Source organism: Cherax quadricarinatus, chromosome 24 (genome assembly GCF_038502225.1).
Source record: "Cherax quadricarinatus isolate ZL_2023a chromosome 24, ASM3850222v1, whole genome shotgun sequence".
Classification (NCBI taxonomy): domain Eukaryota; kingdom Metazoa; phylum Arthropoda; class Malacostraca; order Decapoda; family Parastacidae; genus Cherax; species Cherax quadricarinatus.
In genome coordinates, this window is record NC_091315.1 from 26,992,877 (window position 1) to 27,064,965 (window position 72,089).

Here is a 72,089-nt window from a genome sequence, read left to right on the forward strand (position 1 = left end):
GAGTGTATGTCGTGTGCTGGTAGTACTAGCCTGGTGTATGTGAGTGTATGTCGTGTGCTGGTAGTACTAGCCTGGTGTATGTGAGTGTATGTCGTGTGCTGGTAGTACTAGCCTGGTGTATGTGAGTGTACGCCGCGGAAAAGAATGCAAGTAACCTCCATTAGTCCCCCAGTGGTCATTTCCTTCATTTCTGTCGACTTGTTACTTGACCTATTATATCAGCTTCTGGCAAGACAGTGGATTAGATGAATGACAATGAATATGTTTCCCCTTATTTTGGTCACCCTATGTAAGTGTGTTAAAAAAAAATCAAACGTACCCAACACGTGGCTAGTCATGGCGGTAACCCATCAACCTGAGACGTGACTTGCGATCATCAATGAAGAACGCAAGATATTAACAATCAATGGGTTGAATACAACCATCCCAGTGAGAGAAGTAATCCACGAACCCCGAGGATCAAGCACATTATTACGAGCAGAGTATTAGAGTTAAAACCCCAGTGTTGATCCGACTGGTTTCTTCGCTCTTTGTTCATATGAATCATTATTTTTAGTCGCAAACGAGCGTACAAATGTTCATTTTTCTCCCTTTGTAGAAAAACATTTATTTCGTTGATGTTAGTCTCCTGGGCTACTACCTTTTCCTTAAGAGCGGCCTTTTCCTTTTCAGCAGTTTTAATATTATTCAATAGGCCTTGACTGGCTGCTAGGAGCTTTTGTCGGGTTTTATCGTCTTCCATTTTTAAAAGTTGAGACTTGCGATGCTCCAAGTCAAGCAGTTTATATGCGTTCCCCAGGTACTCAGAGAGGAGGTCATATTCCTTACGGAGATCTTCAAAAGCGAGATCACATTCCGATACTTGCCTCTGCAGCGTGTTGGAGTGACTATTGAGGCGTCTGTGTGTAACAACCAGGCTATTGTATATTTTGTTGTTTACCTCGAATGCTTCGTTAATGGAGGCCGCCTCTGTTTCTACTTCCTTTAACATACCCTGGAGGTCTTCAAACAACTCACTGTTTCTCTCATTTTGCAATTCCTTTTCACTTTTGCACACAGTTACTTCCTCTTCCAGACTTGGCAGCAAACCGCAACACGATTCACCGTGTTTTACCCTCTCTCTCAGCAGATCATTACTTTCTTCGAGATGTTGAATACGTTGCTCTTTTTCAGCCAAGACACTTTTAAGGAGCATGTTGTATTCCTCTAGTTCTTGACTATGCAACATTTCCCCCTCAAGGCTCCTTACCAGCCTCTACATTAACTGTTCGTCGTCCGCCATTGCTCTTTCCATCTCCTCATTTTACGACTTCTCTGTCTGCAGAGTATTTTCCAAAACCTCCCTAAACTCTTCTTCATTCTTCAGAGCCTTTTCCAGTTCCTCCCTGTAAGATTTCTCTGCGATCAAAGCATTTTCCAAAACCTCTCTGTATCCCTTTTCGACCTTCAGAGCATTTTCAAGAGCTTGCTTCTCGGCCTTCAGAGCAATGTACTCATTTCTAGCGGTAAGGACCCTGTCGTCCATATCCCTAGTTGGAAGATGTTCTTCCTCACCATCGTAGCCAGAGCGACAATCTAAGTCCAGCTCTTCAAAAGCGGCCTCCTCTTCGAGGTCGTCTTTCCACAGGGGTCCACCACCTCGCACAAACAAACGGTCACCCTCCTGTACACCACCAGGAGGGTATCCAGCTCTCACAAGGGCACCGTCATCCTCCTGTACACCACGAGGGTGTCCCCCAGCTCTCGCTAGGGCACCGTTGTCCTCCTGCACACCATGAAGGTGCCGTCCAGCTTTCACCAGGACACCGTCACCCTCGTCTCTGCCACGAGTGTATCCTACAGGACCATTACGATAGAAGTAAAACGCTATCAGTACGATTATAAAATATTATGCAAATTTCATTTTCTATAATTTACATAAAAGATAATTCTGACTGTTTATGATGGAGGGATTTTTAGATCAAGTAACACGTCATGGAGATAAGGATGGAAGATTGAAACATTGATGAACGCTGTTGATCTCCATTTTGCCAAGTTCAAAACTCGAGTGAGTCGATCCTAAAAAACACTCCTTTAGTTCAAGCCAGTTTTACTGTTTGTCCAGATCCACTTGTAACCTTTCCCTGTCCTCACCTGGCTTTCCCTGTCCTCACCTGGCTTTCCCTGTCCTCACCTGGCTTTCCCTGTCCTCACCTGGCTTTAGTCTCCTCATCAGGTTTACATCGTCAGTAAACTGACTCCACTCTCATATTCAAAATCCCACAATGGTACACAATGCGTGTAGAAGGAATATCTGGGACGGTGGGCAGATGAATAGTTAACTTCCTAACAAAAAGAACTCAAGGAGTAGTAGCAAACAGAGGGTAATTAGAACCTACTACAGTGAGAAGTTCCGTCCCTCAAGGCACGTTTTTCACCCCATTTCTCTTTCTCATTTTCATTTCTGACAGACAGTGACAGACTATACTAGAGTCTGTATGGGAGTGGCATACATAGAAGACACAGCGAGCCTCTAGGTTGATATAAACCAAGTCTTCCAGTGGGCTACTGACAGGTTTATCATGTTCATCGACGACAAATTTCAGTTTACCTGGAGTTTACCTGGAGAGAGTTCCGGGGGTCAACGCCCCCGCGGCCCGGTCTGTGACCAGGCCTCCTTACTGCCTTACAGAAAAAAACGAGGAAATAAAAACAAGATTGGAGTACAAGACCAACTTAAACTATTCAATAGAACGCAAGTCAAATGTGAGAAACCTGGGAGGGATATTGGCAGAAAAATTATCGGTTGTAAAATAATTATTATAATCAAGAAAAATTATCGGTTGTATAATAATTATCAAGAAAAATTATTGGTTAAAGCTTGTATAAACTTCGACAAGCACCCGTATTGCTTGAAATCCCTAGAACTGTATTCCTTAGAATATAGGCGAGAAAGATACATCATAATCTACATCTGGAAGATAATGGAGGGATTACTTCACAACCTGCACACCGAAATTACTATTTATAAAGACAAGATGGTGCAGGATACCTCCAATGAAAAGCAGTGTAGCGTTGAGTATACCGAGAGAACTCAGTAAGTGTTAGGGGACCAATACTCTTGAACATCCTCATTCATGCATAAGGGGGATTAGCAACAACCCCCTAGCTGTCTTCATAAGGACACTCGACAGATTCTTCAGTTCCTGATCAGCCGAGCTGTGGTGCATACGTTGGATTGCGGGTTGGCGGGCACCAACAGCTTAATCGAACAGGCCACCAGCCAGAAGGCCTGGTCTGACTCCAAGACGCGAGGGCGATGACCTCAGGCAGGGACTACAGGTAACCTGCAAGTATGGTGGACCATGGTAGTATGGTGGGCCATGGCAGTGGTGACCACTGGCTTACCCTTGTTACATTGGGCTTTCTCATACCGTCTCTAGTTGTTAGGTGCCGCCACCACCGCCGCCGCCGTCGCCGTCGCCGCCGCCGTCGTCGCCGCCGCCACCGCCGCCTCGTACTGGTGGTGGTAGTGGTGGTTGTACTGGTGCTGGTGGTACTCACTGATGGTAGTGGTGGTGCTCTTCCTCGTAACGGTGGTGGTACTGCTGTCAGCGTTGTTACTGGTGCTGCTTCTGGTGGTGGTGGTACTGGTGCTGGTAGCACTCACTGATGGTGGTGGTGGTGCTCACTCAGGTGGTAGTGGTGGTGGTGTCTTCAACACAATCAAGGTAAACGTCGCTACAAATTGTCCCAGACAAACTGTTCTTCCTCAGCTCTGTTTTCTCTTTCTTGATTTACGTTCATCATTCTCTCTCCCTCTCTCTCTTTCTCTCTCTCTCTCCATCGCTAGAAACTTCAAGTACAAAACACCAGACAACATACTGCATCTATGATGCACTAGTTAGATTGAATCTTGAATATGCCGTCCAGTTTTGGTCTCCAGATTTCATATAAGACGAAGATATACTGAAGAGGGTAGACAGAAGCTAGCGAACTCGCACCATCACTCAGAATGATCCTTATAAAGAAAAGGCTCCAAGAACTCAACCCTATTTTTTTTCCTTAGGAAACACTGACCGCAAGAAGATCGCATTCGAACCTTTAAGATACAAAAATGGCTTTGACAAAAATACTATAAAACCTTTTAAAGTGTTGAATTTGTTTCTAACTCTAAACAATGGAATGAATCCGTGATGCAACACACATATGCAATGGCGTTCTGCAAACAGAATTATAGCAGAAGGGAATGAACTATCTGCCAGTGTTGTAAGCGCAGAAATATTAGTCATTGAAGAACTAACTGGACAAACACAAGTATATGCTTATTGTTTTAGTGGGAGGAGTTGCCAGAGCCTTCACGACCTACACGCTAAGTATAAATCTTTCAGTCACGATTTCTGGTCCAAATTGTTGTATATGTTAGAAAACGAGATAATACGATATAGTGAACAGTAAGGTATGGTGTATGGTGAGGAAGGACAGGAGCGAGATGTTGCCAAGGACACTCGCTACTTCACTTAACATTCACTCACTAAACCCATGCAGACCATCACATACACTCATTACATAAACAACCAACACATAGGAGAAAAAAAGCTTACGACGACGTTTCGGTCCGGCTTGGACTTTGTAAATGGTCCAAGTCGGACCGAAACGTCGTCGTAACCCACATGTCTTCTACGTGTGGGTTATTTGTGCATCGTTCCAGTCACGGTATTGTGCCTTTCTTGTCCTTTACATACGTTCATTACATGTGGTAATCTGAAGTCAACAGATTCTTGATATTTATTCAGCTGCTGCACCAAGACGATCAGTTGACAACGAGGCAACGCAAGTTAATAATAGTGAGAAACGTAAATAGTTGTGACAGTCGTAGTACTGGTGGTAAGCAGAAGTTGTGACAGTCGTAGTACTGGTGGTAAGCAGAAGTTGTGACAGTCGTAGTACTGGTGGTAAGCAGAAGTTGTGACAGTCGTAGTACTGGTGGTAAGCAGAAGTTGTGACAGTCGTATTACTGGTGGTAAGCAGAAGTTGTGACAGTCGTAGTACTGGTGGTAAGCAGAAGTTGTGACAGTCGTAGTACTGGTGGTAAGCAGAAGTTGTGACAGTCGTAGTACTGGTGGTAAGCAGAAGTTGTGACAGTCGTGGCGGTAAGCAGAAGTTGTGACAGTCGTAGTACTGGTGGTAAGCAGAAGTTGTGACAGTACTGGTGGTAAGCAGAAGTTGTAACAGTCGTAGTACTGGTGGTAAGCAGAAGTTGTGACAGTCGTAGTACTGGTGGTAAGCAGAAGTTGTAACAGTCGTAGTACTGGTGGTAAGCAGAAGTTGTGACAGTCGTAGTACTGGTGGTAAGCAGAAGTTGTAACAGTCGTAGTACTGGTGGTAAGCAGAAGCAGAAGCACAAAGAGCAAAAAGGGACAATACCGTGACTTGAAAAATACGCAGATAACCGCACATAGGAGAGAGAAGTTCAGATACACACAGCTCTGAGGGTCGGCACAGTAACAAAGGCAGTCTTAATTGAGGAACCTGTTGCCAGTACACAGCACAGCAGGAGTAACGAACGCCTTCCATAGACATTCAACTCTCCGGCAAATTCTTGCCAGTTTTCGATTATGGCATAGTAAATTTTTTATCCCCATTTTTATGCTGGCAGTGGGCTGAGGGATTGGAGGATGGGGAGAGACCCTTCTGCTTTTCCATCTTTAACACACATGCACATATCTATAATCTAGGAAGAAGTAGTTAGCTTTTCTCTGCACCTAGCTTCGGTGAGGACTTTCAAGTTCTCTGTTATCTATATTTCCCATGTATTCTATCTCTCTCTCTCTCTCTCTCTCTCTCTCTCTCTCTCTCTCTTTCTCACACTACAACAATCTTCACCTACAACACAGTCTCAGGGAGTCTCTGGACATATATGCAATTGTGCTGTGACCGAATTTGTAAATACGTGGCTGCTTCTCTCAAGCCTCTGTCCAATTCAGGCTATGTGTTGCCTGCCAATATTCTCCCTTCCTTCCTCCCCCCATCCCTCTCTCTCTCTCCCTGTCCTCTCTCTCTCTCTCTCTCTCTCTCTCTCTCTCTCTCTCTCTCTCTATCTGTGTGTGTGTGTGTGTGTGTGTATTGTGCAGAGAGGACAAGGAGAGGTGGGCGTTAAAGGAAGAAGGGAGGGAGGGAGGGAATCTGTTTAGGAAGCAGAGGAGAAGATAGAGACAGAGGATTTGAAAGACACTTGTAAACACACGAGAAAAGAGATACCTGTGTAAACAACTGTATGAAAGTAAGAAGACGACACACACACATATAAATACCTGTGAAGGAACTGAAAGTTGAGGAGAATGAGAACGTGAAGAAGAGGGAAGAGTGGAAAAGGAAACAGTAGAAAAAGGTGGAGGAGTTAGAGGAGGAGGAAAAGAAAATGATGAAGTTGGTAGAGGAGTTACAGGAGGAGGAAGAGAAGGAGGGATTCAGAATGTACCATCACTGGCTCAATTCCTTGGAAATTAAGGACTAAACCCTCGGTAATCAAGCACTGGACCTTCGGGAATCAAGGACTAGATCCTCGGGAATCAAGCACTGGACCTTCGGGAATCAAGGGCCGATCTCTGGGGAATCAAGAACTGGTCCCTCGGGAATCAATAAGTTAGCCAAACATTATTACTTACCAGTAATGTTTTCTAACTGTTAGTCACGGTGTAAAAATAATGTTGGTGGTGTCACGCTAATGTTGAGTGGACACGAGACTTGCGTCTCGTCTCCCTCCTGGCCGCCAGTGCTCTACTACTCTCCACACTTACTGTTAACAGTTATAATGTAGTGCACGCACTCTCGCACGCGCATACACACACGCACACGCAAATACACATATAGTCTCCCAAGACTAGAAGATAACGAATATTCTGCACTGGACAATATTCTTCATGGTATACGTTGTAGACAGCGGATAAGCCGGCAATAGTTTCTCCGTATTGAGTTTCTCTTTGTTGGCACATCCTGTGTTGTGCAGTGATGTCGTGAGGTAGGCTGGAGATGTCAGAAACTTGGCAGACTAGGATTACTAAGAATCTGTCTGGTGACATTGGGTTGTTCATCATTTTCATCTGCTGCGTGTTGGAGGCTTTGTGTACAGACACTCCTTCGGGATGGCCACAGGCTAGCCCCTTAGTGCAGTCTGGGCTCACTGCTGCGCGAAGCACCTGGAGGACCAGACATAAACCTCACATTACCAGTGGAACAACGTGGTTGAGATAGGTGAATGATGTGCCTACGTAGGTGAACGATGTGCCCACATAGGTGAACGACGTACCCACGTAAGTGAACGATGTAGCCAAGCGACTAGACACAAATGAACTCCTTTATTAAACCATCTCTGCCATTCGCTCATCAAGTTCACCATGAAGGATGAACAAAACGAACTTTCTACTTTTTCTAAACGTACTACTATGCAAGGACAACACTACAGTAAATTGAATTTCAAGGTCCACAGGAAACCCACAAAGTTTACCCATTACACTTCAACTTACACTATGAGACGAGAACAGAGAGAGAAAAGTTGTCACGGCATACATGATCTCTAGCTTATCTGCTTTCAGAGACGAATATAACTACATACACCAGGCATTTTTACCAAACTTCAATACACAATACATTTCAACAGTTGTCAAAGAAAAGTCAAGAAAATCATGCACTCAAGACAGTCTCCAGAGAGATTCTTAGTGCCACCAGTCTGCCAAGTTTGGCATCATGTATCCAGCCTTCATACCTAGAGTACAGCTATCATAGCCAGCCTCATATGCAACACTAACAAGACAGACTTGTTAGCCAAGAGGAAGAACACACAAGAAACTAGCAGCTATTTTTAATACCATCCCATGCGGGACGTGCGTCATACTATCCAAGGATGAGAGTACTAGAAGCTTGCAACAACAACAGGAAACCATACCCCCGGCCGGGATTGAACCGGGTTCAAACCCGGCCGGGGGTATGGTTTGTTTGCAATCGTGTCATTACGAAGACAACAGAAAACACAAGTACGCATGTCGATGGAATGGTAAAAGTAACGGAGAGACTCCCACAACCATCTCGTGAACTTCAAAATTAGTCATGAAGGAAAGTGAGCGGCGTAACCCTAGTTCTTTACAGTCTGCTCTAAAAGCAACTACCAGTGTCAACACAAGGAAGTCCTAGAAATTTAATGAGGCCAAATTATATTCCTAGACTCGTTCAGCCAAGACTGGATACGGTCATCAATTAGTCAGACACACACACACACACACGTAAAGTACGCTATATTATTTCAATACAGTTAAAGCCAGTATAGAAGACATCATTACTGAGGGCATCAATGTTGAAGGTATCAATATTGAAGGTATCAATATTGAAGGTATCAATATTGAAGGTATCAATAGTGAAGGCATCAATATTGAAGGTATCAATATTGAAGGTATCAATATTGAAGGTATCAATATTGAAGGTATCAATATTGAAGGTATCAATATTGAAGGTATCAATATTGAAGGTATCAATATTGAAGGTATCAATAGTGAAGGCATCAATATTGAAGGTATCAATAGTGAAGGCATCAATATTGAAGGTATCAATATTGAAGGTATCAATATTGAAGGTATCAATATTGAAGGTATCAATATTGAAGGTATCAATATTGAAGGTATCAATATTGAAGGTATCAATAGTGAAGGCATCAATATTGAAGGTATCAATATTGAAGGTATCAATATTGAAGGTATCAATATTGAAGGTATCAATATTGAAGGTATCAATAGTGAAGGCATCAATATTGAAGGTATCAATATTGAAGGTATCAATAGTGAAGGCATCAATATTGAAGGTATCAATATTGAAGGTATCAATATTGAAGGTATCAATATTGAAGGTATCAATAGTGAAGGCATCAATATTGAAGGTATCAATATTGAAGGTATTAATAGTGAAGGCATCAATATTGAAGGTATCAATATTGAAGGTATCAATATTGAAGGTATCAATAGTGAAGGCATCAATATTGAAGGTATCAATATTGAAGGTATCAATATTGAAGGTATCAATAGTGAAGGCATCAATATTGAAGGTATCAATATTGAAGGTATCAATAGTGAAGGCATCAATATTGAAGGTATCAATATTGAAGGTATCAATATTGAAGGTATCAATATTGAAGGTATCAATATTGAAGGTATCAATATTGAAGGTATCAATATTGAAGGTATCAATATTGAAGGTATCAATATTGAAGGTATCAATATTGAAGGTATCAATATTGAAGGTATCAATATTGAAGGTATCAATATTGAAGGTATCAATATTGAAGGTATCAATATTGAAGGTATCAATATTGAAGGTATCAATAGTGAAGGTATCAATATTGAAGGTATCAATATTGAAGGTATCAATATTGAAGGTATCAATATTGAAGGTATCAATAGTGAAGGCATCAATATTGAAGGTATCAATATTGAAGGTATCAATATTGAAGGTATCAATATTGAAGGTATCAATAGTGAAGGCATCAATATTGAAGGTATCAATATTGAAGGTATCAATATTGAAGGTATCAATATTGAAGGTATCAATAGTGAAGGCATCAATATTGAAGGCATCAATATTGAAGGCATCAATATTGAAGGTATCAATATTGAAGGCATCAATATTGAAGGCATCAATATTGAAGGCATCAATATTGAAGGCATCAATATTGAAGACATCAATATTGAAGGCATCAATATTGAAGACATCAATATTGAATGCATCAATATTGAAGACATCAATATTGAATGCATCAATAGAGTTTCGGTAAATCATTTTAGATATATACTGAAAGATTTGTTCATATTTAACCGCCAGCAGACAATACCCTGTGAAGCCTCCTTGATGAAGCCTCCTTGGTGAAGCCTCCTCGGTGAAGCCTCCTCGGTGAAGTTCCCTCGTTGAAGCCTCCTCTGTGAAGCCTCCTTGGTGAAGCCCCCTCGGTGAAGCCTCCTTGGTGAAGCCTCCTCGGTGAAGCCTCCTCGGTGAAGCCTCCTTGGTGAAGCCTCTTCTGTGAAGCCTCCTCTGTGAAGCCTTCTCTGTGAAGCCTTCTCTGTGAAGCCTCCTCGGAGTTAAATAACACCAAGAAGGCTCTTATTGCATTCCTCTAACAGCTTCGTCAGTTTCTTGAAAGGAATATTCAGCCCCTCCATGTTGAGTTCTTCCAGCCCCTCCATGTTGAGTTCTTCCAGCCCCTCCATGTTGAGTTCTTCCAGCCCCTCCATGTTGAGTTCTTCCAGCCCCTCCATGTTGAGTTCTTCCAGCCCCTCCATGTTGAGTTCTTCCAGCCCCTCCATGTTGAGTTCTTCCAGCCCCTCCACGCTGAGTCCCTCCAGCCCCTCCATGTTAGAGTCCCTCCATGTTGAGTCCCTCCATGTTGAGTCCATCCAGCCCCTCCATACTGAGTTCCTCCAGCTTGTGTTGCTTGTACTGGCTGGTGACTGAAGAATGTTGAGTGTCTGGAGATGCGAGGACGGAGGATGGAGCCTACACCACTCCTCGTGACACTTCATCAGCTGAAACAAAAGTTTAACCACTAGGACACACACTGTATGTATCCGGCGGAACAAAAGCCGGAAACATATTACGAAGGTCATCACCTCTGGTGTGACCTGTATCTGTCTGCGCGTGAGTGCGCGCGCGCGCGCGTGTGTGTGTGTGTGTGTGTGTGTGTGTGTGCGTGTGTACTCACCTAATTGTACTCACCTAATTGTGGTTGCAGGGGTCGAGACTCAGCTCCTGGCCCCGCCTCTTCACTGATCGCTACTGGATCCTCTCTCTCTCTGCTTCCTGAGCTTTGTCATACCTCTTCTTAAAACTATGTATGGTTCCTGCCTCCACTACTTCACTTGCTAGGCTATTCCACTTGCTGACAACTCTATGACTGAAGAAATACTTCCTAACGTCCCTGTGACTCGTCTGAGTCTTCAGCTTCCAGTTGTGACCCCTTGTCCCTGTGTCCCCTCTCTGGAACATCCTATCTCTGTCCACCTTGTCTATTCCCCGCAGTATCTTGTATGTCGTTATCATGTCTCCCCTGACCCTTCTGTCCTCCAGTGTCGTCAGTCCGATTTCCCTTAACCTTTCCTCGTACGACATTTCCTTGAGCTCTGGGACTAGCCTTGTTGCAAACCTTTGTACTTTCTCTAACTTCTTGACGTGCTTGACCAGGTGTGGGTTCCAGACTGGTGCTGCATACTCCAGTATGGGCCTAACATACACAGTGTACAGTGTCTTGAACGATTCCTTATTAAGGTATCGGAACGCTATTCTCAGGTTTGCCAGGCGCCCGTATGCTGCAGCGGTTATTTGGTTGATGTGTGCCTCCGGTGATGTGCTTGGTGTTATGGTCACCCCAAGGTCTTTCTCCCTGAGTGAGGTCTGTAGTCTTTGTCCACCTAGCCTATACTCTGTCTGCGGTCTTCTTTGCCCTTCCCCAATCTTCATGACTTTGCATTTGGCTGGATTGAATTCGAGAAGCCAGTTGCTGGACCACATGTCCAGCCTGTCCAGGTCTCTTTGCAGTCCTGCCTCATCCTCGTCCGATTTAATTCTTCTCATCAACTTCACGTCACATCATGTGTGTGTGTGTGTGTGTGTGTGTGTGTGTGTGTGTGTGTGTGTGTGTGTGTAGGCCACAACAACGCTACACAGCTCTTCTAAAGAAGTCAATACCGCTGAGAGTCGATTCAAGAGTTTTCGGTGCTCTGTGATTATCTGTCTGTATTGTCTCATTATATCTCGTGGGTTATAATTTCCCACTCATTGTATTTTAATTTCCTGTTCAAATTATCAAGAAGATAGTTTACCCAGGCAAAAGTTATTGCCCCGGGGACCAGATTTATTGTGGGGCGCCATTCATCCTCTAGAAGAGTCTTGATAAACACGCCGTCACACAGTTTTATTATATACAAATATGCAAAATAACCACAGGGGGAGTTGAATGATAGCTTTAGGCCTTTCGTGTTGCAATCAACACATCATTAGGAGCTTGCAATGATGCAGAAAAGAGGAGACGGTCCAAGCAAATACGGTCACAGGGGACGTCCAGCGTCCCTGTGACCGTTTTTGCAAATTCTAAACACCTTAGTTATACCCTTAGAATACCTTCAAGTAATACTGGTTTTTATTCAACATTCCTGTACTCTGATATGTAGTGAATGAATCTACATTCGTCCTCCTCTCCCAAATTTTACACTCTCTTCTGTGGAGTTGCTACATCAACCTGCCTCATGTACAGCTAACCTGTATAAATCCTGGCCACTCCCGCTTCCCCTCCTTTGTGTTGTTTAACACAACTCTCCTGTGATGTTGTACTGAGTCATAGCGTCTCAGCTGCGTCCTAACACTGAATTCATCCAACCGGTAATCTATGTTTTATGTCCGTATATCTGTGTTGCCGTACTTATAAGCTCCTCAGCTCTCACTCACTCCCCACAGTATTAATAAGAGATGTAAACATATGTAAATATGTAGACATAGGAGAAACTTATAATGACGTTTCGGCTCGACTTCGACCATTAATACACGAGTAGCTTTAATAACGGAACATTTCGCCTGCCCTGCAGGCTTCTTCAGTAGAGTACAGATGCAACTGTTGTAAATGTGTATTAATCATCTACTTGTCGGTATTGTATACATTATAATGACTCTGAAGCAAAGGTCAATACACCTGCAGCAGAGGAGGGCGAGGCGCATCGTACCTCCTGCCTCTCAGATCCACTGCCACGGCCTCTCCATTTACACTCTTGCCATCCCCCAGCACCTCCTGCTGATAGTCTTAGCACAGCCAGGCGTAACTGAACCCCGACTCGCGAGCTGTCATCCTACCACGGTATATTCCAAGATGCAGAAATGTTGCAAGCTCGAGTGTGCGTATTATATATATATATATATATATATATATATATATATATATATATATATATATATATATATATATATATATATATATATATATATATATGGAGATGTTAAGTGAATGTATAGGAGCCTTTGAACCAAGTGAGAGAGTAATTGTGGTAGGGGACTTGAATGCTAAAGTAGGAGAAACTTTTAGAGAGGGTGTGGTAGGTAAGTTTGGGGTGCCAGGTGTAAATGATAATGGGAGCCCTTTGATTGAACTTTGTATAGAAAGGGGTTTAGTTATAGGTAATACATATTTTAAGAAAAAGAGGATAAATAAGTATACACGATATGATGTAGGGCGAAATGACAGTAGTTTGTTGGATTATGTATTGGTAGATAAAAGACTGTTGAGTAGACTTCAGGATGTACATGTTTATAGAGGGGCCACAGATATATCAGATCACTTTCTAGTTGTAGCTACACTGAGAGTAAAAGGTAGATGGGATACAAGGAGAATAGAAGCATCAGGGAAGAGAGAGGTGAAGGTTTATAAACTAAAAGAGGAGGCAGTTAGGGTAAGATATAAACAGCTATTGGAGGATAGATGGGCTAATGAGAGCATAGGCAATGGGGTCGAAGAGGTATGGGGTAGGTTTAAAAATGTAGTGTTGGAGTGTTCAGCAGAAGTTTGTGGTTACAGGAAAGTGGGTGCGGGAGGGAAGAGGAGCGATTGGTGGAATGATGATGTAAAGAGAGTAGTAAGGGAGAAAAAGTTAGCATATGAGAAGTTTTTACAAAGTAGAAGTGATGCAAGGAGGGAAGAGTATATGGAGAAAAAGAGAGAAGTTAAGAGAGTGGTGAAGCAATGTAAAAAGAGAGCAAATGAGAGAGTGGGTGAGATGTTATCAACAAATTTTGTTGAAAATAAGAAAAAGTTTTGGAGTGAGATTAACAAGTTAAGAAAGCCTAGAGAACAAATGGATTTGTCAGTTAAAAATAGGAGAGGAGAGTTATTAAATGGAGAGTTAGAGGTATTGGGAAGATGGAAGGAATATTTTGAGGAATTGTTAAATGTTGATGAAGATAGGGAAGCTGTGATTTCGTGTATAGGGCAAGGAGGAATAGCATCTTGTAGGAGTGAGGAAGAGCCAGTTGTGAGTGTGGGGGAAGTTCGTGAGGCAGTAGGTAAAATGAAAGGGGGTAAGGCAGCCGGGATTGATGGGATAAAGATAGAAATGTTAAAAGCAGGTGGGGATATAGTTTTGGAGTGGTTGGTGCAATTATTTAATAAATGTATGGAAGAGGGTAAGGTACCTAGGGATTGGCAGAGAGCATGCATAGTTCCTTTGTATAAAGGCAAAGGGGATAAAAGAGAGTGCAAAAATTATAGGGGGATAAGTCTGTTGAGTGTACCTGGTAAAGTGTATGGTAGAGTTATAATTGAAAGAATTAAGAGTAAGACGGAGAATAGGATAGCAGATGAACAAGGAGGCTTTAGGAAAGGTAGGGTGTGTGTGGACCAGGTGTTTACAGTGAAACATTTAAGTGAACAGTATTTAGATAAGGCTAAAGAGGTCTTTGTGGCATTTATGGATTTGGAAAAGGCGTATGACAGGGTGGATAGGGGGGCAATGTGGCAGATGTTGCAAGTGTATGGTGTAGGAGGTAGGTTACTGAAAGCAGTGAAGAGTTTTTACGAGGATAGTGAGGCTCAAGTTAGAGTATGTAGGAAAGAGGGAAATTTTTTCCCAGTAAAAGTAGGCCTTAGACAAGGATGTGTGATGTCACCGTGGTTGTTTAATATATTTATAGATGGGGTTGTAAGAGAAGTAAATGCGAGGGTCTTGGCAAGAGGCGTGGAGTTAAAAGATAAAGAATCACACACAAAGTGGGAGTTGTCACAGCTGCTCTTTGCTGATGACACTGTGCTCTTGGGAGATTCTGAAGAGAAGTTGCAGAGATTGGTGGATGAATTTGGTAGGGTGTGCAAAAGAAGAAAATTAAAGGTGAATACAGGAAAGAGTAAGGTTATGAGGATAACAAAAAGATTAGGTGATGAAAGATTGAATATCAGATTGGAGGGAGAGAGTATGGAGGAGGTGAACGTATTCAGATATTTGGGAGTGGACGTGTCAGCGGATGGGTCTATGAAAGATGAGGTGAATCATAGAATTGATGAGGGAAAAAGAGTGAGTGGTGCACTTAGGAGTCTGTGGAGACAAAGAACTTTGTCCTTGGAGGCAAAGAGGGGAATGTATGAGAGTATAGTTTTACCAACGCTCTTATATGGGTGTGAAGCGTGGGTGATGAATGTTGCAGCGAGGAGAAGGCTGGAGGCAGTGGAGATGTCATGTCTGAGGGCAATGTGTGGTGTGAATATAATGCAGAGAATTCGTAGTTTGGAAGTTAGGAGGAGGTGCGGGATTACCAAAACTGTTGTCCAGAGGGCTGAGGAAGGGTTGTTGAGGTGGTTCGGACATGTAGAGAGAATGGAGCGAAACAGAATGACTTCAAGAGTGTATCAGTCTGTAGTGGAAGGAAGGCGGGGTAGGGGTCGGCCTAGGAAGGGTTGGAGGGAGGGGGTAAAGGAGGTTTTGTGTGCGAGGGGCTTGGACTTCCAGCAGGCATGCGTGAGCGTGTTTGATAGGAGTGAATGGAGACAAATGGTTTTTAATACTTGACGTGCTGTTGGAGTGTGAGCAAAGTAACATTTATGAAGGGATTCAGGGAAACCGGCAGGCCGGACTTGAGTCCTGGAGATGGGAAGTACAGTGCCTGCACTCTGAAGGAGGGGTGTTAATGTTGCAGTTTAAAAACTGTAGTGTAAAGCACCCTTCTGGCAAGACAGTGATGGAGTGAATGATGGTGAAAGTTTTTCTTTTTCGGGCCACCCTGCCTTGGTGGGAATCGGCCGGTGTGATAATAAAAAAAATAAAAAAAAAAAATATATATATATATATATATATATATATATATATATATATATATATATATATGTGTGTGTGTGTGTGTGTGTGTGTGTGTGTGTGTGTGTGTGTGTGTGGGTGTGTGTGTGTGTGTGTGTGTGTGTGTATGTGTGTATTCTGAGAGACCATTATTCCTGCCTTTAGGATTTTCACTTAAGACGACGCGTCGTCCCTGGGCTTAGAGAGTCAGCGGTGATATAACCAGGTGATATCCTGCCAGCTTTCAATGCTGCTGTCAGTGATATCACTGCTGTCAGTGACATCATTGTTGTCAGTGACATCACTGTTGTCAGTGACATCACTGTTGTCAGTGACATCATTGTTGTCAGTGACATCACTGTTGTCAGTGACATCATTGTTGTCAGTGACATCACTGTTGTCAGTGACATCACTGTTGTCAGTGACATCACTGTTGTCAGTGACAGGAAAACATTTTTCATAACGCCCTCTTCACATTTCTTCCACAATTCCGCCACACATCTCGCCCACCTCTCCCACTCTCCCATACCTAAGAGCACCACGTCTGTCCACACTACCCACGTCTGAGGTTTTGAACATTTACAGATATCAAGATAGTAGTGACGGTCGTTCAGACAGCCGAAAAAGTGACTGCGTTTTCCTCTCAAGTTTGTTTGTTAAAGTTGTGTTCACCTGACCTGTGTTAACTAACATAACTTAGCCTGTGATATATAACCTAAAATGGCCCGAGTTATGTAGTAGCAGTAGTAGTAGTAGTAGTAGCAGTAACAACTGTGATAATCTCAGAATAGTTCGGTCGTGTAAGACAAGTTATTCTGTAATTATAGCAAACAATAAAAACTACGAATATAAACACGCAAATACTGTAATACCAGCTTAAATTAACCAGAATTAATTAAATTCCACCATTAAATCAGTAATGTCTAAAGATTCTCCTAAGAGTTCCCCGAGGACCCGATAGGCACCTCGGTAACTATAAGACCCATGACGAATGAAAAAAAGATCGAAGCAGAGGGTAAACTGCTAAAATATGATCCACAGTCAGCGGCATGTCACAAATTACACAGAGGGAGGGACAAGAGCACCCTGGCTATGGGGAGGTGTGTGTGCTTGATCCTCAGTCAACAGACAGAGATTCTTTTCAAAGGGACGATTCCTGATAAGGGTTAAATGTGCACACCTTTTCGAATCCTGTATAACTTGCCGTCTGTATTCAGGGCCCACAGGGCGCGCTACTTCCCAAGGACATCTGTGGATACAGTCAACAAGTCACTAAGTAAGCTCTATACAGCAGCCTTTGCCTCGGCATTCGCCCGAACATTTTCCAGGACACTAACATGGCCAGAGCACTAATAGAACTCCACATCCTTGTACTATATGTGGAGATGAGCTAAACACTCTTGGATCTTTTGAACCACAGGGTGGGCAGAAGCATACTGGGCCAGGGCAGAGGACACTGGGAACTCGAGTACACAGTGAAACGAGAACCAACTAAACAGCTATCAGGACAAGACCAGCAAGGATTGCATGGAGCTTCGCGGTGAATACAGAGGACTCACTCTCAGTAACTCTGCAAAATGAGTCTTCACCGTCAATCACAGCAAAGTCAACACCATCCTCGCTCTTTGATCTCTCAGTAAAGACCTCTGTCCTTGAATCATGAACCAATCATGCTTCAGAAAATTAGCCAAGGTTAGCCTGTGTTATCTAACCTAACTTAGCCATGTATCCTAGCGTAGCGTGTGCCGTGTAACTTAATGTAACTTAGAATAACACAACATGGTCTATGGTACGTAATTTCTACAGATATTGTTAATTCTGAAACCAAAAACAATGATGAAGGCGGTTGGAGGAAGCAACCTGCGTTGTAATATACAATTTCACAAGGGATTACATTGACCGTGATTCATTAAGGAAAATTACACCTCATACTTGATTTTGGGATCATCAACAAGACACGACACATTGCAACAATTTTGGGATCATCAGCAAGACACGACACAGCATCAACTCGGCTCCACTCTAACAGAAAATTACCCGTTGGAAATGTGAGCTTAATGCCTATATAAAAAAGGCACATTATTATTATTATTATTACTGATTCCGACCTCCCGTCAACAGAAAAGAAAATAACACGAACTATTTTATGTTTACAAGATCTGCTCATGTAATATAATAATTTCTGTCTGGGAAATTGCTTGTATCATTTTCGGGTCTAAGAGTTTGCAAACATAATTTTAGTGATACAAAATGACAGGGAATTACACGTGACATAAATCTACGGGATTTATCCTGATGATTCTATGATTCTCTATACGAACATTTTATATACATATCACTGACAACACCACGCTAGCCAAGGATTCGAACCCATGTTGTACTGGCTCATCATGAGGCGGGCCAGTACATGGGCTCGAATCTTTGGCTAGCGCAGTGTTGTTATTGATCAATACCACTCTCTCGTGGTTACAATGATATATATATATATATATATATATATATATATATATATATATATATATATATATATATATATATATATATATATATATATTTAAGAGTCATGAATTGCCCATATTGGAGGCAGCAAGTGTGGTTCAGAGAGGACCATTGGTGGAATAGATTACTATACCAATAATTGCCTCTGAAATTGCTTCCAGAGCAGACCTTGAACACTGGCAGAACTGTAATGTCTGCTTCGGTACACCCAGTGTGCGCCTGTGCTGCCACCACCCAGTGTGCGCCTGCGCTGCCACCACCCAGTGTGCGCCTGCGCTGCCACCACCCAGTGTGCGCCTGCGCTGCCACCACCCAGTGTGCGCCTGCGCTGCCACCACCCAGTGTGCGCCTGCGCTGCCACCACCCAGTGTGCGCCTGCGCTGCCACCACCCAGTGTGCGCCTGTGCTGCCACCACCCAGTGTGCGCCTGCGCTGCCAGCACCCAGTGTGCGCCTGCGCTGCCACCACCCAGTGTGCGCCTGCGCTGCCACCACCCAGTGTGCGCCTGCGCTGCCACCACCCAGCATAAACTTCACTCTGTAATTTTGTTAGGGATTTTTGTTAAGAGTCAAGTTTCTTGAGTCAGGCTTCCAGGTCCGGCCTTACATTTCCAGCTCCTAATGTCAGATTTCGAGTTTCTATCGTCACGTATTGAGCGTCTTCTTGTACTTTCCGAGATTATGCCTGCACGTTTCGATACCGTCAAGTTTGTCAGTGTAGCAACTTAGTCTGATGTGAGGTAAAGGGGAAAGTGAAAAGGAAAGGTATGAAGAAGAAATGAAGTAAGAAGAAGAGGAAACGCATGTAGGGAGAAAAGAGAAGTTTGGAGAGAGAGAGAGAGAGAGAGAGAGAGAGAGAGAGAGAGAGAGAGAGAGAGAGAGAGAGAGAGAGAGAAGAGCAGAAGTACAGAAAGAGAGAACTGGAAGACTAGTTAACAAAGAGATCTCCGCCCTGCCACTGCTCCCAACATCCACACGCAAACTAGGACAAGCAAGCAGCAGCTGTCCCTCACGAACCATTCCTTTAACCTCCCAAGGACACAGCTCCAGGATGGCTCATCCAGAATTAACTGAGCAAGACTTAGGAAAACTGCCTATTTAGACTGGGAGCCAGACAGGTGGTAGCAGAGTTCAGCTGGTAACAGAAGAAGGCAAATAAACCCAGTTGGTTCACTCACAGCCAAGACTCCTGGATCTGCAAGTGACCTCAAATAATATTTCTGCCTTCAAGCTGGAACCTGAAGAACCATTCGATGGTCCTCCGGATGGTTCACCAGGTGATGCAGTAAAAGCTCCTTCCAGTGCTCCAGCGACCCAGTGTTTCAGCCTCAACACTGCAAATGATGTACGAACAACAGAACAACGAGGGTGCCAAAATAACTCCTCCAACAATCCCAAGAAGCCAAATTTAACATATGGGTAAAAATCCCTTCTACATAAGACAAAGAAGAGGATAGAGGAAAGGGGTGCTAGATTCTTAGTCGGGACAAGCCGGTCAAACCTCACCACCACGTTAGGAAATCCCAGCGTCGAGGATGAGGGTAAAGCGAAGAAGGGGAGGGGGGGGGGAGGTAATGGAGAAGGGAAGGGCAGAAGAAGAAAAGACGGGAAAAAGGGGGGGGGGTTAACTTCCAGAAGGAAAAAAGAAAGCGCTGGTTTCTAGACGTTTTTTCCACACAAGCAGCAGCCTGGGTGGAGGCATCGTTAGCCAATAACCCAGACTAAACTGTCTCGTTATGCTAATTTCTACTAATATTTATTTTGAGAGGCTCGTGTAGTTATGGTGGTGCAACATTCATGTTGTTCCAGCTTTACAATACCTGCAATATTATTATTGTTGTTATTAGCAGTAGTAGTTTAAGTAGCAGTGGTAGTAGCAGTAGTAGTAGTAGCAAGGGTAGTAGAAGTATTAGAAGAGATTGAGAGGTGCAAAGAGAGGGAGTAAAAGGTATGAGAGGGGTGAGAGAGGAAGTGAGAGAGGTGAGAGAAACACTTGGAAAGGCAAAAAAAAAAAAAAAAAAAAAAAAAAAAAGTCTTGACAGTACCTCCATGTTGCCTCATTTATCCTACGATCCATAATGATACTGTCGTTGCAATGTTCATTCTTGGGTCCGTAAGTGTCTCTTCACTCTGTGAACCACAGCACACTGCCTTGTTCATCCTGTGAACCACAACACAGCCTCGTTCATCCTGTGAACCACAATACAACATCGTTCATCCTGTGGGCCACAACACAACCTCGTTCATCCTGTGGACCACAGCACAACCTCGTTCATCCTGTGGACCACAACAACTTCGTTTATCCTGTGGACCACAACACAACCTCGTTCATCCTGTGAACCACAACACAACCTCGTTCATCCTGTGAACCACAACACAACCTCGTTCATCCTGTGGACCACAACACAACCTCGTTCATCCTGTGGACCACAACACAACCTCGTTCATCCTGTGAACCACAACACAACCTCGTTCATCCTGTGGACCACAACACAACCTCGTTCATCCTGTGGACCACAACACAACCTCGTTCATCCTGTGGACCACAACACAACCTCGTTCATCCTGTGGACCACAACACAACCTCATTCATCCTGTGGACCACAACACAACCTCATTCATCCTGTGGACCACAACACAACCTCGTTCATCCTGTGGACCACAACACAACCTCGTTCATCCTGTGGACCACAACACAACCTCATTCATCCTGTGGACCACAACACAACCTCATTCATCCTGTGGACCACAACACAACCTCATTCATCCTGTGGACCACAACACAACCTCATTCATCCTGTGGACCACAACACAACCTCGTTCATCCTGTGGGCCACAACACGACCTCATTCATCCTGTGGACCACAACACAACCTCGTTCATCCTGTGGACCACAACACAACCTCGTTCATCCTGTGGGCCACAACACAACCTCATTCATCCTGTGGACCACAACACAACGGTCCAAGTCGGACCGAAACGTCGTCGTAAGCTTCTCTTTTTTATGTGCGGGTTATTTGTGTATCATTCATCCTGTGGATCACAACACAACCTCGTTCATCCTGTGTACCACAACACAACCTCATTCATCCTGTGTACCACAACACAACCTCATCCTGTGGACCACAACACAACCTCGTTCATCCTGTGGACCACAACACAACCTCGTTCATCCTGTGGACCACAACAACTTCGTTTATCCTGTGGACCACAACATAACCTCGTTCATCCTGTGGACCACAACACATTGCCTCGTTCACCCTGTGGACCAGAGCACAACCTCGTTCATACTGTGAATTACAACACACTGCCTCGTTCATCCTGTGAGCTACAACACACTGCCTCGTCCATCCTGTGAAGTACAACACATTGCCTCGTTCATCCTGTGGACCACAAAATTACCGCCTCGTTCGTCCTGCGTAACATAACGCCGCATTATAACCCGCCAAGTATCAAGTAATATTATTTCAAACCAACGTACGATATTACAAGCTAATTTTTTCTACTTAAATTTACACCAACTCATTTAATACTAAGAAAGAGTTTTGGAGAGAGAGAGAGAAACTGGAAGCAATAATTTGATTTAACTGACTATTAAAGTTCGATCACTCCATAAACAGCAACATTAATGGGCGAAAAGACGCCTCTTACAGCACGTTTCTCCCTGCAGACGATCATGCAACATCCCGCAGATGAAGATGTTGCAGCAGCACCATTGATTGTTGCAAGTGGTCACCTTCGAGCGAGAAAGCTCACTGGCCCCTGGGCTTTACTAGAGAAAGCTCACCCATCCCCGGGGCTTTATTAGAGGAACCTCACTGGCCTCAGGGATTTACTAGAGAAAGCTCACTGGCCCCGGGGATTAACTAGAGAAAGCTCACTGACCTGGGACTTAACTAGAGAAAGCTCACTGACCTGGGACTTAACTAGAGAAAGCTCACTCGCCTCGGGAGAAGGCTGAATTATCATTGATAAGATTAAAATATCCAAGGAAAGAGCTAAACCCTTTGGGGTTCATGAACCTCCTAAATGAATGACAGTCAGGTTTGATCCGAGGAAGGGGGAGAGGAGGGAGAGCTCAAATTTCTTGGATTAAGAGCCAAGAAATTGAACAAACTGGGATGTTACTCTCCATACGATACACTGGGAATGCTCCTTCTGGTCGGCTTCTAACCTTTAACCCATTACTAACTTGTGCCGCACTCTGCACTATTCCAATCGCGAGAACTGAGGTAGAGGGGGCCGGGGTTATGCAAGGGATGGGGTTCATCTCTCTGGGGCTGGAGTGGTTGCATTAGCCAGTTCGACTGAGGGGGTCACTGATGACTTGTCTAGGACTTTAAACTGATAGATTATAGAGGTATGGGTGTTTGTGGGAAACAACCAGGCTGCAGTACTATGGTTGAAAACAGCAGATATAACCAGGATACCTCAGGGATATGTTTAAAAGACAATATTCAAAATAAAGTTCCTAATAAAGGCAAAGTAATTGATCAACAAACAAAGAGAGATAGTAGAAGGAAACGAGTGACTAGCTCCCTTAAGGTTTACTATGCAAATAGTAGGAGTCTAAGAAATAAGATAGATGAGGTAAGATTACTCGCAAGTGCAGGTAATATAGATGTTATTGCTATAACTGAGACCTGGTTCAACTGGAAGGCTAGAGAAATGCCTTCTGAATGCAGTACAAAGGGTTATAAATTATTCCACATTGACAGGGTCAACAGGAAGGGTGGTGGAGTAGCGATGTATGTCAGAGATAATTTAAATTGTTGTGTTAGACTTGATATAAGATTAGAAACATCGAACACAGAATCTGTTTGGCTGCAGTTTCTCGAGGGGCATGAAAAATTAATTTTAGGTGTGATATATAGGCCCTCAAACCTTGATAGGGAGTGCAGTAAGCTGCTATGGGACGAAATTCATAAGGAGTCTAGACATGGAAATGTTTTGTTAATGGGAGACTTTAACTTTAGAAAATTGATTGGAACAATTTGACAGGAAATCTGGATACAGTCCAGGATTGCTTTTTAAAACAGTTTCTGACAAAACTAACTAGAGGAAACTGTCTGCTTGACTTGGTTCTTGCCAACAAAAATTCACTAATTAATAATCTTGAGGTTAATGATGAGCTTGGGGAAAGTGATCACAAATCACTTAGTTTTAATATATTATGGAATTACCCAGTAAACTGCAATCAAGTCTCTGTCCCAGACTTTCGCTTGGCCGATTTCATGGGACTGAAAAATTACCTGGGTGGGCTAAATTGGGATGATCTGACTATGGGTCAGGTAGATGGTGTTGGTTGCCAATATGATTTTCAGAGCATAGTTATAGCAGCCCAGACAACTTTTGTTCCGAGTAGGAAAATTAGATCTAACAAAAATGATCTCAAATGGATGAACAATAGATTAAAACATCTCATTGGTCAAAAGAGAGGTATTTTTAGGTGTATCAAAAGAGGGGATGGGCAGTTAAGAAATCAATATATTCAATTAAAGAGAGAAATAAAAAAAGGAATAAGAAAAGCAAAAAGGGATTATGAGGCTAAGGTCGCAAGGGATTCGAAGACTAACCCAAAAGGATTCTTTCAGGTATACAGAAGTAAGATTAGGGACAAGATAGGCCCACTTAAGAGTAACTCTGGTCAGATCACTGACAGTGATAAGGATATATGTGAAATTTTCAATTCTTACTTCCTCTCAGTTTTTACTCAGGAAGATACTAGCGAAATTCCAGAAATAATAAATTATGTAGAACAGGACGATAATAAACCATGCACGATTGAGGTAACTAGTGACATGGTCATCAGACAAATAGAGAAATTAAAACCTAACAAATCCCCAGGTCCTGATGAACTGTTTGCAAGGGTGTTAAAGGAATGTAAAGAGGAACTTAGCATACCTTTGTCTGATCTTTTTAACATATCACTACAAACTGGCATAGTGCCTGATAAGTGGAAAATGGCAAATGTAATACCTATTTACAAGGCAGATGACAGGTCCTTGGCTTCGAACTATAGACCAATAAGCCTTACCTCCATAGTGGAATCAATAATTGCCGAGGCAACTCGTAGTCATCTTGATAGGCATAAATTGATAAATGAATCTCAACACGGTTTTACTAAGGGGCGTTCCTGTCTTAAAAATTTACTAATTTTTTTCACTAAGGTGTTTGCGGTGTAGATCATGGTAATGAATATGATATTGCACATATGGACTTCAGTAAAGCTTTTGATAGAGTTCCACATCAGAGACTACCGAGGAAAATTAAGGCACACCGAATAGGAGAAATTTTTTCCTGGGTAGAGGCATGGTTGACAAATAGGCAGCAAAGACTTTGCATAAATGGGGAGAAATTAGAATAGGGGCACGTCACGAGCGGTGTTCCACAGGGGTCAGTGTTGGGCCCCTTGTTCATAGTCTACACAAACGACATAGATGAGGGAATAAATTGCGACATAAGCAAATTTGCTGATGACACCAAAACAGGCCGTCGAATTCATTCTATTGAGGACATTAGTGCACTCCAGGATGATTTGAAGAGACTAATGCAATGGTCGGAGAAGTGGCAGATGCGGTTTAATATAAACAAATGCAAAGTTCTAAATGTTGGACAGGACAATAACCATGCCACTTTTAAACTGAATAGTGTAGATCTTAATAATACTTATTGCGAAAAGGATTTAGGAGTCCTGGTTAGCAGTAATCTGAAACCAAGATATCAGTGCACAAGTGTTTCCAATAAAACTAACAGAATCCTTGGCTTCATATTAAGAAGAATAAATAATAGAAGTCCTCAGGTTGTTCTTCAACTCTATATATCTTTGATTAGGCCTTATTTAGATTATGCTGCACAGTTCTGGTTACCGTATTACAGAATGGATATGTTGATATGTCTGAACCATCCATCTACAAACAGAATGGATATAAATGCACTGGAAAACGTACAGAGGATGACAGAAATCTTCCCTATGAGGATAGACTGAGGGCCCTGAATCTTCACTCTCTCGAAAGGCGTAAAATTAGGGGGGATATGATTGAGGTGTATAAATGGAAAACAGGAATAAATAAAGGGGATGTAAATAGCGTGCTGAAAATATCCAGCCAAGACAGGACTAGCAGCAATTGTTTCAAGTTGGAAAAATTCAGATTCAGGAAGGATATAGGAAAGCCCTGGTTTGGTAATAGAGTTGTGGATGAGTGGAACAAACTTCCAAGTACCGTCATAGAAGCTAAGACCTTGTGTAGTTTTAAAAATAGGTTGGATAAATACATGAGTGGGCGTGAGCTGGACTTGACTAGCTTGGGCTACCAGGTCTGGTGCCGTGCTCCTTCCTTAAGTGGAAGTGACCAGACTAGGTGGTCATTGTTCTAATCCGGGGGGGTTGGCATGCACCTGCTTCGCATGGCTCAGTAACCATGTTGCAGTGTTCCTTCTTTATATTCTTATGTTCTTAACAAGGGGGATATGGTTCTCGGATAAGTACCGCAATACATCTATTTTGATGAATATCAAATACATAAGAGAAGAACACCGAAGCAGGCCCACTGGCCCATAATAGGCAGGTCCATCTCAAACCCACTAACAAACAAACTGGTGAACTTCTCAACATGACCTCTCTATCGTAAGTGTGAAGTGTTTGTGTTCCCCGTCAACAAATGCTACACAGTTTGTGTTGCTCGTCAACAAGTGCTATACTGTGTTGCTCGTCAACAAGTGCTACACTGTGTTGCTCGTCAGCAAGTGCTACACTGTGTTGCTCGTCAGCAAGTGCTACACTGTGTTGCTCGTCAGCAAGTGCTACACTGTGTTGCCCGTCAACAAGTGCTACACTGTGTTGCCCGTCAACAAGTGCTACACAGTGTGTGTTGCTTGTCAACAAGTGCTACACTGTGCTGCTCGTCAACAAGTGCTACACTGTGTTGTTCGCCAACAAGTGCTACACTGTGTTGCCCGTCAACAAGTGCTACACTGTGTTGCTCGTCAACAAGTGCTACACTGTGTTGCTTGTCAACAAGTGCTACACTGTGTTGCTCGTCAACAATTGCTACACTGTGTTGCTCGTCAGCAAGTGCTACACTGTGTTGCTCGTCAGCAAGTGCTACACTGTGTTGCCCGTCAACAAGTGCTACACTGTATTGCTCGTCAACAAGTGCTACACAGTTTGTGTTGCTTGTCAACAAGTGCTACACTGTGTTGCCCGTCAACAAGTGCTACACTGTGTTGCCCGTCAACAAGTGCTACACTGTGTTGCCCGTCAACAAGTGCTACACTGTGTCGCCCGTCAACAAGTGCTACACTGTGTTGCTCGTCAACAAGTGCTATACTGTGTTGCTCGTCAACAAGTGCTATACTGTGTTGCTCGTCAACAAGTGCTACACTGTGTTGCTCGTCAACAAGTGCTATACTGTGTTGCTCGTCAACAAGTGCTACACTGTGTTGCTCGTCAACAAGTGCTACACTGTGTTGCTCGTCAACAAGTGCTACACTGTGTTGTTCGTCAACAAGTGCTACACTGTGTTGCTCGTCAACAAGTGCTACACTGTGTTGCTCGTCAACAAGTGCTACACTGTGTTGCTAGTCAACAAGTGCTACACTGTGTTGCTCGTCAACAAGTGCTACACAAGTGCTACACTGTGTTGCTCGTCAACAAGTGCTACACTGTGTTGCTCGTCAACAAGTGCTCACTGTGTTGCTCGTCAACAAGTGCTATACTGTGTTGCTCGTCAACAAGTGCTACACTGTGTTGCCCGTCAACAAGTGCTACACTGTGTTGCTCGTCAACAAGTGCTACACTGTGTTGCTCGTCAACAAGTGCTACACTGTGTTGCTCGTCAACAAGTGCTACACTGTGTTGCTCGTCAACAAGTGCTACACTGTGTTGCTCGTCAACAAGTGCTACACTGTGTTGCTCGTCAACAAGTGCTACACTGTGTTGCTCGTCAACAAGTGCTATACTGTGTTGCTCGTCAACAAGTGCTACACTGTGTTGCTCGTCAACAAGTGCTACACTGTGTTGCTCGTCAACAAGTGCTACACTGTGATGCTCGTCAACAAGTGCTATACTGTGTTGCTCGTCAACAAGTGCTATACTGTGTTGCTCGTCAACAAGTGCTACACTGTGTAGCTCGTCAACAAGTGCTACACTGTGTTGCCCGTCAGCAAGTGCTACACTGTGTTGCTCGTCAGCAAGTGCTACACTGTGTTGCTCGTCAGCAAGTGCTACACTGTGTTGCTCGTCAACAAGTGCTACACTGTGTTGCTCGTCAACAAGTGCTACACTGTGCTGCTCGTCAACAAGTGCTACACTGTGTTGCTCGTCAACAAGTGCTACACTGTGTTGCTCGTCAACAAGTGCTACACTGTGTTGCTCGTCAACAAGTGCTACACTGTGTTGCTCGTCAACAAGTGCTACACTGTGTTGCTCGTCAACAAGTGCTACACTGTGTTGCTCGTCAACAAGTGCTACACTGTGTTGCTCGTCAACAAGTGCTATACTGTGTTGCTCGTCAACAAGTGCTACACTGTGTTGCCCGTCACTGTGTTGCCCGTCAACAAGTGCTACACTGTGTTGCTCGTCAACAAGTGCTACACTGTGTTGTTCGTCAACAAGTGCTACACTGTGTTGCTCGTCAACAAGTGCTACACTGTGTTGCTCGTCAACAAGTGCTACACTGTGTTGCTCGTCAACAAGTGCTACACTGTGTTGCTCGTCAACAAGTGCTACACTGTGTTGCCCGTCACTGTGTTGCCCGTCAACAAGTGCTACACTGTGTTGCTCGTCAACAAGTGCAACACTGTGTTGCTCGTCAACAAGTGCTACACTGTGTTGCTCGTCAACAAGTGCTACACTGTGTTGCTCGTCAACAAGTGCTACACTGTGTTGCTCGTCAACAAGTGCTACACTGTGTTGCTCGTCAACAAGTGCTACACTGTGTTGCTCGTCAACAAGTGCTACACTGTGTTGCTCGTCAACAAGTGCTACACTGTGTTGCCCGTCACTGTGTTGCCCGTCAACAAGTGCTACACTGTGTTGCTCGTCAACAAGTGCTACACTGTATTGCTCGTCAACAAGTGCTACACAGTTTGTGTTGCCCGTCAACAAGTGCTACACTGTGTTGCTCGTCAACAAGTGCTACACTGTATTGCTCGTCAACAAGTGCTACACAGTTTGTGTTGCTTGTCAACAAGTGCTACACTGTGTTGCCCGTCAACAAGTGCTACACTGTGTTGCCCGTCAACAAGTGCTACACTGTGTTGCCCGTCAACAAGTGCTACACTGTGTCGCCCGTCAACAAGTGCTACACTGTGTTGCTCGTCAACAAGTGCTATACTGTGTTGCTCGTCAACAAGTGCTATACTGTGTTGCTCGTCAACAAGTGCTACACTGTGTTGCTCGTCAACAAGTGCTATACTGTGTTGCTCGTCAACAAGTGCTACACTGTGTTGCTCGTCAACAAGTGCTACACTGTGTTGCTCGTCAACAAGTGCTACACTGTGTTGCTCGTCAACAAGTGCTACACTGTGTTGCTCGTCAACAAGTGCTACACTGTGTTGCTCGTCAACAAGTGCTACACTGTGTTGCTAGTCAACAAGTGCTACACTGTGTTGCTCGTCAACAAGTGCTACACTGTGTTGCTCGTCAACAAGTGCTACACTGTGCTGCTCGTCAACAAGTGCTACACTGTGTTGCTCGTCAACAAGTGCTCACTGTGTTGCTCGTCAACAAGTGCTATACTGTGTTGCTCGTCAACAAGTGCTACACTGTGTTGCCCGTCAACAAGTGCTACACTGTGTTGCTCGTCAACAAGTGCTACACTGTGTTGCTCGTCAACAAGTGCTACACTGTGTTGCTCGTCAACAAGTGCTACACTGTGTTGCTCGTCAACAAGTGCTACACTGTGTTGCTCGTCAACAAGTGCTACACTGTGTTGCTCGTCAACAAGTGCTACACTGTGTTGCTCGTCAACAAGTGCTATACTGTGTTGCTCGTCAACAAGTGCTACACTGTGTTGCTCGTCAACAAGTGCTACACTGTGTTGCTCGTCAACAAGTGCTACACTGTGATGCTCGTCAACAAGTGCTATACTGTGTTGCTCGTCAACAAGTGCTATACTGTGTTGCTCGTCAACAAGTGCTACACTGTGTAGCTCGTCAACAAGTGCTACACTGTGTTGCCCGTCAAAAAGTGCTACACTGTGTTGCTCGTCAGCAAGTGCTACACTGTGTTGCTCGTCAGCAAGTGCTACACTGTGTTGCTCGTCAGCAAGTGCTACACTGTGTTGCTCGTCAACAAGTGCTACACTGTGTTGCTCGTCAACAAGTGCTACACTGTGTTGCTCGTCAACAAGTGCTACACTGTGTTGCTCGTCAACAAGTGCTACACTGTGTTGCTCGTCAACAAGTGCTACACTGTGTTGCTCGTCAACAAGTGCTACACTGTGTTGCTCGTCAACAAGTGCTACACTGTGTTGCTCGTCAACAAGTGCTACACTGTGTTGCTCGTCAACAAGTGCTACACTGTGTTGCTCGTCAACAAGTGCTATACTGTGTTGCTCGTCAACAAGTGCTACACTGTGTTGCCCGTCAACAAGTGCTACACTGTGTTGCCCGTCAACAAGTGCTACACTGTGTTGCTCGTCAACAAGTGCTACACTGTGTTGTTCGTCAACAAGTGCTACACTGTGTTGCTCGTCAACAAGTGCTACACTGTGTTGCTCGTCAACAAGTGCTACACTGTGTTGCTCGTCAACAAGTGCTACACTGTGTTGCTCGTCAACAAGTGCTACACTGTGTTGCCCGTCACTGTGTTGCCCGTCAACAAGTGCTACACTGTGTTGCTCGTCAACAAGTGCTACACTGTGTTGTTGTCAACAAGTGCTACAGTGTGTTGCTCGTCAACAAGTGCTACACTGTGTTGCTCGTCAACAAGTGCTACACTGTGTTGCCCGTCACTGTGTTGCCCGTCAACAAGTGCTACACTGTGTTGCTCGTCAACAAGTGCTACACTGTGTTGCTCGTCAACAAGTGCTACACTGTGTTGCTTGTCAACAAGTGCTACACTGTGTTGCTCGTCAACAAGTGCTACACTGTGTTGCTCGTCAACAAGTGCTACACTGTTTTGCTCGTCAACAAGTGCTACACTGTGTTGCTCGTCAACAAGTGCTACACTGTGTTGCTCGTCAACAAGTGCTACACTGTGTTGCCCGTCAGCAAGTGCTACACTGTGTTGCTCGTCAACAAGTGCTACACTGTGTTGCTCGTCAACAAGTGCTACACTGTGTTGCTCGTCAACAAGTGCTACACTGTGTTGCTCGTCAACAAGTGCTACACTGTGTTGCTCGTCAACAAGTGCTACACTGTGTTGCTCGTCAACAAGTGCTACACTGTGTTGCTCGTCAACAAGTGCTATACTGTGTTGCTCGTCAACAAGTGCTACACTGTGTTGCCCGTCACTGTGTTGCCCGTCAACAAGTGCTACACTGTGTTGCTCGTCAACAAGTGCTACACTGTGTTGTTCGTCAACAAGTGCTACACTGTGTTGCTCGTCAACAAGTGCTACACTGTGTTGCTCGTCAACAAGTGCTACACTGTGTTGCTCGTCAACAAGTGCTACACTGTGTTGCTCGTCAACAAGTGCTACACTGTGTTGCCCGTCACTGTGTTGCCCGTCAACAAGTGCTACACTGTGTTGCTCGTCAACAAGTGCTACACTGTGTTGTTGTCAACAAGTGCTACAGTGTGTTGCTCGTCAACAAGTGCTACACTGTGTTGCTCGTCAACAAGTGCTACACTGTGTTGCCCGTCACTGTGTTGCCCGTCAACAAGTGCTACACTGTGTTGCTCGTCAACAAGTGCTACACTGTGTTGCTCGTCAACAAGTGCTACACTGTGTTGCTTGTCAACAAGTGCTACACTGTGTTGCTCGTCAACAAGTGCTACACTGTGTTGCTCGTCAACAAGTGCTACACTGTTTTGCTCGTCAACAAGTGCTACACTGTGTTGCTCGTCAACAAGTGCTACACTGTGTTGCTCGTTAACAAGTGCTACACTGTGTTGCCCGTCAGCAAGTGCTACACTGTGTTGCTCGTCAACAAGTGCTACACTGTGTTGCCCGTCAACAAGTGCTACACTGTGTTGCTCGTCAACAAGTGCTACACTGTGTTGCTCGTCAAGAAGTGCTACACTGTGTTGCTCGTCAACAAGTGCTACACTGTGTTGCCCGTCAACAAGTGCTACACTGTGTTGCTCGTCAACAAGTGCTACACTGTGTTGCCCGTCAACAAGTGCTACACTGTGTTGCTCGTCAACAAGTGCTACACTGTGTTGCCCGTCAACAAGTGCTATACTGTGTTGCTCGTCAACAAGTGCTACACTGTGTTGCCCGTCAACAAGTGCTACACTGTGTTGCCCGTCAACAAGTGCTACACTGTGTTGCTCGTCAACAAGTGCTACACTGTGTTGCCCGTCAACAAGTGCTACACTGTGTTGCTCGTCAACAAGTGCTACACTGTGTTGCCCGTCAACAAGTGCTATACTGTGTTGCTCGTCAACAAGTGCTACACTGTGTTGCTCGTCAACAAGTGCTACACTGTGTTGCTCGTCAACAAGTGCTACACTGTGTTGCTCGTCAACAAGTGCTATACTGTGTTGCTCGTCAACAAGTGCTACACTGTGTTGCCCGTCACAGTGTTGCCCGACAACAAGAGCTACACTGTGTTGCTCGTCAACAAGTGCTACACTGTGTTGTTCGTCAACAAGTGCTACACTGTGTTGCTCGTCAACAAGTGCTACACTGTGTTGCTCGTCAACAAGTGCTACACTGTGTTGCTCGTCAACAAGTGCTACACTGTGTTGCTCGTCAACAAGTGCTACACTGTGTTGCCCGTCACTGTGTTGCCCGTCAACAAGTGCTACACTGTGTTGCTCGTCAACAAGTGCTACACTGTGTTGTTGTCAACAAGTGCTACAGTGTGTTGCTCGTCAACAAGTGCTACACTGTGTTGCTCGTCAACAAGTGCTACACTGTGTTGCCCGTCACTGTGTTGCCCGTCAACAAGTGCTACACTGTGTTGCTCGTCAACAAGTGCTACACTGTGTTGCTCGTCAACAAGTGCTACACTGTGTTGCTTGTCAACAAGTGCTACACTGTGTTGCTCGTCAACAAGTGCTACACTGTGTTGCTCGTCAACAAGTGCTACACTGTTTTGCTCGTCAACAAGTGCTACACTGTGTTGCTCGTCAACAAGTGCTACACTGTGTTGCTCGTCAACAAGTGCTACACTGTGTTGCCCGTCAGCAAGTGCTACACTGTGTTGCTCGTCAACAAGTGCTACACTGTGTTGCTCGTCAACAAGTGCTACACTGTGTTGCTCGTCAACAAGTGCTACACTGTGTTGCTCGTCAACAAGTGCTACACTGTGTTGCTCGTCAACAAGTGCTACACTGTGTTGCTCGTCAACAAGTGCTACACTGTGTTGCTCGTCAACAAGTGCTATACTGTGTTGCTCGTCAACAAGTGCTACACTGTGTTGCCCGTCACTGTGTTGCCCGTCAACAAGTGCTACACTGTGTTGCTCGTCAACAAGTGCTACACTGTGTTGTTCGTCAACAAGTGCTACACTGTGTTGCTCGTCAACAAGTGCTACACTGTGTTGCTCGTCAACAAGTGCTACACTGTGTTGCTCGTCAACAAGTGCTACACTGTGTTGCTCGTCAACAAGTGCTACACTGTGTTGCCCGTCACTGTGTTGCCCGTCAACAAGTGCTACACTGTGTTGCTCGTCAACAAGTGCTACACTGTGTTGTTGTCAACAAGTGCTACAGTGTGTTGCTCGTCAACAAGTGCTACACTGTGTTGCTCGTCAACAAGTGCTACACTGTGTTGCCCGTCACTGTGTTGCCCGTCAACAAGTGCTACACTGTGTTGCTCGTCAACAAGTGCTACACTGTGTTGCTCGTCAACAAGTGCTACACTGTGTTGCTTGTCAACAAGTGCTACACTGTGTTGCTCGTCAACAAGTGCTACACTGTGTTGCTCGTCAACAAGTGCTACACTGTTTTGCTCGTCAACAAGTGCTACACTGTGTTGCTCGTCAACAAGTGCTACACTGTGTTGCTCGTCAACAAGTGCTACACTGTGTTGCCCGTCAGCAAGTGCTACACTGTGTTGCTCGTCAACAAGTGCTACACTGTGTTGCCCGTCAACAAGTGCTACACTGTGTTGCTCGTCAACAAGTGCTACACTGTGTTGCTCGTCAAGAAGTGCTACACTGTGTTGCTCGTCAACAAGTGCTACACTGTGTTGCCCGTCAACAAGTGCTACACTGTGTTGCTCGTCAACAAGTGCTACACTGTGTTGCCCGTCAACAAGTGCTACACTGTGTTGCTCGTCAACAAGTGCTACACTGTGTTGCCCGTCAACAAGTGCTATACTGTGTTGCTCGTCAACAAGTGCTACACTGTGTTGCCCGTCAACAAGTGCTACACTGTGTTGCCCGTCAACAAGTGCTACACTGTGTTGCTCGTCAACAAGTGCTACACTGTGTTGCCCGTCAACAAGTGCTACACTGTGTTGCTCGTCAACAAGTGCTACACTGTGTTGCCCGTCAACAAGTGCTATACTGTGTTGCTCGTCAACAAGTGCTACACTGTGTTGCCCGTCAACAAGTGCTACACTGTGTTGCCCGTCAACAAGTGCTACACTGTGTTGCTCGTCAACAAGTGCTACACTGTGTTGCTCGTCAACAAGTGCTACACTGTGTTGCTCGTCAACAAGTGCTACACTGTGTTGCTCGTCAACAAGTGCTACACTGTGTTGCTCGTCAACAAGTGCTACACTGTGTTGCCCGTCAACAAGTGCTACACTGTGTTGCCCGTCAACAAGTGCTACACTGTGTTGCTCGTCAACAAGTGCTACACTGTGTTGCTCGTCAACAAGTGCTACACTGTGTTGCTCGTCAACAAGTGCTACACTGTGTTGCTCGTCAACAAGTGCTACACTGTGTTGCTCGTCAACAAGTGCTACACTGTGTTGCTCGTCAACAAGTGCTACACTGTGTTGCTCGTCAACAAGTGCTACACTGTGCTGCTCGTCAACAAGTGCTACACTGTGTTGCTCGTCAACAAGTGCTACACTGTGTTGCTCGTCAACAAGTGCTACACTGTGTTGCTCGTCAACAAGTGCTACACTGTGTTGCTCGTCAACAAGTGCTACACTGTGTTGCTCGTCAGCAAGTGCTACACTGTGTTGCTCGTCAACAAGTGCTACACTGTGTTGCTCGTCAACAAGTGCTACACTGTGTTGCTCGTCAACAAGTGCTACACTGTGTTGCTCGTCAACAAGTGCTACACTGTGTTGCTCGTCAGCAAGTGCTACACTGTGTTGCTCGTCAACAAGTGCTACACTGTGTTGCTCGTCAACAAGTGCTACACTGTGTTGCCCGTCAACAAGTGCTACACTGTTGTCTTGGTAAGAAAAATGTAAATGTTAAGGAAGAAGTTGTAACTTACCATTAATACTGAGACATGTAAATGTTTAATGACAGAGAAGACGTAACTGTCCACTAGTGTAACTGTCTACTAGTGTAACTGTCCACTAGTGTAACTGTCCACTAGTGTAACTGTCCACTAGTGTAACTGTCCACTAGTGTAACTGTCTACTAGTGTAACTGTCCACTAGTGTAACTGTCTACTAGTGTAACTGTCCACTAGTGTAACTGTCCACTAGTGTAACTGTCCACTAGTGTAACTGTCCACTAGTGTAACTGTCTACTAGTGTAACTGTCCACTAGTGTAACTGTCTACTAGTGTAACTGTCCACTAGTGTAACTGTCCACTAGTGTAACTGTCTACTAGTGTAACTGTCCACTAGTGTAACTGTCTACTAGTGTAACTGTCCACTAGTGTAACTGTCCACTAGTGTAACTGTCCACTCGTGTAACTGTCTACTAGTGTAACTGTTCATTAGTGTAACTGTCTACTAGTGTAACTGTCCACTAGTGTAGCTGTCTACTAGTGTAATTGTCCACTAGTGTAACTGTCCACTAGTGTAACTGTCCACTAGTGTAACTGTGTACTAGTGTAACTGTCCACTAGTGTAACTGTCCACTCGTGTAACTGTCTACTAGTGTAACTGTTCACTAGTGTAACTGTCTACTAGTGTAACTGTCCACTAGTGTAGCTGTCTACTAGTGTAATTGTCCACTAGTGTAACTGTCCACTAGTGTAACTGTCCACTAGTGTAACTGTGTACTAGTGTAACTGTCCACTAGTGTAACTGTCCACTCGTGTAACTGTCTACTAGTGCAACTGTCCACTAGTGTAACTGTGTACTAGTGTAACTGTCCACTAGTGTAACTGTCCACTAGTGTAACTGTGTACTAGTGTAACTGTCCAATAGTGTAACTGTCCACTCGTGTAACTGTACACTAGTGTAACTGTCCACTAGTGTAACTGTCCACTAGTGTAACTGTTCACTAGTGTAACTGTCTACTAGTGTAACTGTCCACTAGTGTATCTGTCTACTAGTGTAATTGTCCACTAGTGTAACTGTCCACTAGTGTAACTGTGTACTAGTGTAACTGTCCACTACTGTAACTGTCCACTACTGTAACTGTCCACTACTGTAACTGTCCACTAGTGTAACTGTCCACTCGTGTAACTGTCTACTAGTGTAACTCTCCACTAGTGTAACTGTCTACTAGTGTAACTGTCCACTAGTGTAACTGTCCACTCGTGTAACTGTTCACTAGTGTAACTCTCCACTAGTGTAACTGTCCACTCGTGTAACTGTCTACTAGTGTAACTGTTCACTAGTGTAACTGTCCACTAGTGTAACTCTCCACTAGTGTAACTGTCCACTCGTGTAACTGTCTACTAGTGTAACTGTTCACTAGTGTAACTGTCCACTAGTGTAACTGTCCACTCGTGTATCTGTCTACTAGTGTAACTGTTCACTAGTGTTACTGTCCACTAATGTAACTGTCCACTCGTGTAACTGTCTACTAGTGTAACTGTTCACTAGTGTAACTTTTCACTAGTGTAACTGTCCACTAGTGTAACTGTCTACTAGTGTAACTGTCCACTAGTGTAACTGTCCACTCGTGTAACTGTCTACTAGTGTAACTGTTCACTAGTGTAACTGTCTACTAGTGTAACTGTCCACTAGTGTAACTGTCTACTAGTGTAACTGTCTACTAGTGTAACTGTCTACTAGTGTAACTGTCTACTAGTGTAACTGTCTACTAGTGTAACTGTTCACTAGTGTAACTGTCCACTAGTGTAACTGTCCACTAGTGTAACTGTTCACTAGTGTAACTGTCTACTAGTGTAACTGTCCACTAGTGTAACTATCTACTAGTGTAACTGTCCACTAGTGTAACTGTCTACTAGTGTAACTGTCTACTAGTGTAACTGTCCACTAGTGTAACTGTCTACTAGTGTAAATGTCTACTAGTGTAATTGTCCATTATTGTAACTGTCCACTAGTGTAACTGTCTACTAGTGTAACTGTCCTCTAGTATAACTGTTCACTAGTGTAACTGTCTACTAGTGTAACTGTCCACTAGTGTAACTGTCCACTAGTGTAACTGTCTACTAGTGTAACTGTCTACTAGTGTAACTGTCCACTAGTGTAACTGTCTACTAGTGTAACTGTCCACTTTTGTAACTGTCCACTAGTGTAACTGTCTACTAGTGTAATTGTCCACTATTGTAACTGTCTACTAGTGTAACTGTCTACTAGTGTAACTGTCTACTAGTGTAACTGTCTACTAGTGTAACTGTCCACTAGTGTAACTGTCTACTAGTGTAATTGTCCACTATTGTAACTGTCCACTAGTGTAACTATCTACTAGTGTAATTGTCCACTAGTGTAACTGTCTACTAGTGTAACTGTCTACTATTGTAACTGTCTACTAGTGTAACTGTCTACTAGTGTAACTGTCCACTAGTGTAACTGTCTACTAGTGTACTTGTCCACTAGTGTAACTTTCCACTAGTGTAACTGTCTACTAGTGTAACTGTCCACTAGTGTAACTATCTACTTGTGTAACTGTCCACTAGTGTAACTGTCCACTAGTGTAACTGTCCACTAGTGTAACTATCTACTAGTGCAACTATCCACTAGTGTAACTGTCCACTAGTGTAACTGTCCACTAGTGTAACTGTCCACTAGTGTAACTATCTACTAGTGCAACTATCTACTAGTGTAACTGTCCACTAGTGTAACTGTCCACTAGTGTAACTATCTACTAGTGTAACTGTCCACTAGTGTAACTGTCCACTAGTGTAACTGTCCACTAGTGTAACTGTCCACTAGTGTAACTGTCCACTAGTGTAACTATCTACTAGTGTAACTGTCCACTAGTGTAACTGTCCACTAGTGTAACTGTCCACTAGTGTAACTGTCCACTAGTGTAACTATCTACTAGTGTAACTGTCCACTAGTGTAACTATCTACTAGTGTAACTGTCCACTAGTGTAACTGTTCACTAGTGCAACTCTCCACTAGTGTAACTGTCCACTAGTGTAACTATCTACTAGTGTAACTGTCCACTAGTGCAACTGTCTACTAGTGTAACTGTCCACTAGTGTAACTATCTACTAGTGTAACTGTCCACTAGTGCAACTGTCTACTAGTGTAACTGTCCACTAGTGTAACTGTCCACTAGTGCAACTGTCTACTAGTGTAACTGTCCACTAGTGTAACTATCTACTAGTGTAACTGTCCACTAGTGTAACTATCTACTAGTGTAACTGTCCACTAGTGTAACTATCTACTAGTGTTACTGTCCACTAGTGTAACTATCTACTAGTGTAACTGTCCACTAGTGTAACTATCTACTAGTGTAACTGTCCACTAGTGTAACTATCTACTAGTGTAACTGTCCACTAGTGTAACTATCTACTAGTGTAACTGTCCACTAGTGTAACTATCTACTAGTGTAACTGTCCACTAGTGTAACTATCTACTAGTGTAACTGTACACTAGTGTAACTATCTACTAGTGTAACTGTCTACTAGTGTAACTGTCCACTCGTGTAACTGTCTACTAGTGTAACTGTTCACTAGTGTAACTATCTACTAGTGTAACTGTCCACTAGTGTAACTGTCCACTCGTGTAACTGTCTACTAGTGTAACTGTTCACTAGTGTAACTGTCCACTAGTGTAACTGTCTACTAGTGTAACTGTCCACTAGTGTAACTGTCCACTCGTGTAACTGTCTACTAGTGTAACTGTTCACTAGTGTTACTGTCCACTAATGTAACTGTCCACTAGTGTAACTGTCCACTAGTGTAACTGTCCACTCGTGTAACTGTCTACTAGTGTAACTGTTCACTAGTGTAACTGTCTACTAGTGTAACTGTCCACTAGTGTAACTGTCCACTAGTGTAACTGTCTACTAGTGTAACTGTTCACTAGTGTAACTGTCTACTAGTGTAACTGTCCACTAGTGTAACTGTCTACTAGTGTAACTGTCTACAAGTGTAACTGTCTACTAGTGTAACTGTCTACTAGTGTAACTGTTCACTAGTGTAACTGTCCAGTAGTGTAACTGTCCACTAGTGTAACTGTTCACTAGTGTAACTGTCTACTAGTGTAACTGTCCACTAGTGTAACTATCTACTAGTGTAACTGTCCACTAGTGTAACTGTCTACTAGTGTAACTGTCTACTAGTGTAACTGTCCACTAGTGTAACTGTCTACTAGTGTAAATGTCTACTAGTGTAATTGTCCACTATTGTAACTGTCCACTAGTGTAACTGTCTACTAGTGTAACTGTCCTCTAGTATAACTGTTCACTAGTGTAACTGTCTACTAGTGTAACTGTCCACTAGTGTAACTGTCCACTAGTGTAACTGTCTACTAGTGTAACTGTCTACTAGTGTAACTGTCCACTAGTGTAACTGTCTACTAGTGTAACTGTCCACTATTGTAACTGTCCACTAGTGTAACTGTCTACTAGTGTAATTGTCCACTATTGTAACTGTCTACTAGTGTAACTGTCTACTTTTGTAACTGTCCACTAGTGTAACTGTCTACTAGTGTAATTGTCCACTATTGTAACTGTCCACTAGTGTAACTATCTACTAGTGTAATTGTCCACTAGTGTAACTGTCTACTAGTGTAACTGTCTACTATTGTAACTGTCTACTAGTGTAACTGTCTACTAGTGTAACTTTCCACTAGTGTAACTGTCTACTAGTGTAACTGTCCACTAGTGTAACTATCTACTTGTGTAACTGTCCACTAGTGTAACTGTCCACTAGTGTAACTGTCCACTAGTGTAACTATCTACTAGTGCAACTATCTACTAGTGTAACTGTCCACTAGTGTAACTGTCCACTAGTGTAACTGTCCACTAGTGTAACTATCTACTAGTGCAACTATCTACTAGTGTAACTGTCCACTAGTGTAACTGTCCACTAGTGTAACTATCTACTAGTGTAACTGTCCACTAGTGTAACTGTCCACTAGTGTAACTGTCCACTAGTGTAACTGTCCACTAGTGTAACTATCTACTAGTGTAACTGTCCACTAGTGTAACTGTCCACTAGTGTAACTGTCCACTAGTGTAACTGTCCACTAGTGTAACTATCTACTAGTGTAACTGTCCACTAGTGTAACTATCTACTAGTGTAACTGTCCACTAGTGTAACTGTTCACTAGTGCAACTGTCCACTAGTGTAACTGTCCACTAGTGTAACTATCTACTAGTGTAACTGTCCACTAGTGCAACTTTCTACTAGTGTAACTGTCCACTAGTGTAACTATCTACTAGTGTAACTGTCCACTAGTGCAACTGTCTACTAGTGTAACTGTCCACTAGTGTAACTGTCTACTAGTGCAACTGTCTACTAGTGTAACTGTCCACTAGTGTAACTATCTACTAGTGTAACTGTCCACTAGTGTAACTATCTACTAGTGTAACTGTCCACTAGTGTAACTATCTACTAGTGTAACTGTCCACTAGTGTAACTATCTACTAGTGTAACTGTCCACTAGTGTAACTATCTACTAGTGTAACTGTCCACTAGTGTAACTATCTGCTAGTGTAACTGTCCACTAGTGTAACTATCTACTAGTGTAACTGTCCACTAGTGTAACTATCTACTAGTGTAACTGTCCACTAGTGTAACTATCTACTAGTGTAACTGTCCACTAGTGTAACTATCTACTAGTGTAACTGTCCACTAGTGTAACTATCTACTAGTGTAACTGTCCACTAGTGTAACTATCTACTAGTGTAACTGTCCACTCGTGTGTTAGGTAAATGGCCACAGATGCAACTAATGTGATATATTTTTGTGTCAACGTTTCGCTCTCCAGGAGCTCTGTCAAGCAGTAACGGCTTGATCAAGCTCCTGGAGAGCGAAACTCTGCCACAATAAAATGTCACATCAGTTGCACCTGTGGCCATCTACTTAACATTTCCCACAGTAATTCTACCATTATTACCGCTGCATCTGTGTGTGTGTGTGTGTGAGAGAGAGAGAGAGAGAGAGAGAGAGAGAGAGAGAGTGAGAGAGAGAGAGAGAGAGAGAAATATATATTCCACCGAAGATATCAGAAAACTTTCCAGTATTGTTGAGAGTTTTCCTCGGTAAGTTTACACGAGTGTTGTCTCCACGTTATTGGCTCTCTTTCCCTTGTTTTTGTTACCAGACTCGTCTCTTATTTTTCCTTCTGTCTGCTGCCTCCCTTGCTCTGTTGTTATTGTTGCTACTGCTGTTGTTCCATCGACAGAATATCCACTCTAAGCTGGTTGTCTCTCGTCTCTTGCTTCTCTCTCTCTCTCTCTCTCTCTCTCTCTCTCTCTCTCTCTCTCTCTCTCTCTCTCTCTCTCTCTCTCTCTCTCTCTCTCTCTCTCTCTCTCTTTGATCTCTTGTTTTTCAGTTTCACCATCGACAGGTCATCTTTTTAGACGTTCCTCTCCCCTGTCTACTGGAATTTCACAGCCCTCTCTCTCTCTCTCTCTCTCTCTCTCTCTCTCTCTCTCTCTCCTTATCGCCTAATGAAAGAATATGCACTCACAACGTCACACGATACCTGTCACAAGGTACCTGGCACATGATGCCAGTCACACGATACCAGTCACACGATACCTGGCTCACGATACCTGGCTCACGATACCTGGCTCACGATACCTGGGACATGATACCTGGGACATGATACCTGGCACACGACACCTGTCACATGATACCAGTCACACGATACCAGTCATACGATAAAACTCGTATGATACCAGTCATACTATACCAGTCATGATACCTAGCACACGATACCTGTCACAGTATACCAGTCACACGATACCAGTCACACCATACCAATCACATGATACTTGGCACACGATACCTGTCACACGATACCTGTCACACGATACCTGTCACACGATACCTGGCGCACGATACCTGTCACACGATACCTGTCACGCGATACTTGTCACACGATACCAGTCACACGATACCAGACACAGAATACCTAGCACACGATACCTGTCACACGATACCTGTCACACGATACCTGGCACACGATACCTGTCACACGATACCTGTCACATGATACTTGTCACACGATACCTGGCACACGATACCTGTCATATGATACTTGCCACACGATACCTGTCACACGATACCTGGCACACGATATCTGGTACACGATACCTGTCACACGATACCAGTCACACAATACCTGTCACACGATACCTGTCACACGATTCCTGTCACACGATACCTGTCACACGATACCTGTCACACGATACCAGTCACACGATACCTGTCACATGATACCTGTCACACACCTGTCACACGATACCAGTCACACGATACCTTCACACGATACTTGGCACACGATACCTGTCACATGATACCTGTCACACGACACTTGTCACACGATACCTGTCACACGATACCAGTCAGACGATACCTGTCAGACGATACCTGTCAGACGATACCTGTCACACGATACCTGGCACACGATACCTGTCACACGATGCCTGTCACACGATACCAGTCACACGATACAAGTCACACGATACCTGTCACACGATACCAGTCACGTGATACCTGTCACACGATACCTGTCACACGATATCTGTCACACGGTACCTGGCACACGATACCTGTCACATGATACTTGTCACACGATACTTGTCACACGATAACTGGCAGACGATACCTGTCACATGATACCTGTCGCACGATACTTGTCACACGATACCTGTCAGACGATACCAGTCAGACGATACCTGTCACACGATACCTGTCACACGATACCTGGCACACAATACCTGTCACACGATACCTGTCACATGATACCTCTCACACGATACCAGTCACATGATACCTGTCACACGATACCTGTCACACGATACCTGTCACACGATACCTGTCACACGATACCTGTCACACAATACCAGTTACACGATACCTGTCACACGATACCAGTCACACGATACCTGTCATACGATACCAGCCACACGATACCTGTCACACGTTACCAGTCACACGATACCTGTCACACGATACCTGTCACACGATACCTGGCACACGATACCTGGCACACGATACCTGTCACACGATACCTGTCACACGATACCTGTCACACGATACCTGGCACACGATACCTGTCACACGATACCTGTCACACGATACCTGGCACACGATACCTGGCACACGATACCTGTCACACGATACCTGTCACACGATACCTGGCACACGATACCTGGCACACGATACCTGTCACACGATACCTGTCACACGATACCTGGCACACGATACCTGTCACACGATACCTGGCACACGATACCTGGCACACGATACCTGTCACACGATACCTGTCACACGATACCTGTCACACGATACCTGTCACACGATACCTGTCACACGATACCTGTCACACGATACCTGGCACACGATACCTGTCACACGATACCTGTCACACGATACCTGTCACACGATACCTGGCACACGATACCTGTCACACGATACCTGGCACACGATACCTGTCACACGATACCTGGCACACGATACCTGTCACACGATACCTGTCACACGATACCTGGCACACGATACCTGGCACACGATACCTGTCACACGATACCTGTCACACGATACCTGTCACACGATACCTGGCACACGATACCTGTCACACGATACCTGGCACACGATACCTGTCACACGATACCTGTCACACGATACCTGTCACACGATACCTGTCACACGATACCTGTCACACGATACCTGTCACACGATACTTGTCACACGATACCTGTCACACGATACCTGTCACACGATACCTGGCACACGATACCTGTCACACGATACCTGTCACACGATACCTGTCACACGATACCTGTCACACGATACTTGTCACACGATACCTGTCACACGATACCTGTCACACGATACCTGTCACACGATACCTGGCACACGATACCTGTCACACGATACCTGTCACACGATACCTGTCACACGATACTTGTCACACGATACTTGTCACACGATACCTGGCACACGATACCTGTCACACGATACCTGTCACACGATACCTGTCACACGATACCTGTCACACGATACCTGTCACACGATACCTGTCACACGATACCTGTCACACGATACCTGTCACACGATACCTGTCACACGATACCTGTCACACGATACCTGTCGCACGATACTTGTCACACGATACTTGTCACACGATACCTGTCAGACGATACCAGTCAGACGATACCTGTCACACGATACCTGTCACACGATACCTGGCACACAATACCTGTCACACGATACCTGTCACATGATACCTCTCACACGATACCAGTCACATGATACCTGTCACACGATACCTGTCACACGATACCTGTCACACGATACCTGTCACACGATACCTGTCACACCATACCAGTTACACGATACCTGTCACACGATACCAGTCACACGATACCTGTCATACGATACCAGCCACACGATACCTGTCACACGTTACCAGTCACACGATACCTGTCACACGATACCTGTCACACGATACCTGGCACACGATACCTGGCACACGATACCTGTCACACGATACCTGTCACACGATACCTGTCACACGATACCTGGCACACGATACCTGTCACACGATACCTGTCACACGATACCTGGCACACGATACCTGGCACACGATACCTGTCACACGATACCTGTCACACGATACCTGGCACACGATACCTGGCACACGATACCTGTCACACGATACCTGTCACACGATACCTGGCACACGATACCTGTCACACGATACCTGTCACACGATACCTGTCGCACGATACTTGTCACACGATACTTGTCACACGATACCTGTCACACGATACCTGTCACACGATACCTGTCACACGATACCTGGCACACGATACCTGTCACACGATACCTGTCACACGATACCTGTCACACGATACTTGTCACACGATACTTGTCACACGATACCTGGCACACGATACCTGTCACACGATACCTGTCACACGATACTTGTCACACGATACCTGTCACACGATACCTGTCACACGATACCTGTCACACGATACCTGTCACACGATACCTGGCACACGATACCTGTCACACGATACCTGTCACACGATACCTGTCACACGATACCTGTCGCACGATACTTGTCACACGATACTTGTCACACGATACTTGTCACACGATACCTGTCACACGATACCTGTCACACGATACCTGTCACACGATACCTGTCACACGATACCTGGCACACGATACCTGTCACACGATACTTGTCACACGATACTTGTCACACGATACCTGGCACACGATACCTGTCACACGATACCTGGCACACGATACCTGTCACACGATACCTGTCACACGATACCTGGCACACGATACCTGTCACACGATACCTGTCACACGATACCTGTCACACGATACTTGTCACACGATACTTGTCACACGATACCTGGCACACGATACCTGTCACACGATACCTGGCACACGATACCTGTCACACGATACTTGTCACACATTCCTTTTTTATAATAATCATAATAAGATGATTATTATAAGTAATATTAATATTAACAAAATAGATAGTTAAATTTAGTTGAAATTAATGTTTGTTAGATATTAACAATGTTTGTTAGATATTAACAATGTTTGTTAGTTATTAACAATGGTTGTTAGATATTAACAATGGTTGTTAGATATTAACAATGGTTGTTAGATATTAACAATGGTTGCTAGATATTAACAATGGTTGTTAGATATTAACAATGGTTGCTAGATATTAACAATGGTTGTTAGATATTAACAATGGTTGTTAGATATTAACAATGGTTGTTAGATATTAACAATGGTTGCTAGATATTAACAATGGTTGTTAGATATTAACAATGGTTGCTAGATATTAACAATGGTTGTTAGATATTAACAATGGTTGCTAGATATTAACAATGGTTGTTGGATATTAACAATATTCTCAGTAGCATTAAAAGGCATTTCTGATTCCTTAGAAAAAATGGCCGTGGGGAGTCTGAGGCTTAATATCCGGCTGTAAAAAATGTTGGATGAGAAAGAGGAAGATGATATAAAGAAGGAAAAAGGAAAGGAGGAAGAAGGGGAGGAGAGAAAGATAGAAAAGGGAGATAGAGGAGGAGGAAGAGGAAGAGGAAGAAGAGGAGGAAGAGGAGGAAGAGAAAGAGTAAGAGGAGGAGCAGGAGGAGGAGGAAGAGGAGGAAGAAGTCGAGGAGGAGGATATAGAAAAGATTTATGTAGGAAATGAAAAGCAGGAAGAAGAGGAAGGGGAAGAAGAGGAAGGGAAAGAAGATAAAGGGGAAGAAGGGGAAGAAGAGGAAGGGGAAGAAGAGGAAGGGGAGGAACAGGAAGGGGAAGAAGATGGAGAGAAGGAGAATTAAGATAAAAATGAGGGAGAGAAGAATGAAAAGGAAAAATACAGAAAAAAAGAGATGGACGAGAAACGAGAATTATAAGGAAGAAGAAAATAAGGAAAAAGAGGATAAAGAAGAGAAGGAAGAAGGGAAGAAGGAAGTGAGAAAACGTGTAAGAGGAGATGAAAGTGTGTAATAAAAAAGATAATAAAGATATGAGACAGGGGAGAAAGTGAAAATATAACGAATCAAAATGAGAGACGCGAGAAGGAAGGAAGGGAGGGAGGGAGGGAGGGAGGGAGGGAGGGAGAGAATAGGGAAGATAGGAAGGGATGGGGAGAGAGAGAGAGAGGGAGGGAGAGGGAGTATAAACCAGAAAATAGGGAGTAGAAGGGAGAGAGGGGCAAGACATCAGACTGCCTCACCTTGACTGACACTCTCCATCACCACTTCTGGTTGACACACACCATCAACACTTCTGGTTGACACACTCCATCAACACTTCTGGTTGACACACTCCATCAACACTTCTGGTTGACACTCTCCATCACCACTTCTGGTTGACACACTCCATCAACACTTCTGGTTGACACACTCCATCAACACTTCTGGTTGACACACTCCATCAACACTTCTGGTTGACACACTCCATCACCACTTCTGGTTGACACACACCATCACCACTTCTGGTTGACACACTCCATCAACACTTCTGGTTGACACACTCCATCAACACTTCTGGTTGACACACTCCATCAACACTTCTGGTTGACACACTCCATCAACACTTCTGGTTGACACTCTCCATCACCACTTCTGGTTGACACACTCCATCAACACTTCTGGTTGACACACTCCATCAACACTTCTGGTTGACACACACCATCACCACTTCTGGTTGACACACTCCATCACCACTTCTGGTTGACACACTCCATCAACACTTCTGGTTGACACACACCATCACCACTTCTGGTTGACACACTCCATCACCACTTCTGGTTGACACACTCCATCACCACTTCTGGTTGACACACTCCATCAACACTTCTGGTTGACACACTCCATCAACACTTCTGGTTGACACACTCCATCACCACTTCTGGTTGACACACTCCATCACCACTTCTGGTTGACACACTCCATCAACACTTCTGGTTGACACACTCCATCAACACTTCTGGTTGACACACTCCATCAACACTTCTGGTTGACACACTCCATCAACACTTCTGGTTGACACACTCCATCAACACTTCTGGGTGACACTCTCCATCAACACTTCTGACTGACACTCTCCATCAACACTTCTGACTGACACTCTCCATCAACACTTCTGACTGACACACTCCATCAACACTTCTGGGTGACACACTCCATCACCACTTCTGACTGACACTCTCCATCACCACTTCTGACTGACACTCTCCATCAACACTTCTGACTGACACACTCCATCACCACTTCTGGTTGACACACTCCATCACCACTTCTGACTGACACTCTCCATCAACACTTCTGGCTGACACACTCCATCAACACTTCTGGCTGACACACTCCATCAACACTTCTGGCTGACACACTCCATCAACACTTCTGGTTGACACACTCCATCACCACTTCTGGTTGACACGCTCAATCACCACTTCTGGTTGACACACTCCATCACCACTTCTTGCTGACACACTCCATCACCACTTCTGGTTGACACACTCCATCAACACTTCTGGTTGACACACTCCATCAACACTTCTGGTTGACACACACCATCACCACTTCTGGCTGACACACTCCATCACCACTTCTGATTGACACACACCATCACCACTTCTGGTTGACACACACCATCACCACTTCTGGCTGACACACTCCGTCACCACTTCTGGCTGACACACTCCATCACCACTTCTGTTTGACACACACCATCACCACTTCTGGCTGACACACTCCATCACCACTTCTGATTGACACACACCATCACCACTTCTGGTTGACACACACCATCACCGCTTCTGGCTGACACACTCCATCACCACTTCTGGCTGACACACTCAATCACCACTTCTGTTTGACACACACCATCACCACTTCTGGCTGACACACACCATCACCACTTCTGGCTGACACACTCCATCACCACTTCTGGTTGACACACTCCATCACCACTTCTTGCTGACACACTCCATCACCACTTCTGGTTGACACACACCATCACCACTTCTGGTTGACACATTCCATCAACACTTCTGGTTGAGACACTCCATCAACACTTCTGGTTGACACACACCATCACCACTTCTGGCTGACACACTCCATCACCACTTCTGGCTGACACACTCCATCACCACTTCTGTTTGACACACACCATCACCACTTCTGGCTGACACACACCATCACCACTTCTGGCTGACACACACCATCACCACTTCTGGTTGACACACACCATCACCACTTCTGGCTGACACACACACTATCGCCACTTCTGGTTGACACACTCCAACAAAACTTCTGGTTGACACACACCATCACCACTTCTGGCTGACACACTCGATCACCACTTCTGATTGACACACACCATCACCACTTCAGGTTGACACACACACTATCGCCACTTCTGGTTGACACACTCCAACAACACTTCTGATTGACACACTCCATCACCACTTCTGGCTGACACACTCCATCACAACTTCTGATTGACACACACCATCACCACTTCTGGTTGACACACACCATCACCACTTCTGACTGACACACTCCATCACCACTTCTGGTTGACACACACCATCACCACTTCTGGTTGACACACACCATCACCACTTCTGGTTGATACACACCATCACCACTTCTGGCTGACACACACCATCACCACTTCTGGTTGACACACACCATCACCACTTCTGGTTGATACACACCATCACCACTTCTGGCTGACACACACCATCACCACTTCTGGTTGACACACTCCATTACCACTTCTGGTTGACACACACCATCATCACTTCTGGTTGATACACTCCATCACCACTTCTGGTTGACACACTCCATCACCACTTCTGTTTGACACACACCATCACCACTTCTGGTTGACACACTCCATCACCACTTCTGGCTGACACACTCCATCACCATTTCTGGTTGACACACACCATCACCACTTCTGGCTGACACACTCCATCACCACTTCTGGTTGACACACTCCATTACCACTTCTGGTTGACACACTCCATCACCACTTCTGGTTGACACACACCATCACCACTTCTGGTTGACGCACACACCATCACCACTTCTGGCTGACATACTCCATCACCACTTCTGGTTGACACACACCATCAACACTTCTGGTTGACACACACCATCACCACTTCTGGTTGACACACTCCATCACCACTTCTGACTGACACTCTCCATCAACACTTCTGGCTGACACACTCCATCAACACTTCTGGCTGACACACTCCATCAACACTTCTGGCTGACACACTCCATCAACACTTCTAGCTGACTCATCACTCTCCCTCTAGCTGGCTTGCAATTCCACCTAGATAGACAAGAATAAAATATGTAAAGTAAATGGACACAAGTGCAACTAATGTGACATTTTATTGTGGCAACGTTTCGCTCTCCAGGAGCTTTATGAAGCCATTACAAACAAAACATGGACACAGAGGGTATATAAAGGCTCAGAGTGAGGTGCAATACTAGTAGTAGTAGTAGTAGTAGTAGTAGTAGTAGTAGTAGTGACAAAAGTTGTAGTAGTAATACAATATGGTAGAGCAATTAATTCGTACACGAGTAGAAGGATATAAAAGCTATTACTTGGGTAACATAAAAATAGGTTGGACAAATATAGACTGGAAAGAGGTAGCCTGTTTCAGTGTTCACTCTCTGTAATGTGCTTTGTGTAGTATAACAGGAGAGACTATGTGATGGCAGAGTTTACTGTTTTCAGGAGGATTCTTGCTAGGACTTCAGAGATGGTGAAGTCGATGGAAGGAAATGGGACGCGAATCCCTGATAAACAACTTATCGTCACGCACCTTAACCGACTACGAGAAACAAGCACTGAGTCTGGGACTCAAATTTACCACCAACATACGCAAACCTAACTATCAACTCAATCTAGTTACCAGGAACCATAGGCACAGTGACAGCAACTTCCAGAAGGGTTGTATACAGGGCCTTCTCACTGCAGCTTTATGTGAACCTTCTTCTTCTAATCTTCCTAGACGATACATCACTGCCCTTAAGAACCTCGCCAACGACCCCAACATTATCACCACCACCGCCGACAAAGGAGGTGGAGTCGTCATACTCAACACCAGTGACTACAACACTAAAATGATGGACCTTTTGAATGATCAATCTACATACGAACCCATCAGCACTCAACAGTGGGAGACGCTCACCAAAGATTTTCTATACAAAACCAGACAAATACTCAGACGCACTAGAGAAGGGAAGAAACTTCTGTACTTGTTACCAAGCAACCCTAAACCAGCACACATGTATGGTTTACCCAAGACCCATAAACACAATATTCCTCTCAGACCAATCACGTCAGGAATAGGCAGTGCTCCACACAAACTAGCCGGAGTTCTTGCCAAACATCTTTCTTGCCTTCTGGGAACCATCAGCCCCGCTCATCTTAAACACTCAGGCGACCTTCTCAACCGCATCCGAAACCTCTCCATCCGTAACAAGAAACTAAGCAGTTTGGATGTGACTTTCCTCTTCACAAAAGTACCTACCAAAAAAGTCATCGAGGTTCTACGGCGTAAAGTCAATCAGGACCTTAATCTTCCTCTACCTCCCGGAGATTTTGTTGACTTGATTGAACTGTGTTAATTTCAACTGTTTTTCTTTCAATAACAAGCTCTACAAACAAACCTACGGCATGGGAATGGGGTCCCCCATCAGTGCCGTCCTAGCCAACTTATACATGGAACACCTAGAGTCCGAACACTTCGCCAACATCATCCCTTCAAGCGTCACTTGGTTACGTTACGTGGACGACGTCCTCGTAATAACTCCCAAACGTTTTGATGTACGGGATCTTCAGGCAAGGCTCAACGCAGTTGAACCGGCGATCCAGTTTACACTAGAAGAAGAGTCCAATGACAAGCTACCTTTCCTCGACGTCCTCATTCACAAAGTAGACAACAACCTAAGATTTCAAGTTTATCGGAAACCCACCAATAAAAATGATCTCACACACTTCTATTCCAGTCAAGTTACCAAGACTAAAAGAGGCATCATCATCATCGGGTTTTTCCTAAGAGCATACCGAATTTGTAGTCCTGAGTTTCTTGACGAGGAATGTACATACATTCACCAAACATTCACTGAGTTACATTTTCCTTCTTTTTTCATCAAAGACTGCAAGAAAAGAGCTCTTCAGATCATTAATTCTCCACGCACCAACACCACTCCCAACAAAGTTATAATTCTTCCCAACAGCCAGGTTGCACTGAACGTTTCAAAAGTACTTTCACAAGCTAACACCAGAGTCGCCATCGCTTCTAGCACTTCTGTAAAGGATCTAACCAGGACAAAATCCAAGCACCACGAACCAGTCAATGCAGGAGTTTACAGTATACCCTGTGGAGGCTGTGACAAGATTTACGTAGGTGAAACAGCAAGAAACCTCGACACCCGCCTCAATGAACACATTTACGCATGTAGGAACGATAACTTGAACAGCGCCTGTGTACAACACCGTAATTCCACCAGTCATCTCATGAAATTCAGGGACGCCCAATTAGTGATCAAAGAAACTAATTTCCGCAGACGCAAGTGCCTCGAATCAGCACTGATCGCTGTTTCGAATACAATTAAACAAAACAACGGCAGCTTCACCATCTCTGAAGTCTTAGCAAGAATCCTCCTGAAAACAGTATATCCTGCCATCACATAGTCTCTCTTGCTATACTTACACAAAGCACATTACAGAGAGTGAACACTGAAACAAGCTGCCTCTTTCCAGTCTATATTTGTCCAACCTATTTTTATGTTACCCAAGTAATAGCTTTTATATCCTTTTACTCATGTACGAATTAATTGCTCTACCATATTGTCTTACTACTACAACTTTTGTCACTACTACTACTACTACTACCACTAATGAACATCTAAATGGTACCTCACTAGTATTCACCTCACTCTGAGCCTTTATATACCCTCTGTGTCCATGTATTGTTTGTAATGGCTTGATAAAGCTCCTGGAGAGCGAAACGTTGCCACAATAAAATGTCACATTAGTTGCACTTGTGTCCTTTTACTTTACATATTGTCGCTAATTCTACCAACTTTATTACAAGAATAAAATAGAAGAAGAGCAAAAGGCTCTCTTCTCACCTTTAACATTCTCCAGCCACTCTGCTGGATAGATCAAGTGTATAAAGGTGTCTCCCTGACGCCCTATATACCCCTGTTCAATAAGGAAGCCCTAGATACATAGTGTAAATTACCTAGGATAATCCATAAATAAGGCAGACTTGTCCTGTTTCCTGGTAGACGAGAGGTAAAAGAAGGGAAGGAGTAGTAGGAGGGGGAATGGACGGGTAGCATATATATATATATATATATATATATATATATATATATATATATATATATATATATATATATATATATATATATATATATATATATATATATATATATATGCAATAATTTCGCAAAAATCATTCTGAGCCTAACGAAAAAAAAAATTCATTGTGTTTGTTTATTATTAAATTATTGTAAATTTATCAAAAATATATTTAGTTGGATTAGGCTAAATTAAATTGCGCTTTTTATAATAAGGTTAAGAAAGTTTTCTAAGATTCTTCTGGTACAAAATTATTAATTTTTACATTAACATAATGAAAAAAAAATATTTTTAAATGTATAAGAGAAAATTTTTAGATATGGCTTTATTTTAAATGATTTCTTGTTAACTGACCAGTTTTACATATTCGGAACGACATTTTATATATATAAAGGGAGGGAGGGATGGAAGGGAAGAGGGAAGGCTGGAGGGAGATAAGAAGGGAGGGAGTGGAAGTGGAGAGCATCACAGGGGAAGAAGTAAGGGGTCCTAAGTGTCATTAGTGTAGGCGACCCCTCGCACTGTGAAGGAGGGAGAGATGACGGAAGAGAGAGGGAGATAGATAGATAGACACAGATAGATAGATAGATAGATAGATAGATAGATAGAGAGAGAGAGAGAGAGAGAGAGAGAGAGAGAGAGAGAGAGAGTCCTGGGCTGCGTCATTGTATATCCACTAGGAAAGGCATCAGTATTTAACTCATCGCTCAACCTTCACAACTGAAGCAGATTTCAATGGCGCCCATGAATTTAGCGCTCCTCCCTCCCCCCGAACCCACTAATAATAACCAGTACCCCCCTCACAGTGTTGATCTCCACCTACCTATACACTACAAATACGTCCCAGCCATCATGTTTCAGCCTGGGTTGATACCAGGAATCCTTCACTCTACATCACTCTTGTGTCCACTGAACACCCGCCGGATAATTGCTTCCCGGTTCACTGCTTCCTGATGCTATTATTCTCGCAACAATGTACAAAAAGGGACGAATGGAATGTTGTCGAAAGCTGTGCAAAGTATTTATATTAATTACGTCAGAGGAAAACGCGCGAACTATGAAGTTCATGATGACTCTGGTGCCAGAACTTTTCTGGCAGCGGAATGAGAAATGCTTGGCGGTGTTCTCAGCGTTCTGGCGAAGTCTCCTGTGTCAGGCTGAGAAATCTCATTGATGTTGACAGTCTAGACTCTAGAGTATGTTGCGTGGGTATGCTGAGCGAGGAGACTGTCGTCTCTAGGGTATGATGCGTGCACAGACTGTCGTCTCTAGGGTATGCTGCGTGTGCAGACTGTCGTCTCTAGGGTATGATGCGTGCGCAGACTGTCGTCTCTAGGATATGCTTCTTCATTTACCATGCAATATAAAGAGATCGTAGTCTTTATTGTGTTGCATTTCCTTATGCAAAGTCTCAGCTGCGAGTATGTCACTGCGATAGTAACAACACTACCCTGAGTGCGGTGGTGGTGGCTCCACATGGCTCCGCATGGCTCTGTGTAGCTCAGCATGGCTCCGTGTGGCTCAGCATGGCTCCGTTGGCTCAGCATGGCTCCGTAGTTTTCGTAGACTATCATAGGACATCTTTGGACCAGAAGCACAGACTGGGCCACTGAACATATAAAGTAAATCCGTCCAGTGGTAGGAACTAATCTATAAGTAACAGTACCCTGTGAGTCAGGAAACGGGAATATAAGGTGTACCGTGTACAGTGGAAAGAGAAGCAGAGCCATACACACACGAGGGGAATCTGTAGGCCTGAACACTGCTATGTGTATATAAACACATTGTATCAAGTATTGTGAGAGGAAGGAAAGTCTTTGATAACGAAGTGTGAGACACAGTAGTATAATATATAACACAGCGTTACCATAGTGTATAGCTAAGGAAACCATAGTAAATGGTGTGGTGGTAAAGAACATAAGAACATAAGAAAGGAGGAACACTGCAGCAGGCCTGTTGGCCCATACTAGGCAGGTCCTTTACAATTCATCCCACTAACAAAACATTTGCCCAACCCAATTTCATTCATGTTGATTCGCCGGTACTTCCGGCCCGGGTCTTCTCCAGATGGTGACCCAGCAGTGGCCCCCCGGGTGGGGGGTGACGATCATCTTCTTTCTTCTTTCTTGGCCCTCCGGTTGGAGGGTGTCGTTGTCTTCTATCTTGCGTTGACTTCCACGAAGAGAAGCGCAGTCGGGCAGAGGTAGCAGTTACAGGGTCGATTGGAGCCACACCCCAGCTTTAGCGGACAGCAAAGTGCTGGGGAAACTTATCTTCATGGTGAATGGTCATGGATAGTCGTGCTAGAGGAGGGTACCGTCTTCAAGGTCCCCATTCTGAAACATCCTGAATTTCCTCTTTGAGGTGTACTTGACTTCCACAAGGTGTTGGGTGTTGGCAGTGAGTAGTCTGGTCATGTCTGCAGTGGTGTATGTAACAGTTTGGTCGTAGGTATACTTGACTGTTCAGTCCTGGAGGTGCTGATGGATTTCTGAAGACAGTATTCTGTTCTTACACTGCTTGGTTGTGTAGAAGTATACACCCTTCAGGCATCGGACTTGTTGTGGTGCAGCAGTGTCAGTGGCAGTGGCACCGTGAGGTGCATCCGCAGTTTCTTGTGTTTTTGCTTTCTTGGCTGGTGGCTGAACTGGTGAAGGCGAGATTTCCGACTGGTCAGTTGCTCTGGCAGTGGATGCAATTTTCAATGTTACCCATGAAATAAGCTCTGATGTGCAAGTCCCACTCAAATCCAACCCCTCTCACTCATGTATTTATCCAACCTAAATTTGAAACTACCCAAAGTCCTAGCCTCAATAACCCAACTAGGTAGACTGTTCCACTCATCAACTACCCTATTTCCAAACCAATACTTTCCTATGTCCTTTCTAAATCTAAACTTTTCTAATTTAAATCCATTACTGCGGGTTCTCACGTGGAGAGACATCCTCAAGACCTTATTAATATCCCCTTTATTAATACCTATCTTCCACTTATACACTTCGATCATGTCTCCCCTCATTCTTCGTCTAACAAGTGAATGTAATTTAAGAGTCTTCAATCTTTCTTCATAAGGAAGGTTTCTAATGCTATGTATTAATTTAGTCATTCTACGCTGAATGTTTTCTAACGAATTTATGTCCATTCTGTAATATGGAGACCAGAATTGAGCTGCATAATCTAGGTGAGGCCTTACTAATGATGTATAAAGCTGCAGTATGACCTCTGGACTTCTGTTGCTTACACTTCTTGATATAAATCCCAGTAATCTATTTGCCTTATTACGTACGCTTAGGCACTGCTGTCTTGGTTTAAGGTTGCTGCTCACCATAACCCCCAAGTCCTTTTCGCAATCTGTATGGCTAAGTTCTACATCATTTAACTTATAAGTGCTAGGGTTATAGACACTCCCGAGCTTCAGAACCTTGCATTTATCTACATTGAACTGCATCTGCCACTTTTCTGACCATGAATAGAGTTTGTTTAAATCCTCCTGAAGTTCACTAACATCTAAGTTTGAATCAATTATTCTACCTATCTTTGTGTCATCGGCGAATTTGCTCATATCACTAGTAAGGAACTTATATATATAAAGTGGGAAGAAGGGGGTAGGGAACATGGAGAGGGGGAAAATAAAGGTATGAGCCAAGGAGCGGAAATAAGGGTGGAGACGGTCATTCAGCATCAGCGAGGTACAATACTCAGCTCTCCAAGGCACTGTCCTGGCACCTCTGCTGTTTCTCATCCTCATAACAGACATAGATGAAAACATCCGTCGGTTTTGTATCATCATTTGCAGATGACACTAAAATATGTATGAAAGTCACTACGGTAGAGGACACTGGAACATTACAGGAAGACAAAAGCAGGGTTTTTCCAGTGGGCAGTGGAGAATAACATGATGTTCAATGGTGTTAAGTTCCAGCTGCTTAGGTATGGAAAGAATGAAGAACTCAAAAGGAACACTATATACAAAACTCAATAGGGTCACTAAACAGAACGAAAGGAACACGGGAATAATTATATCAGTTGACATTTCTTTTAAAGAACACAATAAGACAAAGGTCACGACAGGTTGACATGGTGGGTAATGAGACCCTTCAAGACAAAGGGAATAATGCCAGTAGTGACACTTTTCAAATCGCTAGTGCTCCCTTGTTTGGAATATTGTTCAGTGTTGACGGCCCCGTTCAGGGCAGGAGAAATATCAAAGCTGTAACAAATACAGAGATCATTTACGGCCCGCACAGAGCCGGTAAAGTATTTAAATTACTGGGAACGCCTTAAAATCTTTAATATGTTCTCAATGGAGCAAAGGAGACAGAGATACTTGATAATATATACCTGGAAAATGCTCGAAGGTCTGGTCCTAGATCTACACACTGCCATAACAGCATACTGAAGCGAGGAGGAGGTGCAAAATAAACCCAGTGAGGAGCAGGGTTGCGGTGGGCACAATAAGAGAAAACTATATCAACATTCGTAGCACCAGATTATTCAACATCTGACCAGAAGATATCAGAAACACTGCTAGAACAAGTATAGAAGTCTTCAAGAGGAAACCAGATAAATATTTTCACTAAGTGCGAGACCAACGAGGCTGTGAGGGATATGTGGAGCTGCAGGCCACCAGCAACAACAGCCTGGTTGACCAGGCTAGCACCAGACGAACCTGTCACATGGCCGGGCTCCGGGAGTAGAAAGACTTTCGAAACTCATAAAAAAGTGTAACACTGCTTCTGAGCAACACTGCCTCTGTGTTAGCAACAGCAACACTGCCTCTGTGTTAGCAACAGCAACACTGCCTCTGTGTTAGCAACAGCAACACTGCCTCTGTGTTAGCAACAGCAACACTGTCTCTGTGTTAGCAACAGCAACACTGCCTCTGTGTTAGCAACAGCAACACTGCCTCTGTGTTAGCAACAGCAACACTGCCTCTGTGTTAGCAACAGCAACACTGCCTCTGTGCTAGCAACAGCAACACTGTCTCTGTGCTAGCAACAACACTTCCTCTGTGCTAGCAACAACAACGGCACTGTCTTTGTGCTAGCAACAGCAACACTGCCTCTGTGCTAGCAACAACAACGGCACTGTCTCTGTGCTAGCAACAACAACACTTCCACTGTGCTAGCAACAACAACACTGCCTCTGTGCTAGCAACAACAACGGCACTGTCTCTGTGCTAGCAACAACAACGGCACTGCCTCTGTGCTAGCAACAACAACACTGCCTCTGCGCTAGCAACAACAACAACACTGTCTCTGTGCTAGCAACAACAACGGCACTGCCTCTGTGCTAGCAACAACAACGGCACTGTCTATGTGCTAGCAACAACAACACTGCCTCTGTGCTAGCAACAACAACGGCACTGTCTCTGTGCTAGCAACAACAACGGCACTGTCTCTGTGCTAGCAACAACAACGGCACTGTCTCTGTGCTAGCAACAACAACGGCACTGTCTCTGTGCTAGCAACAACAACGGCACTGTCTCTGTGCTAGCAACAACAACACTGCCTCTGTGCTAGCAACACCAACGGCACTTTCTCTGTGCTAGCAACAACAACGGCACTGTCTCTGTGCTAGCAACAACAACGGCACTGTCTCTGTGCTAGCAACAACAACGACACTGTCTCTGTGCTAGCAACAACAAAAGCACTGTCTCTGTGCTAGCACTGTCTCTGTGCTAGCAACAACAACGGCACTGTCTCTGTGCTACTCTGTGCTAGCAACAACAACGGCACTGTCTCTGTGCTAGCAACAACAACGGCACTGTCTTTGTGCTAGCAACAACAACGGCACTGTCTCTTTGCTAGGCTAGCAACAGCAACACTGCCTCTGCGCTAGCAACAACAACGGCACTGTCTCTGTGCTAGCAACAACAACGGCACTGTCTCTTTGCTAGCAACAGCAACACTGCCTCTGTGCTAGCAACAACAACACTGCCTCTGCGCTAGCAACAACAACAACACTGTCTCTGTGCTAGCAACAACAACGGCACTGCCTCTGTGCTAGCAACAACAACGGCACTGTCTCTGTTCTAGCAACAACAACACTGCCTCTGTGCTAGCAACAACAACGGCACTGTCTCTGTGCTAGCAACAACAACGGCACTGTCTCTGTGCTAGCAACAACAACGACACTGTCTCTGTGCTAGCAACAACAACGGCACTGTCTCTGTGCTAGCAACAACAACACTGCCTCTGTGCTAGCAACACCAACGGCACTTTCTCTGTGCTAGCAACAACAACGGCACTGTCTCTGTGCTAGCAACAACAACGGCACTTTCTCTGTGCTAGCAACAACAACGGCACTGTCTCTGTGCTAGCAACAACAACGACACTGTCTCTGTGCTAGCAACAACAAAAGCACTGTCTCTGTGCTAGCAACAACAACGGCACTGTCTCTGTGCTAGCAACAACAACGGCACTGTCTCTGTGCTAGCAACAACAACGGCACTACCTCTGTGCTAGCAACAACAACGGCACTGCCTCTGTGCTAGCAACAACAACGGTACTGTCTCTGTGCTAGCAACAACAACGGCACTGTCTCTGTGCTAGCAACAGCAACACTGCCTCTGTGCTAGCAACAACAACGGCACTGTCTCTGTGCTAGCAACAACAACGGCACTGTCTCTGTGCTAGCAACAACAACGGCACTACCTCTGTGCTAGCAACAACAACGGCACTGTCTCTGTGCTAGCAACAGCAACACTGCCTCTGCGCTAGCAACAACAACGGCACTGTCTCTGTGCTAGCAACAACAACGGCACTGTCTCTGTGCTAGCAACAGCAACACTGCCTCTGCGCTAGCAACAACAACGGCACTGTCTCTGTGCTAGCAACAACAACGGCACTGTCTCTTTGCTAGCAACAGCAACACTGCCTCTGCGCTAGCAACAACAGCGGCACTGTCTCTGCGCTAGCAACAACAACACTGCCTCTGCACTATCAACAACAATGCGCTAACACCGCCCCTTAAGGTCCTTGTATATCACTATTACCACAAACAAAACATTCTTCACTCGGTGTAAACACATCATCAGTCCCTCGTCTTCTCTTACAACGAAAATCTTACCCCAACGTGTAAATGCATTATAGAAAGCAATTTCCCCTTAATTTTTTAGAACAAAGCAATTCGAAACTTTTCCGCTCTGGAACCGAACAAGGAAAGAAAGTTCCTTTACTGCCCAGCGAGGGGAAATATTAACCCAGTTGGCTGGATATATTGGACAATAGAGGGGAAATAATTCACTTCTCGGCCACAAACTGCTTATTAAAACCTAACTTAACATCTCAGACAAAATGTAATTAGTTTGCTTGGGATTAAGCAAATCTTTTTTCAGATAAGGGAACGGGGTATGTTGGAGGAGGGACAGGGAACGGGGTGTGATGGAGGTGGGACAGGGAACGGGGTGTGATGGAGGTGGGACAGGGAACGGGGTGTGATGGAGGAGAGACAGGGAACGGGGCATGATGGAGGTGGGATAGGGAACGGGGAGTGATGGAGGTGGGATAGGGAACGGGGTGTGATGGAGGTGGGATAGGGAACGGGGTGTGATGGAGGTGGGATAGGGAATGGGGTGTGATGGAGGTGGGACAGGGAACGGGGCGTGATGAAGGAGAGACAGGGAACGGGGTGTGATGGAGGAGGGACAGGGAACGGGGCATGATGGAGGTGGGATAGGGAACGGGGCGTGATGGAGGAGGGACATTGAACGGGGCATAATGAAGCAGGGTTTGGGAACGGTGCATGGAGAAACAAGCAACGGGGAGGATCCTTTAAAGGGAGGAAACTCAGCCTTGCCGGAAAGAAAAACGGATAACGGGGAACCGGGACACCTCGAGGAGGTTTTCGGTCCCCACGGCCAGGTCCTGGACTGTGGTTCAACACACGAACCACATCCTATCTGATCAGGAACTAAGATGAGGAACTTATCAAGTTCCCACTTGAAGACAACCAGGGATATGTTGGTAATCCCCCTTATATATATGAAGGATGGAGCTGACGAGTCCTTAGCCTCTCAGTGTACTCAAGACGCAGCTTCTTTTCATCGGAGCTTTTTTGCACCATCTGCAGAAACTCTTGCTTTCGTTGGCAGTGACATCAGAGAGCAGATTCGTGACCAGTATCTGTAGGATTTCCCGGATGTAAATTATGATGCATCTTCCTCGTCTGCGTAAAAAAGAGTACGGGTCGAGGGACTTCAAATGTTCCCGGTAATTTAGGTTCTTGACTAAATTTATACATGAAGTAAAGGTTCTCTGAACATTCTATAGGTATGTAAAGGGAGCTGTTAGCATACAACAGTATTCCACTCCCGTTTTTATTATCCATCCTGCGATAACAGCCTCGTTGTGATCCTTGAAAATAAGATCCTCTGACATTATCATTCCAAAGTCACGTTAGTTTTCCGCTCTACTGAGTGGGACTCAGCTACCTACTCAGTTCTAGTTATTTCCTCATTCTTTTACCACATGGAAGAGCTGATGTGTCCTCATTGAACTTCATACTGTTTTCTGCGGCGCACTTGACGCCTTGGTTTATATCTGCTTGGAGATTTGCTGTGTCGTCAGTGAATGTTACTCTCATACAAAGTTCTGCAAAATGTGATGCAGTACTAAGATTGGTCTCTGTGTCGTATATGACAACGAGGAAAAAGAAGTGGGCGATTACTGTGCCTTGGGAACAGTGCTGTTCACTGTAGCAGTGTCTGACTGTTTAAAATAATGTCAACTAATCCTGTATCAATTGTTCGAAGAACTTTGTAGAAATAATGATTATTATTCTTGTTATAATTATTATATTATTATTATTATTATTATTATTATTATTATTATTATTATTATTAAATTCCTTCTCTTACAAGGTGGTTTGTAGCATTTTTCCCGAACCTGTTAACGGTATGTACTCACCTAGTTGTGGTTGCAGGGTTTGAGTCACAGACTCGACCCCTTTATATGTGTGTGTACTCACCTAATTGTACTCACCTAGTTGTACTAACCTAATTGTGGTTGCAGGGGTCGAGACTCAGCTCCTGGCCCCGCCTCTTCACCGAGTGCTACTAGGTCCTCTCTCTCCCTGCTCCATGAGCTTTATCATACCTCATCTTAGAGCTGTGCATGGTTCCTGCCTCCACTACCTCACTTGCTAGGCTATTCCACTTCCTGACTATGACTGAAGAAATACTTTCTAACATCCCTTTGACTCATCTGGGTCTTCAACTTCCAATTGTGTCCCCTTGTTTCTGTGTCCCATCTCTGGAACATCCTGTCTCTGTCCACCTTGTTTATCCCACGCAGTATTTTGTATGTCGTTATCATATCTCCCCTAACTCTCCTGTCCTCCAGTGTCGTCAGGCCGATTTCCCTTAACCTTTCTTAATAGGACATTCCCCTTAGCTCTGGAACTAACCTTGTCGCAAACCTTTGCACCTTCTTTTATTTCTCGACGTGCTTGATCAAGTGTGGGTTCCAAACAGGTGCTGCATACTCCAGTATGGGCCTGACGTACAGGGTTTACAGTGTCTTCAACGATTCCTTACTAAGGTATCGGAACGCTATTCTCAGGTTTGCCAGGCGCCCATATGCTGCAGCAGTTATCTGGTTGTGTGCTTCCGGAGACGTGCTCGGTGTTATACTCACCCCAAGATCTTTCTCCTTGAACGAGGTTTGCAGTCTTTAGCCACCTAGCCTATACTCCGTCTGCGGTCTTCTGTGCCCTTCCCCGATCTTCATGACTTTGCATTTGGCGGGGTTAAATTCGAGAAGCCAGTTGCTGGACCAGGTATCCAGTCTGTCCAGGTGTCTTTGAAGTCCTGCCTGGTCCTCATCTGATTTAATTCTACTCATTAACGTCACATCATCTGCGAACAGGGACACTTCTGAGTCTAACCCTTCCATCATGTCATTCACATATACTAAAAATAGCACTGGTCCTAGGACTGACCCCTATGGGACCCCGCTCGTCACAGGTGCCCACTGTGATACATCATCACGTACCATGACTCGTTGTTGCCCCCCTGTCAGGTATTCTCTGATTCATTGCAGTGCCCTTCCTGTTATACGCGCCTGATCCTCTAGCTTCTGCACTAACCTCTTGTGAGGAACTGTGTCAAAGGCCTTCTTGCAGTCCGAGAAGATGCAATCAACCCACCCCTCTCTCTCGTGTCTTACTTCTGTTACTTTATCATAAAGCTCCAGAAGGTTTGTGACACAGGATTTGCCTTCCATAAATCGGTGCTGGTTGGCGTTTATACTCTTGTTTCGTTCCATGACTTTGCATACTATACACGTCAGTGACACAGGTCTATAGTTTAGTGCCTCTTTTCTGTCTCCTTTTTTCAAAATGGGAACTACATTTGCCGTCTTCTATACCTCAGGTAGTTGCCCAGTTTCAAGGGATGTGTTGAAGATTGTGGTTAGTGGCACACACAGTGTGTGCGAGTGTGTGTGTGTGTACTCACCTATTTGTACTCACCTATTTGTGATTGAAGGGGTCGATTCATAGCTCCTGGCCCCGCCTCTTCGCTGATTGCTACTAGGTCCTCTCTCTCCCTGCCCCATGAGCTTTATCATACCTCGCCTTAAAACTATGTATGGTTCCCGCCTCCACTACGTCACTTTCTAGGCTATTCCACGGCCTGACTACTCTATGATTGAAGAAATACTTACTAACATCCCTTTGATTCATCTGAGTCTTCAACTTCCAATTGTGACCTCTTGTGTCTGTGTCCCTTCTCTGGAACATCCCGTCTTTGTCCACCTTGTCTATTCCGCGCAGTATTTTATATGTCGTTATCATGTCTCCCCTGATCCTCCTGTCCTCCAGTGTCGTCAGGCCGATTTCCCTCAACCTTTCTTCGTAGGACAATCCCGTAGCTCTGGGACTAGTCTTGTTGCAAACCTTTGCACTTTCTCTAATTTCTTGACGTGCTTGACTAGGTGTGGATTCCAAACTGGTGCTGCATACTCCAGTATGGGCCTGACGTAAATGGTATACAGAGTCTTGAACGAATCCTTACTGAGGTATCGGAACGCTATCCGTAGGTTTGCCAGGCGCCCGTATGCTGCAGCAGTTATCTGACTGATGTGCGCCTCAGGAGATATACTCGGTGTTATACTCACCCCCAGATCTTTTTCCTTGAATGAGGTTTGCAGTCTTTGGCCATCTGAACTATATTGTGTCTGCGGTCTTCTTTGCCCTTCCCCAGTCTTCATGACTTTGCATTTGGCAGGGTTAAACTCAAGGAGCCAGTTGCTGGACCACGCTTCCAGCCTGTCCAGGTCTCTTTGAAGTCCTGCCTGATCCTCATCCGATTTGATTCTTCTCATTAACTTCACATCATCTGCAAACAAGGACACTTCTGAGTCTATCCCTTCCGTTATGTCGTTCACATATACCAAGAACAACACAGGTCCTAGGACTGACCCCTGTGGAACCCCGCTTGTCACAAGCTCCCACTCTGACACCTCGTCATGTACCATGACTCGTTGTTTCCTCCCTGTCAGGTATTCTCTGATCCATTGCAGTGCCTTTTCTGTTATGTGTGCCTGATCCTCTAGCTTTTGCAGTAACCTCTTGTGAGGAACTGTGTCGAAGGCCTTCTTGCAGTCCAAAAAAATGCAGTCGATCCAACACTCTCTCTCTTGTCTTACTTCTGTCACCTTGTCATAAAACTCTAGTAGGTTTGTGACACAGGATTTTCCTACCCTGAAACCGTGCTGGTTGTCAATTATACACTTGTTTCTTTCCAGGTGCTCCACCACTCTCCTCCTGATGATCTTCTCCATGACCTTGCATACTATACACGTTAGTGATACAGGTCTGTAGTTTAGTGCCTCATGTCTGTCTCCCTTTTTAAAAATTGGGACTACATTTGCCATCTTCCATACCTCAGGGAGTTGCCCAGTTTCAAATGATGTGTTGAAGATCTTTGTTAATGGCACACACAATATCTCTGCTCCCTCTTTAAGGACCCACGGAGAGATGTTGTCTGGTCCCACCGCCTTTGAGGTGTCAAGTTCGCATAGCAGCTTCTTCACTTCCTCCTTGGTTATATGTACCTCATCCAGCACTTGCTGGTGTACCCCCCCTGTTCTGATTTCCTGGAGTCCTACTGGTTTCCACTGTAAATACTTCTTTAAATCTCGTGTTGAGCTCCTGACATACCTCTCGATCGTTTCTTGTGAATTCCCCATCACCCTTCCTTAGTTTGATTACCTGGTCCTTGACTGTTGTTTTCCTCCTGTTGTGGCTGTACAACAGCTTTGGGTCAGTCTTGACTTTCGATGTTATGTCATTTTCATATTGTCGCTGAGCCTCCCTTCTTATCTGTGCATATTCGTTTCTGGCTCTTCGGCTAATCTCTTTATTTTCCTGAGTTCTCTGTCTTCTGTACCTTTTCCATTCTCTAGTACACCTAGTTTTTGCCTCCCTACACCTTTGGGTGAACCAAGGACTCGTCCTGTTCTTCCCATTATTTCTGTTTCCCTTGGGAACAAACCTCTCCTCTGCCTCCTTGCATTTTGTTGCCACATAGTCTATCATTTCTTGTAGTGTGTGTGTGTGTGTGTGTGTGTGTGTGATAACGTGCATATGAACTCCTTACCTGCCTTCCGGTGCTAATGAGCTTCAGGTAAATAGCCAGGTAAGAAAGCAGGTGCTCAGGCCTTCCATTCTTCGTTTTCTTAAGTTATGTTGAGTTTATGTCCCTTGAGGCCTGCTGTCTGTCTGTCTCTCTCTCTCTCTCTCTCTCTCTCTCTCTCTCAGGAAGGGCACCTTTGTTGACTCTTGTGTGGGACTGCCAAAGTGTTGACGATGTTGGCTGCGGTATCACTGTCTACCGGCTGTAGCATCACCGCCTGCCGGCTGTAGCATCACCGCCTGCCGGCTACAGCATCACCGCCTGCCGGCTGTGTATCACCAAAGGCAAGAGGTAGTCTAGTCTAGTCCAGATAATTAAGCTAACATGAAAGGTGTTTACCCACGTCATACCGTAATTACTAGGGTAATTACCATGGTAATAAGCCTAGTCTCACACACCAGCCGCTGCTCAGGTAAGCGGTAAGGTAAACTAATATCACGGAGGAGAGTTAAACCCTTACGGGGTCATACAACGCTCTCATTGCAAGGCAATCATGTTTGAGCCAAGGGAGAGGTTGGCTCCAATTCCTTTGATCGAGAGCCTTTCATCACACACACACACATATATATATATATATATATATATATATATATATATATATATATATATATATATATATATATATATATATATATATATATATATATATACTACAGAAAAAATGTACGCACGTGTGAGGTGGTCACACGTATTTTGACTCATATGCACAAATAAGGCAGGAATTTTGGAGAGAGAGAGAGAGAGAGAGAGAGAGAGAGAGAGAGAGAGAGAGAGAGAGAGAGAGAGAGAGAGAGAGTTCAGTGTAAATTTAAATATATAACAATTTATTAACGTGGCGGCCAACAATAATAATAAAATATCGAAGCTTTTAGCAATATCACAGTGATCAAACTGACGTTGCTGGAAAATGTGGAATGTATATCAAAATGTGAAATATATCTACCAAAATGTGGAATATTATATATACATTGTATATATATATATATATATATATATATATATATATATATATATATATATATGTAAATGTAGGAGCGAGAGTTAACGAAAGAGTTAACGTCAGAACAACGAAGTTTGTTAGGGCGTTATCAAGTCATGACTGATAATGTCATATCTTGACGTTACCAAGTCAGTAACTGCTAGGGCTCTACAGAGGGCGAAATGTTGTCCCAGTTAAAGCTTGATCTGCTCCTGTATCTTTTCTTCACTACTGTCGAGAGTAACATGTTTAGATCCAGTCTTCTTGTTCTGCAATAAACTTAAACATCCTTGTACACAATACCAACAATATAAAGAATTAGACACATGTGCAACTCTGGGTATCCTTAATTTGTAGACGTTTCGACATCCAGTGACTTTATCAATACAATACGTTCTTCACATTATGTCCTTGTATTGATAAAGCCACTAAATGGTGAAATATCTACTAGGTAAAGATACCCAGATGTTGTACATGTGTTTAATTCTTCATCCTGAACTTCCTTGTTGACATGACTACCAACACGGGTGGGTGGATCGCCGCAGAGTTTTTCTGCGTGTCTGTGAGGTTAAAAATAGCGGCTGGTTGTGTTCTCTGGAGAAAGGTGACTCTCACGTTTCCAAAACAAAGTCCCCCAAATGTTGGACAAGTGTCTCATATATAAACTTGTTGGTCAGACACAGCAACATCTTGGGATCTTGATGTAGGGATTTCTTCAGAACATGTCTAACCTAGAGACACGACTTGCTCCCACGAGTGGTTTTGCTCACCGGTGACTCCGTCTACCACTACTTCACCTCATCTGTCATCAGTATATAAGCCCCATCTTCGAGAATATGCTGCACTTTTGTCAAGATTGATGGAATGAGCACAACTCCAGGTTGACGGACTGATTACATTAAACTTCTCCTCATTTTCTAACTTTCTCTGCAGTGGACTGAAGAAGTCACTGGCTGGCGAAATATTTCCAGAATGAAGATACCCAAATGTTGCACTTGTCTCTCTAAACCATAACTCACACAGACACCAGCACCACTCACACACTCAGCACCACTCACACACTCAGCACCACTCACCACAGACACCAGCACCACTCACCCAGCACCACTCAACATAGACACCACTCACACAGCACCACTCACACAGCACCACTCACATAGATACCAGCACCACTCTCACAAACAAGTTACCGACTCACAGGCTGACGCGACTCAGATATCGACTACGGCAGCACGAGCCATCGCCTGTAAATGGCCGGATTTGCGTTTCCGAAGTCCCGAAGAATTTTTTTGGCTCGGATAATTGGTGTATTTGTTTGTTGGTGAGGCCAGCCACTGCCTCCCCGGTAATTGCCGTCAGAAGCAGCTGCGTTCGTTGCACCACAACAACGGAAAAACATTCACGATTCGAATCCTCTCGTCTGTCAGCTGACTTTTATTTTTTTTACAGAAATCTGACATCTCTTATTTTTTATTTTTTTTTCACAACTTACGTACAATGACCTCTATTCTTTTGCGTTTTTTTTTCAGTTTAGAGAACTTTTTTATATTATACGAAGTCCACAGGCCTATGCTATGTGCGGGGACCTAGCACAGGTCCCCGCTGTGCTAGGTCCTACACAGGTCCCCGCTGTGCTGGGTGCTAAACAAGTCCCAGCTGTGCTAGGTGGTAAACAGGTCTTTGTTGTGCTAGGTCCTACACAGCTCTCTGCTGTGCTAGGTCCTACATAGGTCCCCGCTGTGCTAGGTGCTAAACAGGTCCTTGTTGTGATAGGTCCTACACAGCTCCCTACTGTGCTAGGTCCTAAACAGGTCCCGGCTGTGCTAGGTCTTACACAGGTCCCTGTTATGCTAGGTACTGCACAGGTCCCTGCTGTGCTGGGTACTACACAAGCATCATTCAGGCTGAAACATCCAGTGGGTTTTAACAAGTCACGAGCCTATCTACCTGAGAGAGAGAGAAGAGTCCATGCAGAGGAAGCCTGGTGAGGCGAGGTCAGGTAAGGTATGTTGAAGCTATCACTTTGGGGAGACTAAAAGCTGGTTGGTCAAATACAGTGTATATCTGAGCAGTGTTGGATTTAAGAATCTGCCTAGCATGGGCCAGTAGGCCTGCAGTGTTTCTTAATACTTTAATCTGTTGCAGTGTGGGATACTAATCAGGAAGGTTCCTGCCAAGAGACTCAGCTACGATGTGGAAGTCGTTTATCTCGTTGAAATTGCTGAGTGTACTGATTAGTGATAATTCTAAGGCCCTACATCTTAGAGTGCCTTCCTCCTTGGTAACGAGTTGCGCATTCTTGAAATTAAGTGATTGTGGGTTTGGTTTTGAGAAGAACCTGCCTAGTATGGGTCAATAGGCCTGCAGAAGCTCTCCTCCTTTCTTATATTATGTTCTTACGACACAGTGTAAAATACAGGCGTTCTCCAAGTCGTCTTTTCTGCTGGAGTATTGGTATTCAGAAATGCGTGTGGTCAGTGGACGTATTGATCACATATATATTGCCACAATCGTTGCAAGGGATTTTGTGTACCTCAGCAGAGGACTGAACTTATTGCTGGTGTCCCTAACTTGTGATGTCTTTGAGTGTAGTGGAGGCAGTGGTGGCTACTTGGAATTCGATGTCCCAGAAAATCTTGGATACGTGCTTTGACAACTGAGTTTGTAGGGAGGACTAAGCGAGTTGAAGATGTTATATACACGGAGTCTGCAATCTCTGAAGAAATGAAGAGGATAGTGCAGTTTAGAATACACTTATTCGAGGAATGATCATTCTTCAAGAAATTCACTACTTCAGATACAGAGGTGCGTAGCAAGACGCTTATGATGCCACGTTTGGTCTCTGAGCTATCGTGACTCGCAAAATCTTAATAACAGGACTGTAAACAAATCACAGAACAGATGGAGCTTGAATCCATGGCAGGCGGGACCTAAAACTCACTAGGTCAGTGTGTTAACCACTCGGCCAGATAAACACAAATACAGTATAATGCGATCCTTTATCAACTACATTTCGCCCACATAGTAAGCTTTATCAAGTCACAAACAGATCTACCTGACTTGATAAAGCCCACTGTGTGGGCGAAACGTAGTCAGTAAAGGATCGCATTATACTGCATTTGTATTTTTTTTCTATCGTGTCGGTATTTTATACCATTTATCTTCACTGGGCCAGCTGGCCCTGAAAAGACTGACAAAACTAGGTAGTAAGTGCACCGGACTGGGAGTCTTACATCTCACCTGATTTGCTATCACGGTGTGAGTGGAAGCGGAGAAGATCGTGTTGGTGGGTGAGTTTGCGGGAGACCTTTAAGAAACATCATGGTCAGCATCGTAACGCAGAACATCAAGGAAAGACAAAGTGACGTCGATTTCTTCAAGTGGAAACTGGACTGAGTGCTCGATTTACCTAAGTGCTCGACCTAGCTGAGTTTGTACTCGAGTGCAGGGACACTGCAGCACCTAGGGGTCACGACGAAAATGTCAACATAACAGAACCGAATTGGACACATGTGCAACATTTGGGTATCTTTATTCTGGAAACGTTTCGCCAGCCAGTAGCTTCTTCAGTCCAATGCAGAGAAAGGTGGAAGATGAGAGGGGAGTCTGAGGTAATCAGTCCCTTCTTTATCAACCTGCTGGTTTTCTAAACCGTTTATTCACATGATCTTATAGTCCCCCATCACCCATTAACTCACTGTCTAATCAGAAACAGGTCTCTGTATATGCATAGAAAAACGTATGTCTCTCAGTGTATATACACTGGTAGTTTACATTAATCACTATTTTCTTCTTAGGTCCATAAAATCGCGAGCTGCAGACAGGAAGGTCGAGGGAGTCGTCAATTGCTCGACGCAGGAGTTGAATGGTTGGTGTTGCGGGCGGGTGGGTGAGTAAGGTTGTCATATCCAGCCTGGGATTTTATAGACCTCGTTGAACGATGCGTTGATTCTCCCTCTCCCTCTCTCTTTCTCTCTCTCTTTTGAAAATTATATATTTTAATAGACGGGCCCCATAACAAGCGTAAGGCTGCCCCATCAACGAGCATAGTGCCTCATCCCTTAAAATTCATAAAATAAAAATAGGCCCCAAAACAAGCATAAAGTCATCTCCAGTTAGGTTAGAGAAGGGCCCCTGAGAAGGGCAACTGAACAATCATGACGACGGGCCCCTGAACAAACTGACAGGAGCTTCTTACGCAAGCTTCGTGACGCTTTCCTAGGAGATGGGAACGTGAACAAGCATGAATCAGTGAGCGTTCCTAGGAGACGGGCCCCTGAACAAGCATGAATTAAAGCTTGCTCCTGGGAGACGGGCCCCTAAACAAGCATGAATCGGCGAGATTTGCATTATTTCAGTGAGTGTGATGTCTGGAAAGGCAGGCTACTGGTTACTTATTCATGTGTGAAAGACGCCACAAATTATGATGGAGTGTTTGTTGCACGCGAGACCGTGACCTAACTTCTAATATTTGGGCCAGACATACGTTCCTTTAACGAGAGTATCTTCCTCTCTGAGTGGACCCATATAACCAACCTCTTCATAAATCACTCAATATGCACACACGCATATTAAAATTACACCAAAGTGGATAGGCCACTACCCTTTTATAACCCCACCTACCCCTCCCCCCCCCCCAACCTTTCCCAAACTTCCATCCTTACCCATCCTTCTTCCCCCCCTCCCCTCTTACCAAAGCTCTGGTCAGAACCTCGAACCTCTGAGTGGAACTTATATTCTCAGAGAGTGTGAGAACTCACCCACCCCCTAAGTGAGCACAAGTCCATCCAGTTCCTGTAAGAGGATATGGAGCCCCTAAGTAAGCATAACAGCCTGACATCCAGTAAAGTGGCCTCTCATAGCTTAATATAATACCCAGTAGAGCGGCCTCTCAGCGAGCATAACAGCCTAACAACCAGTAAAGTGGCCTCTCAGTGAGCGTAACATAATACCCAGTTGATTAGCATCTCAGTGAGCATTACAACCTAACACCCAGTACAACGGCCTCTCAGTGAGCATAACAGCCTAAAACACAATAGAGTGGCCTCTCAGTGATCATAATAACAGCCTAACACCCAGGAGAGTGGCCTCTCAGTAAGCATAATACTGCTTCAGTGAACACAATGGTCTCGCAGGAAGAGGGAGGTAGTGTCGGTGGTTTAACTCGGAGCTATTGTCTGTTACCTGAGGTGGAGGCAAGCATACACATACACAAGGATACATAGTGTTGAGGACACATGGTGTTAAGAATACATGGTGTTAGGCATACATGGTGTTAAGGACACATTGTGCTGAGGATACATGAGTTGAGGACACATTGTGTTGAGCATATATGGTGTTAAGGATACATGTTAAGTATATACGTTGAAACATTGTGTTGAGGATAAAAGTGTTGAGGATACGTGTTGAGGATACATGGTGTTGAGGACACATGGTATTGATGACACATGATGTTGAGGATACATGGTGTTAAGGATACATGGTGTTGAAGACATATGGTGTTGAGGATACATGGTGTTACGGACACATGGTTTGAAGGATACATGGTAAGGATACATGATGCTGAGGCTACATGGTGTTAAGGACACATGGTGTTGAGCACACATGGTGTTAAGGACACATGGTTTAAAGGATACATGGTGTTAAGGATACATTGTGTTAAGGACACATGGTTT